The sequence below is a fragment of the Mytilus edulis genome, chromosome 12 (genome assembly GCF_963676685.1).
Source record: "Mytilus edulis chromosome 12, xbMytEdul2.2, whole genome shotgun sequence".
In the NCBI taxonomy this organism is placed as follows: Eukaryota; Metazoa; Mollusca; class Bivalvia; order Mytilida; family Mytilidae; genus Mytilus; species Mytilus edulis.
The window spans coordinates 33,931,431-34,003,519 of record NC_092355.1 but is presented as its reverse complement, the minus strand read 5'-3'; the positions used below and the strand labels follow the sequence as shown (position 1 = coordinate 34,003,519).

The window sequence follows — 72,089 nt, the reverse complement described above, 5'->3', positions numbered from 1 at the left end:
GATATTCTATAATATGAGTGATGATTGTAGAATTTGAAACGGGAATATGTAAGTGACATAAGACGATACTAGAATTGCGTATCATTACATCCATTTTATAAAGACTGTGATGGTTAATGTTTGCCAATATGTAGATAATATTTTCTGATTCAATGTTTAATCAACCATATATGTATGATTCGTTGATAATTCTCACACAGTTGCCTTCGATATTAATTATAAATATTTTGCTTTGAAAGTTGGCTTTTATTTTTTAAAACATAGCCATACAGAAATTATTTTTTCTGATCCTGGTGTTTCTCAAACTTTTTTTTGTGGTTTTATTAGTTTATATACTGGATCACCATCATATTGTGAGCTAGAACTCTAATCTTGATTGACAATGATTGTCAGTTGTCTTGCGAATTTGAAGTGTTCTCTTATTCCATCACCAATGATAGCGTACCTCCAAAAAATATACATTGTGCTGAAAGGGGCATTTAACACCAACAACCAATCAATCAATTCCAGTCATATTTCTATAAAACAACTTTGGATAATAATAAATTCTCTGTTTCTTTCTTGTTGATCTGTTTATCATGGTATATCTTGGTTATCATTGGTAAGAATCCTTGCAACTAATGGTATCCATAGTATCAATATATTATCTTATCTAAGCCATAGATAACCTTAACCGTATTTGACACAACGTTTTGAAATTTGGGTCATCAATGCTCTCAATTTTGTTCTTCTGTGGCTTTCTTATAATTTTATCTGAGCGTCACTGATAAGTCTTATGTGAGCGAAATGCGAGACTGACGTATTAAATTATAAGCCTGGTATCTTTAATAACTAGATATGTACTGATATTGAATTCAGATATAAAACAAACCTATTCTTATCATGAATGCTTGATGATTGCTCAGGATAAACTTTTGTGATAAATATAAAAACTAATGTTTGTGTGTTATATTGTAGACCTACTGGTCTAGTTAATGAATGTTTTTTAATTAACATTGTTTTTACATCACCAGGGGCCTAGTCAACATTGATTTTAGTTCGGATTCCGGTTGTGCGGGTGCACTCGACTCCAATCTTAATTGACTAGAAATGTCAGTTTTCTTATTGAGGTTTTGTGGTTTTCTCTGGGCATTCCGGCTTCCTCCGCCAATAAAAACTGGCCGCCACGAAATAGTATCAATGCTGTGCTTAAAAGTGGCGTTAAAACACTTAACATCCAATCAAATCCTATATCAGCAAATACTTGGAGAAAGTCAGGGATGACAGCTGTTTGATTTGTCATTTGATAAGGGACTTTCCGTTTCAAATTTTTCTCTCGTTTTTTTTACCTTTTTTTTTTTTTACAGTAAAACAGTCCTGTTATATATTTCTGAGTTGTTTTAAAATCTTCTGTCAATACAACTTTTTCGTAACATGTCTTATACATGTTATATTTGATGACCGTATTAGTTATGATCGTTGTTATTAAAACTTTATAATGTTTTATATTAGTGAACCATATATTCAACATTGCATAAAAAAACTGACAAACTTTAATTTGCATGTTTGTTTTGCACTTTCATCAACAAAATTTATATCTATCTTCTGTTTCATCGAAGTTGGTATCAGATACCGACTGATAAATGCGAATCTTCTGTTTAACAACATGTTAAAGGAAAAGAAAACCCGCACCAGTTCAAATAACAGAAAAAATCCTATGGTTAGTCCCTTCCCGTTCTGTCCATCCGTTCGCAAGTACGTCCATCCTTTTATAAGTACGTCCATCCTTCCGTGTGTTATCAAATCGATATTTTGGTAATGTCAGTTTGAGGTCACACTAACTTTAAACTTAGTACACATGTTCATTATGAGGTGAATTACACTGTCTCAAAGAGACGCCAAATTAAGGTTTTGACTCTTTTGACAGAGATTTTGTGATCCACTGAACATGGAAATTCAATAGAACGGTACATGGATGGTGTTCTATGGAGTTATTTTCTAACTCTGAAAATATTTCTGAAAATAGCATTTAATGGAATCAAAGCATTTAAAGCGCTTATCGGAATTAATTTCTTCAATCAACAGCAAACCCAAAAATTGTCAAAACAATGACGTATAAATATTTGAATACTTAAAGAGCGATATGATAGAACAGATCTGAATATAGATTCTATCTCTGCATCGAGTGTGATATGATATTTGTCCACTGGAGACAGTTGAAATTTTCCAATTTAAAACGCCAGGCTGGCCGAGCGTTTTAAATAATAAAACTAACTGACGAGTTAATTCCAAAAAGCGCTTTGAATGCTTTGATTTCCTTAAATGCTATTTTCAGTAATACATTGTAATATCTATCGTATTTCATGAGATTTAGTGGTGGAATCTGTTTCTCTAGTGAACACTTTGCAGGCAAATTTATTCATTCTTTTCGAATGATTTGCAAAAAGATGTGTTCTTTCTATGTGACGTCATCAGGTATGGTCGCCTTTTTGCAAGCTTTCAAAATAGGAAATTTAGAGGAAAGCAAGCCAGTTCGACGTCACAATTGGATTTTAACCAATGAAGAAAGAACTCAGATCAAACGAACCAAACGTTTATTGATTTTTTTATACAATGGGTGCAGAAAGGGATAAATGGACGGAGAATCATGGAAAAATAATTACAAAATCCACCTTAGGTCAATAGAATTTCGAAAAAGTAAAATAAAAAAAATACCGAACACTTCTAAATGGAAAGTTCCTAAGCAAATGGCAATTCAAAAGTTCAAACACATCAAACGGATTGATATCAACTATCATATTTCTGACTTGGTACATGCATTTTCTTATGAAGACATTGTTGGATCAAACCTAGTTGTATAGCTATCCGTGTAACCGAGTGCTCTTACAACTGTTTCTTAGCTTTTTTGTTCTTCGCGTTGAATTGATGAGTCATGACACAACTATCTGATATTTACAGTTTGATTTCTTATGAAGGCAACCGTAGTGTACCGCTGTTCAAAAGTTATAAATCGATTGAGAAAAACAGACTGCAGATAACATCTGCAATATTCCCGATTTGGACATTTTAATATAAAATGGTGGGTTAATTTTTGTGTTATGGCTAGCCAAACCTCCCGCTAATATAACAATGGTAAAATATCACTAAAAATGACAACGCTACGTGACAGAAATTCAGTACAATTAGACACAAGAACACTCAACCCATGGAAATACATAAATAGATATAACTTCCTCATATGCAAGTGCTTGGATAGTATAAGTGATCTAAGTAGTTAATAAACAATATCACTTGCCTCCTACACGTGGTAGGTGAATTCTACTCCGATCTTGATACACGGAGATTGTAATTTTTCCTAACGAAAGTCGTTGGTTCTCTCCGCTTGCACTCCGGTGTCCCCAACAATAAAAACGAGCTACAACATTACATGTATAACCAAAAGTGCTGAAAGTGTGTTAAACCCCAACAATATAATACAAGTAATTCTCAATTAAAATATAACCCTGCCAGTCATATGAACCGGTGGCGGAACCAGAAGATTTTAGAATGTTCAGAAAACTGGAAAAAGGGGTCACTTACAGCCTAAGAGTGGGACCTTTCAAGTCATGCTCCAATGATTCCCTAGATTATCACACTATTATATCCCACAAAAAGTTGAGGTTCATGCACCCTGCTCTCCTATATCTGTCTCTGTTAACCTCTTCTGTCGACAAAATAATCATTCCACGAAATTACACTTATCAAACCTGACTATTGTAATAACAAGAAAGCAATAAATGGCGGATGTCCTATCATAATTGTACATCTTCGAATCAAACGAAAACAGGAAGCCTGTACGATAATTAGATAGTAGTTATTATAAAATTATACTTTGGTACACCTCTTTTACGTTACAAACATAAGCATTAGAGTCAACAGAATGTGTGTGTGTGTGTTTGTGCCTAAAAATTCAAAAAAGATTTTTGTATTGTCCGATATAGTCAGATGTTAATCAGTTTTTTTTTTTGAAGTTCCAATTTATTTTTCAAAACCCTCCTTTTCTTCTAAAAATAGGAAAATTACAAAAAAAAAACAACATAGAATGAATATCAGACACTCTCTACATCTTTCAAAATATGGATAACAATATTTCCTGAACCCCTTAAAAGAATTTAACAAAACAAATCTATAACATACAAAACCCCATAAAAAAAAAACAAAAAAAAAAGTAAAAAAAAAAACCAAAACAACCATAAGATTACGGAAAATGAATTCAGTTATAAATGCACTAAGAAGCAGTCTTTTAGTTAATTTTTATTCAAGAATTGTTAACGTTCAGTGAGTCCAAGATATAAGACCAATAACTGATGACACCTTTTTGCGCGTATTCTCGTTCGGTCCGTTCGCTTTTTGCATTTAGTTCTACTCAATCATGGTGGTACTATGCAATATTGGAATAGGAACAGCTGCTGACACGTCTGTGTGTGTGTTCCTTCAATCTACATTAATTTCTTGGCATTTTGTTAGGTTGAACAAGTGATTCCATGCCATCTGTTTGTTTGTTCTTGTTCGATCTGATTGCGTTTTGTATTTAGTTCTGTTCAATCTCAGTGATTCTATGCCATATAAGATCCAGAACGTCTGACACATCTTTTTCCATGTTCGTATTCGGTCCGTTCGGGTTTTGTATTTACTTCTGCTCTATCTCAGTGATGTCGTGCCATATTGGGACACATCTGTTTACGTGTTCTTGTTCGGTCTGTTCGCTATTTGCATTTCGTTTTGTCCTCAGTTGATATTAAAATCTCTTCAACCATACCAGACTGAATATAGGGTACACCAGACATGTGTTTCGTCTTGATCACACTCAATAATGAAGCTCCATTTGATTCTTAAAATGTTTGTACATTGTTCAGAGTTTATAGATATATCATATTTGAGGTGCCTCTCTTCAACTCTATTGAAAGTTGATCTACTTTAATAAATATTAATTCAAGTTATATCGCATTCATTCATTTTTTACCGTATGTATTCAAGTTACATCGACAACCTTGACAGTTGCCTCTTTTCAAATAAAAGATACACGCACATAAACCTAGAAATGACAGAAATAAATGGTTGCAAGCAATATACAAAAATAGTTCAAAATATATTACAATCGCACAAAAATGCGTAAAATAAAAAGTATTTACACGTAGCTATACCACATGATTTTCTTGAGATATTCTGACAAATACATTCGTCACAACTCGGCCGATTCCGTACCTTCATCTAACGGATAGAAGGAGAGTAGCAGATTCGCCCGAAGAGTGTCGATTGCTGACAGATATAATTTATTTGTCTAAGTATATTCAGAGCAGCTTCTTCTTAATTCTATCAAATAGGTCTTTGCATTGTTGTCTGAATTGGACGCTCAAAAAACAATAAATAATAGGATTGAGCGAACTACTTAGCATGTAGTTTCTCAGGAACACGTTGTAAACCGCCTTTCCAGCAGTGCTCAATCTTGCGTAATATGACTTGTCTAGAGCTCTGATAATAACTATGACGCAATAAGGAACAAACGATCCCATGAATACAATTGTGACCATGAACAACATCAAGGTTGTTTTGTACATTTGTGACTTTCGAGCTTCGATGCTAGATATCGATAATGATCTCTGTCTGAACATGTCACGTCTAACGGAAGCTGTGGATTGTTTTGTCAACTTATGTGTATTTTTTTCTGGCGCAGAATAAACATGTTTTTCGTTGTGGTTCTCGGTCTGTAAATTATCCAGCCTCTCTTGATCTTCTGTCCTTTTGTCTCCTAGACAGTTGTCGTCTGTTGACAAAGTAGAGGTACTTCCCTTCCTATATTTTAATGGAGTCGGATTTGAAGATGTCCCCCTTTTTATAACCTGATATCCGATCATCGAATACAGAATAATCATTGCCAAATCAATTATCACATTGCCTACTAGAAGAGATAGTGAGAAAATCAGTGGATAGCTCGTATGTATGTACCCATCTTCGTATAGGCAAGTTTTCCCTATGATGCATACGTGTGGTTTTCCTGGGATAGGAATTGGTACAGTCTGTGACCCATATATGAACAGAGCCGGCCAGGCAAATGCAACTGCTAATATAAGCGCAAGAATTACAACTTTCTTGGCATGGTGTGGACGCAGTTGTGGTCTCAATGGATAACAAATTCGAATATATCGATCGATAGCAATTGCCGCCAAAACTACAGACGATCCATGGTTCATCATAAAGGTGATATATCGGAAAACTTTGCAAACTGGATTATAGTCGAATGTTATGATGTTATGCAATACAGTTAATTCCATTGGCATTGTAAAAAAGCAATTCATCAAGTCAAATCCGGCTAAAGCAAGGATGAATATACGGGCAGTAGTTTTACGCCATTTTGAAAAATAAATATAAAATACTAGCGCATTTCCAGGTCCACCAATAAAAAACATAAAAAGCGTGAAGATGAAACTAGGTAGAAATATACTTTTGAACACTTGGTCATTTGTCTTGTCCAGATAAATTCCTGTTGTGATTTTAGTACTACACATAGGAAATTCGGTACTGTTGTTAGCCATACTTGTATAATTCATCTGGAAAAAAACGAGTCACGTGACATCAATTAGATTTAGACCAAGATATATGTTTTATATATATATTACTATTAGGCCAAATAAAAATATATGTGTGGTTCCAGTTACCCTACCTACACTTCGTCTTAGTCTTAATAATAGCCGACCTCAAGATTTTTTTGTCATTTCTCATTAAGCACTCAAGTCTGAATGTTGCTCCCATAGACGCAATGTGAAAAAAAGCCATATACCAACTTAACTACCCTAATTTCTTTTAGCTGTAACTGGAACCACAAGTAGTATTTTTTCCTTGATATCATTGTAATTATTAATAACCATTAATATATTTAACTCTTTATTTATCTTTGGATTCAAATGTTTGGCTTTGAGCGTTCCTGATGAAATTCACAAAAGCGCTTCGGACGCAAGAAATAACTAAACGTGTTGTTTTCATTTTTTTTATGCCGTTGTTAATTTACTGTAATAATTCTGAATTTGCCTAGTAAGATATAAAATGTCATAATAGTGAATTCAATGACCTAACCCAATTCGTTTGACTATTTAAACAATAAGATTAAATATATAATTTAGTAATTTAGTATTTGTCAGTTGTGCATTAAAGAAGTTTTATTGTCTAAGAAGTTGAGTCTCGGTTTACATTAAATTGTATAAATTTTGGATTGATTGGTTGTTGGTTACCTAACGTCCAGTAACAAATATTTCGTTCATATTCAGGACGATGAATTTCAGGATTACTGCTACGAAAAATATCAGTGAGTTCTGAATGTAGTTGCAATTTGAGTGAATTTTGCACAATAACAGTCAGATATTTAAACATTTGTTTTTGTCAAATTTCTTTACAATAATTACTAAAATGGCCTTTATATAACTCAGACCTGAATTTAGGTCGAAACGTGTCACAGGAAATAGCCATATCCAATATGAATTATATAGGAAAATGCAAAATTATATCAACCTAGAAATGAAGAAAACATAAATGAAAATAAAAGTCATAATTCTAGTGATATATTTTCATGAAACAAAAGAGATGCGGGGTATAGGTTATTACACTTGTCTGTATTCAGATGACTTCTTAACAAACACTTGGCGAAGTTAAGTGTATTTCTTTAATGTCATATTTCATGGAGTTGTTGTATGCCCACACAAAAGTGTTTGGGGGAAAAGATATTGTTTTATTTGCTATGATTAACTCTAAATTGATGCATTTATTTAGACATCAATTCAAGCTAAATATATATATATATATATATATATATATATATATACATATATACATGTATGTATTGAGATTGAATTGAGAATGGAAATTGGGAATGTGTCAAAGAGATAACAGGTATGAGTGTTTGCACAAAACGAACAAAACGAAAAAAAAACAAAAACAAATTAAAAATACAACAAACAAAAATGTGTCCATAGTACACGGATGCCCCACTCGAACTATCATTTTCCATGTTCTGTGGACCGTGAAATTTCGGTCAAAACTTTAATTTGGAATTAATATAAGAAAGATCATGTTATAGGAAACAATTGTACTAAGTTTCAAGTTGATGTGACTTCAACTTCATCAAATACTACCTTGACCAAAAACTTTAACCAAACCTTTAACCTGAACTTTGCATTATCATTTCCTATGTTCAGTCGACCGTGAAATTGGGGTCAAAACTTTAGTTTGGCATAAAAATTGGAAAGATCATATCAAGGGGAACATATGTACTACGTTTCGAACGGACGGACGAACAATCGTAGGTAGGGCATAAAAATTCAGATGTAGCAAATTTACCATCAAAAATTTCTTTTGATTTATATGTTCGTTTGTTGTTTTTTATTTGAAAAAAAGTTCTTTATCATTTTTCATTATAATCAGTTTCTCGAGAATAAAAAATCAAAATAACTCAAAACAAAACGACTGACTTACAACCATTCAAGTTAAAAGACAAAATCAAAATATAACTTTTAAATTGCAAAATAAGAAGTATTCTAAAAATAAAACCTACCTCAGCACAGAGCAAAGTCCTAAAAAAAACTCATCAATATTAACTTAAACCTAACTATCTATAACCACTCAAGACACTTCCGCAGCAGGGCACGCCGTTTAACGTTGATTCGATGATACGATCTGTATATAAGACATATCATATCATTTATGCGATATCTTATTACTTTGAAGTTGAATAAGATACCGTGTATACTCGGAAAGATGTTTGTAAAACTATATATCTTATCCGATATCTAATATAGTTTATATGATAGTTAATATCTTTTTTAATATACCATTTTAGTTAATACCTTACGACTTACAAAATTTATTGTGTATGGGTCATAAGATTTGATTTATAAGAAATCGTATTTTGTTTATTAGATATCTCTTTTAGTATTTAAGATATATCAATAAAGTCATCAGATATCCTATTAATATATTAGCTAAAAGGCAATTTTGATCGCCTTCAAAACAATAGAATAAACGATTTTTGTAATGGGATGGGGTGCTCATGTTTTTCAAAAGGTTAATATTATACAATAACAGTCTTTTGATGAGGTTAATATATGTTTTGTTGACTTTTGAACAACTGATATTCACTGAGACCAACGGCCGAGATGAATATTAGTTTTACCAAACGGAAAGGCAGTAAAAGAGGGCCGAAAGATACCAGAGGGACAGTCAAACTTATAAATCGAAAATAAACTGACAACGCCATGGCTAAAATGAAAAAGACAAACCGACAACCAATAGTACACTTGGCACAACATAGAAATTGTTTTATTCCATTCCGAGAAAATACTGAGAGAAATGTATGTAATGACAATTATTGACCAAAACCAATGGAATCTCCAACACACGACGCTTTATTGAGCGGTGAATATACTCCCTCCCCTGGTGAATATAGATTTAAGAAGATGAAGATGTGGTATGAGTACCAATGAGACTGTACGTCTTCACCACGGAACCTTGGCTCTCACCGAACAACAATACATGCTTATTTACTAGCATTAAAAATCCCATTCATAAGACAATATGGAAGTATAGAACTTAGCGTTCTTCCCTCCGCCTTTATAACCCTAAAACCTGCTCAGTTGCTCAATCGCTCAGTCGCTCTCTAATCATGACATGTGAGACGTAATCAGCATTTCCCCAGCGAAGTAATAATGTCTAAGTATATCTTATGAAATTGCTGGCTTCAACCTTAAATTTGATTAAGGGAAATGATTGTTACAGAACGATAACAGATTATTTGGTTTTCTACATATGGATATCATAAAAGAGGGACGAAAGATACAAAAGGGACAGTCAAACTCATAAATCTAAAATACACTGACAACGGCATGGCTAAAAATGAAAAAGACAAACAGACAAACAATAGTACACATGACACAACATAGAAAACTAAAGAATAAACAACACGAACCCCATCAAAAACTAGGGGTGATCTCAGGTGATCCGGAAGGGTAAGCAGATCCTTCTCCACATGTTGCACCCGTCGTGTTGCTTATGTGATAACAAATCCGGTAAATAGTCTTATATCATATCAGACACTCGACACAGTGTAAAACTTCTAACTAAACCTCGTTCCCTGGGCTGACTCGCCAAAACGGTTCATATTATGGCTAGTGGCAAATACTTTACGGAAGCATTTTATAGAAAACCTGATAAGTATTTAATTCACAGTTTATGTATTTTTCTCTATTGCGTATAATGGAATAAACATCCTTCTGAAAATGACATTGGCAAATGCCCATTCTAAAATGACATCCTTATTACGCTTTGTAAACAAAGATGTGTTTCAATGATCACAAAATATGTTTGACACGTGTGCACAACTATTTTGTTTGTATTCTCGCTATTTTTATTATTATTTTAAAAATATATATACATTTTAGCAGCTTACACACATGTTTATCATATATTATTGATCAAGCAACATTTATTTACTCTGCTTTTAGTTTTTAAACTTGAAATTAAATAACATGAAAATGTAATGTAGGGAGAAAACTAGAACAGACAAACAATTTTAATGTTTTTTCGTACGCTTCAACCTATAAAAACTGTATTTGTCGTATTATAATCGAAATAATTCCCTCATGTCATGATCTATGCTTGCTCATTTTAACATGAGTAGGCATTATATTTGAATATATTTTACACCTCGCTAACGCTCAGTGTAAAATATCGACAAATATAATCTTTATCCATGTTAACATGAGCATAGAGCATGACATGAAGGAATTATTTCTTAATTAGACGATATAACGAGTAGCTGTCTCAAAAATCTAGAGGCTGAAATCGGGGAAGGTATGTTTTGCAACATTATATATCAGGAAATCAGGACCTCAGTAATTAATAGCATGATAGGTCTTATGTAGACGAAACGCGCGTCTGGCGTACTAAATTGTAATCCTAGTGCCTTTGATAACTATGTTCACCACTGGGTCGATGTTACTGCTGGTGAACGTTTCGTCCGCGAGAGTATCACCAGTCCAGTAGTCAGCACTTCAGTGTTGACATGAATATCAATTATGTGGCCATTTTTATAAATGTCCTGTTTAAAAAACTGAATGCTTCGAAAAACTAAGGATTTTCTTATCCCAGGCATAAATTACCTTAGCCGTAATTGGCTATTTTTTTTTGGAATTTTGGATTTTCAATGCTCTCAACTATTTGTTTTTGTTTTGCTTTATAACTATTTTGAGATGAGCGACACTGATGAGTCTGATGAAGACGATACGCGCGTCTGGGGTACTAAATTATAATCCTTGTACCTCTGATAACTATTTGCAATCTTCAGAGTGGAATTTGAGTTGGACATTTAATTTCCAAGATTGGTGAAATAGCGTACAACTCTAAAGCTCATATAAGATGATAGGTATGACTATGTAATGATGTTATACATTCATGAAATAAAATGTGGGATATGCACCAATGAAACAACAATTCAAAAACACACATTACCAACATATGTTCACAGGTTAACATATGCAGTCGGTTATACTGCAAACAAATTTATTTTAAAGCATGGTCGCTATTTTCTAGCAGTTAAAACATGAAAGCTATATAATATAGAAGTTTGTTATCCATGTCCATCTATTATGTATCTTCCTATACTTATATTTAAATGATAAAAGGAAGTTTTTTTCGCTTTGCCTTCATTTACAGGAAGAATTTTGAAGTGGACACTTGAAATCTCTATTTTCTTATGCAGCCAAACTTAAAAATCTGACATTTTGAACTTTGAAAATATTGAGCATCGTGTTTTAAACTTTAATTGTTTTTTCAAGTTAATAATTTATTGTGGCAACACTTAATAGCTCATAAAATGTTAGTTTTATTTTCCCGTCCTGTAGGTAAACCCTTAGCCCTTGAAATTGTTACTGGTTCAGGATTCAGTGTTTTGCCGCTGACATAATTTAAAATATACAATATTTAAATTTCCCCTGTTTTTTTTTTAAATTAAGAAGAATGCGTACATCCACATCATTTGAAACATGAAAGATAGTTATAGTAGTCAACAAAAGAAACGATACACAAGTTTGAACTCCAATTTATCATAAAATATAATAGATGGCGAACATTGTTAAACTATAAAACGAAACACATTCATTTACAAAGCAAGTACATATGCTTAAAAGAATCTGACCAAATTGGAAACTTTTAAGTTTAAAAATATCGAGTTATTAAACACGGGGGTCATATTTATTTTTCGGAAAATTATGACAAAAGTCGGCACTTTCTTTCGGAGATGAGAATTAATTATTCAAATATTTGTAAAGGCATTCAAAACTTAAAGCAGACCATCTTTAAGTTTTTAAAATTTTAAAAGTTCTGATATCAATTTTTGAATTTTTGGTGAAAATTCGATTTTTGAAATAACAAAAATCCATTTTTTTGTCGCGTTTTTGCCTTCAATCAATGGTTTTGATAAGAAAATTACACTCTGTATATATTAGACCAATTCGACAATTATTTACATCTGTACAGTGTATCCTATTTCATTATGTATGGAACATACATTGCCTTGTATCGTTTTTCTTTGTTGACTAGTATATTTCCACATCGAAAAATATGTTTTATTCTAATGTAGAGATGGTATATTTATATGGCAAATCGTTTTAACCCTATCCGTCCGTCCGTCCGTCTGTCTCATAATATGTATATAGTTATTACAGATAACACCTCCTCAAGTTTAAATGCTAGGAAGTTCTAACTTTGCTGTCTGTTTGTACATATATTCAAAGTTTGTATGTGATGAGGGTCTTGACTTCTATTAATATTGCTCTTTAGGGAGATAGTTTTCATTTTTTTAGTGTTTACTAGTACAAGAGTTGCATAGCGAATTCGCCGCTTTTTTTTTCTCTGTTTCCTTTTTTGGAAGCATGCTTTAAATATTGTTTTTCAATTTCTTTTTTTTATCTTTAAGTTTTATTTAGTTTCCCCAGAAATCTGTATTTGGCTGCATACAGCAGGAATTCGACAAGAGTCACAAAGCTTATAGTTCAATCAAAAGTAATAATTAGCAAGAACATATCCAAAGGGCCAAATGAATTGCATGTGTACCCTTAGAACTTTTTTCGGGTGAAGAATCTTCGTATTCAATTATTAGGAAGCAACCATTTAACTTCAAAAGGGGGGAGCATGCTTTTTTTCTTAGTCAGAAACTTATTTAGTTTTTCGACGCGATCAATCAGATAATTTTTTAAAATTTTTGTCACCTAATTGACCAGAAAATTTTGTTTCAAGCAAATTGAGGATCAGAATATTTTTATCTAGAGAAAAAAACAACATTACCATCCCCCTGGAAGATAAATGGTCGTTCCCTTAGAGATGAGCTGAACTTTCAAGAAAAAATATACAGAACACATTAATTTATTACACAATATATCATATCAACACTTCCTTTGTATAAGTAGTAATTTTCTATCGGGAAAATCTGTGGTTTTGTTTCATGACAGAAAAGGGGACGGTGACCTATTTTTCTATGTGATAATTTCTCAAATCTGTAAGGAAGTATTAATTTTGTTCGGGAACATCCTTGTTAATAGAAATCTTTTATCAGGGAAATCCTTAAAATCCTGTGGTATCGCTTTCATCAAGGATATGTTGTCTGTAAGTTTTGATTGAATCTTGTTAGATGGAAAATGAAAATGATTTAGTTTCTCATTTAATAACGGAAATCAATTTTTCCTAACAAAATATGAAAAAAAATGAAAGAACATGAAGTCTGCTGGGAATTGTAATAAAGAAAGTTTACTAGGCTCTGTTCATTTTGAGTATGGCATTGTGTATTCTTAAAGACCATATCATGTAAACCTCTGGATATTTTTTGTTTTTTAGTAGTTGTATTGCTGTCCCACTGGCAAATATTCCATTTTTTCTTTTTTTAATTTATTAACATTAATTAAAACGGTCGGCGTGAATACGTGTTTTAAATTCGGACACTGCAAAACCAGGGGACACCTTTATATCAGGAATCCTTTCAATGTATAGTTTATTCATTTATCCTGCAATTGGCAGTCTTACTATACAGATACAGCACTTCAGATATCGCTATGCTGTATATGTATACTATTCATATATCGCTTGAAAGCTCCGCCCACTGCCAAACTAAGTTTGTGTATTGCTGTTGACGATTGTTGTATGAACCTGCGTAACCTCATAATGTGTATTGCAGTCGCATTCCAATGAAGTATTGTTTGACCTTATGCGAATTAACGATAACTTTTCAAACATTTCTTTAGGGCAATAAGAAATTAAACCAATTTTCGGATAACAGACAAACATGGACAGCAGTATTTTCTACGACGACAATCATCGATTTCAAAATTGAATGTGTACATGTGTAACAAATATTAAAAGCATGTCAATTTCAGCATGCATATTAAGCGAATGTCAAGTTCAGTACAACATTCGGAAGCGTAGGACAACTCGTACACTTCTGTTTCAAATTGGACAATGTTTTGTTATTTGTTTTTACTGTTGAAATTGTTTGTTATGTTAAAATAGATAATTATTCACCTTGAGCGATGTATTTTTGTTGGCCATTCGAGATTCTTTTTTTCGAACCTTTCTTCAGCTGAATGTGGGCCTGAAGGAATTTCAAATCGAAAATAATGCAAAAATGTGAGTTTTTGTGTCTTTCAAAGTACAAACAATATACTCGGCTCGAAACATGAGTAAATAAAGCTCGCATTTCACCTGCTTCTTAAGTACAGCTGATATTTAAAGACACTAAACAGTTATTGTCTATATATAACTTCTGGACCGTTATTCTATGTGTAAACATTATTTGTCAATTGAAGAAAAAAAATGATGGCCATATTTTTTTTATACTGGTATTACATTTGTACATGTTATAAACGATAAACAATGAGATACACGTACATCTATTCATAGGTGTAACATACCTTTAGTATTGGACTTCTGGTCATTTCATCATTTCAAGTATCGTTTAAGGATACACAAGGATTTATTTCCGATTGAAATAAATGCTGTATAAATAGAGATTGAATGTTAGGGAACACCCAATTACTAACCAGCTATATCATATTCAAACAGGTCAAGTGAAGGTGGTATTCGTTTTTTTCTAAATATAGATTCTATTTTGATTGAATGTAAGGGAACGCCCAATTACTAACCAGCTATATCATATTCAAAGGAGGTATTTGTTTTTCTAAATATAGATTCTATTTTTATTGAATGTAAGGGAACGCCCAATTACTAACCAGCTATATCATATTCAAAGGAGGTATTTGTTTTTCTAAATATAGATTCTATTTTTATTGAATGTAAGGGAACGCCCAATTACTAACCCACTATATGATATTCAAACATGTTAAGTGAAGAAGGTATTCGTAATACTTTTTATATCTGATATTTAAAATTTTGTTACAATTTGTCGCGTTGAAAGACTGTGACGTAAGCCGATTTTGTCTCCTACCTTACAAAGTTTATGGACCTCTTTTTTAAAGACACTTTTTATTTATATGTGACGATTATGTGTACCAAATTTAATTAGCAAATCACTGATGTTATTTTAATAACTAGTAGATAACGTTAGAGCAAAAAAAAAAGTAATGTTTTCTTCAAATTATAAAAATTGAATGAAAATGAATTATTTGCAAAATCTTATTACCCAGATTAGAGCATACTTATGTTTTACAATAATCCACTTGTACATACATTTACTATAAGGCTATTTAGTACAACTTTTAACCTTAATACTAAACTTAGCACATGGACCTTATACCAAAGTAAGGATGAGGGTATTACACATGTAAAATTGGTTTCACAACAACATATATTGTTCCTGTACCAAATTAGGCAATCAGAGCCATGTATTATTTGGTGTTATTTATAAAAATACAAAACACCATACATAAATATACACTGGTAACAGTCCGCCAAAACATAAGCACCGCCTATTTTTATTGCATCGAATTTTTTTTTTCATTTAAAAAAATCAGTTAATCCTCGAAAAAGAGAAAATATTCATGAAGCAATTTTGCTAACATATACAATGAATAAACCATAAATCGTAAGTTTGGTCACTTATGCAGGTTGTATGCATTTGAATTTTACGTTTATAGAAATAAAAATAATGAAAATTACACAAATCAGAAACAGAAATAAAGTTTCACTGTGATTTTAATTTTTTACAACAATTATTGAGTCAATAGGATGTAAAATCACCTCTCTTCCGGTACAGTTAAATAACAAGGCATCTCTGATGAGTTTATTTACAACTACTGGGTCGATTCCACTGCTGGTGGAGTTTTAATTCCCCGAGGGTCAGTATCATCAGCCCAGTAGTCAGCACTTCTACGCTGACATGAATTATCATTGATATGTTCATAGTTATAAATTAACTGTTTACAAAACTTTTGAATTTTTGAAATACTAAGGTTTTTCTGCCTCGGGAATAGATCACCTAAGTTAGCTGTATTTGACAAACTTCTAGGAATTTTGATCTTCAATGCTCTTCGATCAACTTCGTACTTTATTTGGACTTTATAGCTTTTTATAGAACTCGAGCGTCACTGATGAGTCTTTTATACACGAAACGCGCGTCTGGCGTAATTACAAAATTTAAGCCTGGTATCTATGATGAGTTTATCTTATACTCTGTACAAGCCTTCTGAGCTTAAGTTGAGCAAATTTATTCCATTAATCAACAATTGCCCCTCTCAGAATTTAAACAAGGTTCAATCCACTATTCTCTACATAAGAAAATGCGTGCACCAAGTCAGGAATATGAGATCGCAAAGATTTTTCAAAGGTGGATATCTGCGATTGAGATTTCTGCCAATAGCATCCCAGACATGTTCGATAGGGTTCATGCCTGGAGACATGGAATACTAAAAGATAGTGTCAATGGCTTTTTGCTCTTTGTACTCGGTAAAAATCCTTGCCCTGGTCTAGCGTTGTCGTCCATGTACAAAAGACTTGATGCAAGTGGAGGATTATCAAAATGAGGGTCTTCAACGTTTTTAAGCACCAAATACATGCATGTTTGTCCGTTCATGTTACCCTCCGGAATATGCATACCCAGCTTACTTACAACAGTATGAGAAGAAACCCCAAACTGTTACACCACCAGCAACGAATGCAGTCGTTGGGCAAATGTTCTTTTGGTCATAGGCAGTTTTATTTCCCCATCAAACTCGTATTCTGCCGTAAATTGGTCGTAACAGAAACTGACTCTCATCTGAACAATGAGCATTTTGCAAGCATCTCACGTTCCAGTGTCGATAGCCATTAGCCCTTTAAATTTTGAAACCTGATAATACGGTGCCTGGCTGTTAGGGTAGGTCTCTTGGCAACACAACGTAGTACACATCGGAAGCCTTTATGATTCAACTGACCAATTTTCGAGCGCTGACACGACCAACTGGAGGCCAGTAGTGTCTAATTAGTTAGCAAAGTTACCAGGATTATAATTTAGTACGCCAGACGCGCGTTTCGTCTACACAAGACTCATCAGTGACGCTCAAATCAAAATATTTATAAAGCCAAACAAGTACAAAGTTGAAGAGCATTGAGGATACAAAAATTCCAAAAAGTTGTGCCAAATACGGCTAAGGTAATCTATGCCTGGGATAAGAAAATCCTTAGTTTTTCGAAAATTTCAAAGTTTTGTTAACAGGAAATTTATAAAAATGACCACATTATTGATATTCATGTCAACACCGAAGTGTTGACTACTGGGCTGGTGATACCCTCGGGGACGAAACGTCCACCAGCAGTGGCATCGACCCAGTGGTGTAAATAGTTAGCAAAGTTACCAGGATTATAATTTAGTACGCCAGACGCGCGTTTCGTCTACACAAGACTCATCAGTGACGCTCAAATCAAAATATTTATAAAGCCAAACAAGTACAAAGTTGAAGAGCATTGAGGATACAAAAATTCCAAAAAGTTGTGCCAAATACGGCTAAGGTAATCTATGCCTGGGATAAGAAAATCCTTAGTTTTTCGAAAATTTCAAAGTTTTGTTAACAGGAAATTTATAAAAATGACCACATTATTGATATTCATGTCAACACCGAAGTGTTGACTACTGGGCTGGTGATACCCTCGGGGACGAAACGTCCACCAGCAGTGGCATCGACCCAGTGGTGTAAATAGTTAGCAAAGTTACCAGGATTATAATTTAGTACGCCAGACGCGCGTTTCGTCTACACAAGACTCATCAGTGACGCTCAAATCAAAATATTTATAAAGCCAAACAAGTACAAAGTTGAAGAGCATTGAGGATACAAAAATTCCAAAAAGTTGTGCCAAATACGGCTAAGGTAATCTATGCCTGGGATAAGAAAATCCTTAGTTTTTCGAAAATTTCAAAGTTTTGTTAACAGGAAATTTATAAAAATGACCACATTATTGATATTCATGTCAACACCGAAGTGTTGACTACTGGGCTGGTGATACCCTCGGGGACGAAACGTCCACCAGCAGTGGCATCGACCCAGTGGTGTAAATAGTTAGCAAAGTTACCAGGATTATAATTTAGTACGCCAGACGCGCGTTTCGTCTACACAAGACTCATCAGTGACGCTCAAATCAAAATATTTATAAAGCCAAACAAGTACAAAGTTGAAGAGCATTGAGGATACAAAAATTCCAAAAAGTTGTGCCAAATACGGCTAAGGTAATCTATGCCTGGGATAAGAAAATCCTTAGTTTTTCGAAAATTTCAAAGTTTTGTTAACAGGAAATTTATAAAAATGACCACATTATTGATATTCTATGCACATAAGCTATGGATGCAGGAGTAAATGTATTGGATTTAACAAGACCAATAAGCAGTCTGTCATCACGATAGGTAGTTAAACTGGGTCTTCCGGACCTTAGTCTATCATTTACAGTTGCTGTATTTGACAATCTGACAATGACAGTGTGATTAACATTGAAATGGTTACCTATTGCTCCTATTGCTCCTACCGCCAAACATGTCAATTGCTTGTCAAAAAGTAAAATCACAAAAATACTGAACTCAGTGGAAAATCCAATCGGAAAGTCCAGAATCACTTGATAAAACACATCAAAAACGAATGGACAATAACTGTCATATTCCTGATTCAGTCACAGACAACTTATGCCATATTTCACAGTGACTTGGTGAAGTTCAAATTTCACCTGTACGCGGGACAGTAGAAAGGTGATTTAAAGACAACAGTGTATTTGTAAAAGTGCAGAAGACCTTTAATAACAAGTTGGTTGGCGGGTTAATCAGTTCTTTTAATATTTTTGAATTTTCTTAGTATATATTATTTATACATGTTATAGGCAATTTATAACAATAAACATAAATGTTTTTTCGCAATTGTTTAAAAAATATTGCCAGTTATATTTAGGTGGTGCTTAACCTTTGGCAAACGGTATATAAATATTTTAATATTATTAAAGGGACACTAGCTGTCAAATTCATGTTCACCGATTTTACTCAAATTCTCATATTTGATTTATCACAATGTCAAACATTTATCCAAACTATCAGAAGTCTAAAATAAACAATTAACAGGGCTCGATAATATGTAGCTTCGTTTCGTGTCAGTTTTGACGCCATCCGAAGACCATATAAGCGATGTAAACATAAATATAAATATAAATAGATTAGGCGAACTCGTGCAATTAGATTTTTCTAGCTCTGGTATATCTTATATTATACTAGTAGATTAGAAATATATGTTTTTCATCGTTTATAAGAAGATTGTTTGTGGATCGAATCCATTGTTTCACTTTCAATGTTGACATTCTTTTTTCTTTGAATAACCATACACACACAAAATATACGTTTTCCATCTCTAGCTAATGGGTTAAATTGAAGTTCACATAAATACGGTTTTAATGAGGTCGAATTATTCACTTGCAATTGAACATTTTATTATCATTTTTTCTTAGTTTAATTTATGGCATTAAATGAAAATAATGAATGCAAAAACACATTTAACTGATCAATTCTTTCAATATTCATTTATTTCTTTTCGGTTGACTGAAGGTATTTCTCTGCGATAGATATAGTTATATGTACACATACTCATTAGATAATTTGTAAAACGGGTTATTGTTATAGTGGATCTAAATATTTTGGTAATATATAAGGTATCTATGTGAAATCCTTTGACGGTTTAAAGGGTCGGGTGCCCTTATATAATGTGATAAAAATGCTGAGCTGTCAGTTTTACGAAGGTGCTCATAGTTTCTTCAACGTTTAGTTTACTGTTCATTGTCTATTCATGAATATGGATTATATGGAGTTTAAGGTTCATCATAAGAAATGGAAAAAAAACTGTGTTAACAACAAAAAATACGGATTAAAGTACCATCAGACTCATATGTGTATCTGAAAACGTTTTAAAGCCTGGCATCCATGAAATATATAAAAATTAGATGCATTTTGTGTGTAAGCATTTTTGCAAGAGAAAAAACAAGTTACTGCGAGCAAACTGAATCTGTTTTAGATGTTTGTCTAATTAATACGAAGGTATTTTTTGTTAAAAAAAATGCTTTTAAGATCAGACAAGCAGAAGACGGATTAGTCAAATCCCGATTAAAAGAACCCATATGGAGCATATGTTAAAATCAAATGCAAATATAGAAAGTAAATATATAGTTAACGCTGCGACTGATGACGCCAGTAATCCCCGAATAATCCATAAAACATCCACAACAAATCACGAAGCTAATGCTAAATCAAAGAAACAGCACATGCAATTTAGTCTTTTAAATAATTAAAAATAATTATGATTATAATGACGTCAATAAAACATACAGGTTCGGGAAATTTTACGTCGTCCGCTCCAAATTAAATAAATGATGTTTTTTATCATTAATATTTCATTTGGAACAGTTATAGGTTGCATTTATGTAAATATAAACAATGCAATTTCTCATAGGAACTCCATTTGCAGCTAAAACTGTGACACTTTTACTATAAAGATTCATCAGGATAGGTATTTGGTAAGTCATAGGTTAATCATCTAGTCGAAATCTCAATTCAACTAAATTTGTCTTAAGCGATGTCACAACTGTAAATAATAGTTATCCTACGAGGACGCGGTATGTCAGTGTCAGATCACTCCGATGACCAGAGGCCAGAGGGTGATCTGACACTGACACACCAAGTTCGAATGGGATAACTATTTTTACATCCCAGCTGTTTCAGATTATACGTAAAACCATTTACAATTCATAAAATATAGTTTAGAACGCCACACAACCATTATAATATACTTTATATATTACTATATAATGTATACCCTTTATGACCCCCGAACACGGTGAATAGATAAGAAACTAATTCAACTCGCCCCACTGTCCAATCGGCCCACATTAGATCGCCTCTTTATACAAAATTCGCTCAACTTTTGAAAAAGTGTTAAATCAAATTGAACAATCAGTCTGAAATCTCACTTATTGACGAAAAGGAATTAAACCCCACTGAATAAAGGTCTGCCAACTCGCCCCACTTATAAAAAAAATCTTGCTTCCTTTAACTATGTTCAATTACTGATAGTTGGTATCCAGTCGTCCTGGTGTAGTACCTAGTAACCTAGTGTTCTGTTATGTTGTGAGTCATTTGCAGAATTCAACTTGATGGCAAAATCTTTACAATTCATGTTAAAATTACGTTTTGTGTGAATCTTTATCAAAGATGACTTTAGTGTTTTATTAGCTACATACAATATTTTATATTGAACAGCCGCATACTATTGTCTTTATTTATAAATAAATAAAAATCTGATGATTTTCTTACATTTTGTAAGTAACATTAACTCTTTCTGTATATGATCACGGCTCAATGAATAACCACTTACAGTTTGTTTTGGGCATGTTCATTGAACAGCGGTATACTCCTGTTGCCCTTATTTAGAAATAAACAAAAATCAGATTTTCTTACATTTTTAGAGTAACATTTAACTCCTTCTGCATATGATCATAGCTCATGGAATAACCACTGGTTTTGGACGTGTTTTGTATTTAACCGTTTCCTAGCTCCTAAATAACAAGCCTCTGGTGAGGTTTTTCTGCGTTTTTTTATGCCCCACCTACGATAGTAAAGGGGCATTATGTTTTCTGGTCTGTGCGTCCATCCGTTCGTCCGTTCGTCCGTCTGTTCGTTCGTTCGTCTGTCCAGTTTCAGGTTAAAGTTTTTGGCCGAGGTAGTTTTTGATGAAGTTGAAGTCCAATCAACCTGAAACTTAGTATATATGTTCCTTATAATATGATCTTTCTAATTTTAAGGTCAAATTAGAGGTCTGACCCCAATTTATATATATATATATTATTTATTACAAATAAAAAATAAAGGATAACATGAATCAACAACAATATTAGACCGTACCACAGACCACATCAAAAATTGGAACACACAAAAAAACAACAACAGGTGAAATAAAAACAGTTGGTCAAGATAGCATGACGTTCGTACATGTACGCGTGTACAAAGTGGTGATGTGAACGAACCTATTCGTTGGACTATGCTGACCCATTAACATAAAAGAATAAATAAAAACACCATAGTCAAGCTTACAAAAGAATAACCACTTACTTATTCGCAGATACTTTATTTCGCGTTTAGCCATACGTACGTAGCCATCTGTTCTGTGATGTCTTTTCGCGATTTTTAAATTATTGTGACGTATTCATAAAGGAAGAAAAAGTGTAACAAATTTACGAAGATTTATATTTCAGATTATTCACGGTAATAAGTTGGTTTACAGTACTTCAACAACAAAAAATGATTTCGAAAGACGACACATAATTTGTTTTAACATTGTCTTATTTTGTAGATATAAGTATAGCAATCCAACAAATCGCTTCAGACAAGTTATTAAAAATAATTTGCGAACTAGTACCACCAAACGCTATAGTCTTTTAAAGAATGGTATTCTTTGCACCATGTTATGCAAAATAAATGCAACTGGTCCTTTCTAACACAACATTAATTGAAAGTGGACTTTATACCAAATTTTGAGCCTAATAAAAACAACATAAGTTTCGTATAATTTTGATCGCATCGTCTATTATGACATACTTCATTATACAATCTGCTTAACTTTTCACGACATTAATACTGCATTATCATCTTCATAAGGGTTGACTAATACTTCCGATATACGCCGTCATCAGGTCAGGAAAATTTCGACTGTCACGAGAAAATAATGGCATATATTGGATAGGTACAGAAATTTGACCTTGGACCTACTGCGCACTCAAAACGTTGTTGCAAGTGTTCTTAACGTGATACACGAGGCAACATATTTTACGTCCCCTTTCTGGCCGGACGTGGTTGCGTACTTGATACAGCCCGCACAGCCTAACGGACGACCCACTTTGGAAAGGGTTTTACCACCGGTCTAATAAAGACCAAAAGAGACCATATATATCTATTTCCTAGGGATCCTTTTGATTTAGTGAGAGGAAGGAGTATTTCTTTTTTGTTTTAATAGAATCCTCAGTTATCAGGATAGATAAAAAAAAAAGTAACACCTAAATTAAGAAAAAGTTATATCTGCGAATTGTTTGGCGACCTTGAAAATATGTGCTGCAATAGTTACATTTAAATACTATCTCAAAAGACATTTTATTATAAGGTCAATTATAGCTATCTGTGTATATTTAAAAAAAAGAAGTGTGGTATGTGAAGAAAGTTCCAGTGTACGTTATACTATTGTATCAAAGCAGATCTTTTAACTTTACACCTGTCTTACAAAAAACCCACCTCAAAAACAAATGTACAACCTGTTTCATAATAAAAACAGCAATTAAGTAACTTAACAATAAGTTTTACATGAAAATCAATATATATGCAGCTTACACTAAATTGACTTATAAGTATATTAGATATGTCTATGTATATTTCTATTCATTTAAATTTTAAACTACGATGGCTATGTTTTTATGGGTTGTACATTGCATCAACTGCATATTCAATGCTTGTGGTAAATTTAAAATATATAACGTACCGTTTAAATAAAGCTCCTTTATCGTTTTCACATCTCCTAAAAGGGTTCCTGAAACCATAGGCCCATATTTCTCTTTTCTTCATACAGTGGAGTGGAGTGAACAAAATTAATGGCTTTCGTGCCAAACAATTATATTTTCATTTCCAATAAATGTGACTTAATGAAAAAAAAACGAAAAATATATAATTATGCCATACAATGTTAGGTTTTGTTTTAGCGAGCGGTATCTACATACATATATGCATAAAAAACTGTAACTTTTCTATACTCGAGTCATGCACACGTAGAATATCGCCTATAGTGTTCTTGAATATAAATCCGAAGATGTGGTATGAGTACATTCGTCTCAACTCAGCCGATTCCGTACCCTCAGAAGGAGAGTAGCGGATTCTACCGAGGATTGCCGAATGGGTATGAGTACTGTGTTAACCTCGAGATATCTTTCAGTTTCGTGTCATGGAGTTGCTGGCGGGTATTCTATATTTTCGTTAATTCATGTAAGAATAATACGCGTATTCTACTACTCTGGAAGTAGACAGCAAATGACATCTTAATACGCTGCAAATAGATTTACTGATCACTTCAACGGATTAACTTTTAAAATTATAATCATTTAATTTTCTACCCTGAAATATTATTTTTTTTGATCGAGGTTCATTTGTTATTAATGTGTTTGAGCTTTTAAATTTGCCATTTGATTACAGACTTTCCGTTTTGAATTTTTTTTCGGAGTTCGGTATTTTTGTTATTTTTCACTACTTGAATAACGATCGACAGTTGCGAGTTACATGTATGTGTGCACAAACATGTGTTGCATAAATCATGTGACAAGATGTATATTTGTGTAATGTTTAAAATTAGGAGGTAAAACAGTACATGGTCTTACTTTATATTTATCGATACTATACAGTAAAAGGTTTTTTGCGTAAAGGCTAGAGAGTGCATATTCATATATATATTTTTTTCATTTTCATTTGAAAAATCGGATGATGCCGCTCGAAATTATTGTTTTCCCAATTAAAGTCATATATCGACAGAATAACAACGTTAACCGCATATTGGAATAAAATTACATGAATTTACCGTTGTTTGTTTGACTGTCGATCTTAGAAAATTGCATTGGAGTTTAAAACTAGAGGCTCTAGAGAGAGAGAGAGAGAGAGAGAGAGAGAGAGAGAGAGAGAGAGAGAGAGAGAGAGAGAGAGAGAGAGAGAGAGAGAGAGAGAGAGAGAGAAACAAAGGACACACATTATAGTCAAGAAAAGAAGAATTCATAACAAAATTCTAATTTGGTGATGGTGATGTGTTCTTACTTTACTCAGGGGCTTTCTATACTATATTATAGAAAGTCCCTACTTTATTGAACATTTTTGCTGTTTACAAGATTAGTAACTAAGCCCAGTAGTTTCAGAGAAAAATATTTGTGTACAAACTGGGACTTTTATAATACTAACTGTTACAATTATAGGTTAAAAAACCAAAAAATACGTTAAATTGTGAAAAAAATTACTTTAAAGGGCAGTATCTCCCGAAGGGTGCAATTGACAATTTTGATTGTGTATTAGTATTTATTTGTAAAGCTCACTTTGCTACACAATTTTGCTGTTTACAGTTTATTTCTTTCTAATGGTATATTCAAGTTTATGGGTTTCTTACTCCACTCAAAGAGCTCAGGGATCTACAAATAGGGTCCGGGGTTAGGGATCCATCTAATACAATTTGTATTCAGAAACGTCAACACATAACGATATATGGATACCGTGACTTAATTTAAATAAATATCTAATATTCAGGAACAAACAAATTAATTTGCTTTTACAAAGCTGTCTTCAAGTTCACAATTATAATAAAATTTAGAATGGAAATGCATGGGGAATGTATCAAAGAGACAACAATGCAACCACAGTCTTGTTGTTCAATACGTAGAGATAAGTATGTGCATGCTATGCAATAAATGTATGTTTATGAAAGAGTTGCAAAATACAATTATGTCCAAAGTCAGGAGCCTCTAGCCTATGTTAGTCTTGTATTTTTTGAACTTTTAGTTTCTTGTGTACAATTTGGAGTTCATTATCACTGAACTAGTATATATTTGTTTAGGGGCCAGCTGAAGGACGCCTCCGGGTGCGGGAATTTCTCGTTGCATTGAAGACCTGTTGGTGACCTTCTGCTGTTGTCTGCTCTATGGTCGGGTTGTTGTCTCTTTGGCACATTCCCCATTTCCATTCTCAATTTTACATAAGAGGATTGTTACCCGCTCACAAGCAAGTAATATAAGTGTACGTATGATGTCTATAAGAAATGCATGAATGCATGGTTAATGTTCATACATGTCATGTCTTTCCGTTTTCTTTAAAGACGTATTTGTCTGCAATCGTCGTTGTTTATTATATTTATTGCAGAGCGGAGAGGAGTGGCCAACGAAAATATAATAAGAGACCTTTCAATGTTCATTCATTTAACTTCAGAACCGTGATTTTTGTGTAAAAATTATTTGTCAGTCAACAGAAAAATATGTATAAATATATTTAAAAAAAAAAATGGTATTCATCAACAATTAAGGTGGTACCTAACACTACTGGGAGATAACTCTGTAAAATCAGCTAAACGTTTTAATTACGTTGTGTTGGTAATGGAATATTAAGCTTCTCAATAATCAGAGTAAGTGTTTGTCAACGGCGTCTTCAACCTATGCCAACATTTGATAAAAATATATTCAACCTATGTCTACAAACAAAACACAATAGGTGTTGTTATAGCAATTATTAATTAATAAAAGGTAAAATACAGTCAGTATATTAAAATTTTACTCTTTGAAAATTCAGAAACTAAAATAAAGTATTTACAAAATTGTGTTGTAGTAAAAAATGAATAATTAAAAAATTTCTAAAAGGATAAAAACGGTTAAATAGAACCCTTGATACTAGCCAAATTGTTGAAAAAATATAAAATTCATAATAAAAAAAAAAAAGACTTAAATTTCTGAAATTAAATTGTTGGGTACCACCTTAAATACATTAATTACATGTACAATTATTCATAGGTGTAACATTTATTTCTTATCTTAATTTTTAATAGTAATGTATTAGTGGACTTCTGAGAACTAATATTTCAAGTACTATTTTAGAACACCCATTGAATAATTTCCTATTGAAATTATGTGTTTAAATGTAGGTTTCTATTTTTGATTTAGTGTAGTAAGGTAAAACGCCCAGAAATTAGCCACTGTAGCCACTTAAAACAGTGAAGGATGTATTCGTCATTAATAATATGCTTTTAATGACGTCTATTTAAAGTTTATGCGTGGGAGGGCACGACTCTCGATTGATCTCACACCTTACTGCGACATAGTCATTGATAGTGACATAGTTAAATGATTTAGTTTTTCGGTTTATCACTGTCTTTTTGCTATTTAATTTCTCTTTTTGAAAATTATCAGTACAGAAATGTCGCGTTTCACCACATCAAGCTCTTTTTTCTCGGATGACGGATGTTCCGTGGTTCTGCTTCATGTTTTTTTCCTTAACGTATAGTGATAATGTTCTTCAGTTCTTTCTTTTTTTCTGGATGTAGCTATATTTAACTTCCCCAAAAGCTTTAGCGAAGTCTATTATGAAATATAAATATGTCATGATTTATTCAAGATACTGAAAAGGCATGAATTCAAGTTAACAAATACAATAATAAGATTTAGACATACAGATATAGCACAGAGACTTGAATAGGATTTCACAGTTACAGACACTAATATGATTTACAGTTGTGATCTCTTAAATATATATATTAAATTCAAAAGATAAAATTCGGAAAATTATCATTATTTTGATATTTGATATGTTGTGATGATTTTTCTAATAAATAAACTTTTTCATAATAGACTTGACCCATGACAGTTTCTTTTACGTTAAGAATAAATTACAATATGCATGATTTTTTTTTTCTCAACTGGCAACCTATTTATTTCAAGTTAAAAACAAAGTTCGTTACTGTGCGCTCAAAAGCGATTGAAAGTATGGTATTAAGATTAATCTATACACCGGAAACTGTCAAGGATGAATGAGCACTATTGTTGTGGTTAGACAATAAAAATCAGCTGTTGCAGAAAACCTACTGTGATAATTGTAGATGTGAAAAAATAGTATACAGATGTTGAGGTCACTATTTTAGGACATTAAGACACAATGGATTCAACTCCTAGAAAGAAGAGTCCCGACGTAAGCATGCATACACAGTTGAATAATTTACAGAATGAGTCACAGTGTGGTTTCAACTTGTCTTTTTGCATCTTTCAGACTAGGGTCACAATTTTATGCAACAAGTGTTGCAAATTAGTTTTATTATTACAATAACACTAAACAAACTCATCTGAACTGTTGAAGGTTTTAAAAGACAAGAGGAGATTGTTTTTTTTTCTGCAATGTGTGAGGGGGGGGTTATTGTTAATGACTGTATTTAGTAGGATATGGTTGTACTTTTTATTTTACATGTTTTTTGTGCTTGAAGCTTATTAATGAGACAAAGTCCCCTATTACCCTATTACAGTAGAAAAATCAATAATTTTTTTATTCTAAATTGGGAAAATTTTCCGAAATTTTCATTGTACTTATGAACTCAAAATCATTACAGTGGAGTCCCCGGTGTCCGCGCGGCCGGTGATACCGCGCATTAGGTGATTTCGTCATATCAACACAGTAACACAAGTAAAATGGTTCTTGTTATTGTTTTAGCATTCCGAAGGAATAAAAAAGAATAAAATCGATAAGTTCAAGAGTTAAATAATAACTGCAATCCCGTGATTTACAATATTTGGCCAATTTCCTTTAAAACAATTACATCATCAGATAAAATTTGTTTTATTTAAGTCAAATTTATATCAGATTGAAATAATTTTTGCTCTGCATCCTTTGCAGTGTTCTTGATTCAAATTCAGCTATATTTCGTTTCCAAAAATCTTTTCTTTATTCAAAATAATCTATTTTTGGATGGCATGCACGAAATCACCGGACATTGGAGGAACTCTCAGAACAGGGGTTTCCCTAATTTTGGTCACACATTACACAAAATCTTGAGGGTGAAACCATACAAACAGATACTTCTATTAAATAAAAGTATATTATGAATGTTTTTACACAATATTATCCAATTATTGGTTTTATCAGTTGAATGAAGTGAAGTCATAAGTCTTAGGTGCGCGGATACACCGGACTGCACCGTAACTTTTTTTTGTCACTTTATTTTATTCCCGCATTTGCTCAGAATGCAGAAATCTACTTCCTTCTTCTGGTCTGGTTGTCATGAGACTTTGAGTAGTCTAGCAAAATATAGGAACTCGATACCATGCAATTTTATTTTTCATAATTCTTTGTCTAAATTGATCATGTTGATATGAATAAACTTTACCTGATGATCGTGTTTCTTTGTTAACATTGCACATGACGTCATAACTTAAATAATGTCACAAGTGAAATCCCTAACAACAGAACAAAAATTGGAAATGTTGCATTATTTCCGTTTTGAAATTAAAATATATGTATGAATTAAAAAAAAAAAAAATTCATACAGTCTTTGTCCCCTTTCACATGTTCACAGGTAATGCCTGACTCATATTATAATTTAATATAAGCAAATTGGTAACAAAATCCATCTTAACTTTATTTAATTGTGAAATTACTATTTTTCTCCTCTTTTCTTAGAATATTTAATTTTATATTACAAGGTGCTCCCATTTTAGATTATGAGACTTGAGTTATTTTCAGATTTGGCCACACACATGATATTATATACATGTAGCTAGGTACAAAAAATGTACCTTATCCCATACTCATGAGCCACATTAGACAGTCTTGACAAAAATGCTTGAAAATGAAACAAGTAACACTGACAAAAAAGTTTAGTAAACTACATGTAAATGCAGGAAAGCTCTGTAAAGGAGACATACATTGTGCATGTTGTACTTTCCTTCCAGAATCTGTTTGCAGTTGAACTTACAAATGTAGCTTGTAACTAAGTGTAACAGTAGATTTTTTACTACATTATTCTATCTGTACATGTATATCAATTTGGGAAAACATTATCAATTGTAATTATAAGATGTGTGATTGTAAATGAAAAAGTTAATGGTGCATGACCATGACAGAGTTGATTAAATATTTTTCAGCCTGTTGGTCATCATGTATATGGGCAGGAATTCGCTAATGCTACTTTAGTGTGACATTGTAAGAAAAAAATAAAAATCATTATAAGCTTCTAAATTTTTTACAAATTATTGCTACAAATGGTGTCCTTCTATTTGTAACCAAAAAAAAACATTTTTAAACTTGCGTCAGTTTGGAACCAAAGCAAATAATGAATTTGGAGCATGTAACATGGACACTTTTTCCAAATTGAGATTAATGATTCCTTTACTTATTCAACATTCAATATCATATATATTGATCACAAAACATTGTCTATCATCAAAAATCTAAAATGTATATTTTCATTTCTTTCAGAAATTTTGTGAAAACAAGTTTCCTCTACTTTTCTGTCAATGTTACATGCAATGTTTAAGAGATAAATACAGTAAGAATCATTTTCTTTCTGAACATGTAAAGGCTCTTTTTCATTGTGTTACCCTCACATTAAAAAATTGTAATAATATTTTTGCAATTATCTCATTTCTGTCATAAAATAGTGACTTAAATGTTGCATGTAACGTGGACACAAAAAATATGAATAATGAACCATGCCAGAATTGACCTTAAAAGATATAAAAAGCCTCCAAACAACCATCTGAATGTAAATTATACAATTATACTGCCACATTTCTCATATATGATATTATTTAAATAGTAGTTAATACCAAAACCATTCACCTAAATTTCAGACAGCAGACATATTTTTTTTAACTATACCAGTAGTTATGCTTGTTCATGGTGGTACACTATGGAAGGCTAAATTAAAAGATATTCAAATGTCAAAATAACCAGAAAAATAAAATTAAGACCAAAGATAGATCAATTGATGAAGGAGTCATCCAAAATTTCCACAACATGAAACATTTTTATATCAGTAAGTAAGCAACCCGTTTTTTTATGCAAAGGGATGAGATTGATAAGAAGACAACCACACAACCATCAGCATCCACGAAGTTTCTCACTCAATGACTAATACTGACAAAGTAAGGGTACAAAATGATTACATGTATCCCTCATTCATGTGACACAGTTAGTTACACTTAAAACTAATAGTATGAAAAACCAAGACAAAACATGGACAAATCTACGAGCATGATGAGAGGTTGATACAGCTGCATTTATTGAGAATCTTATTTTCAATTGTTTACATAACTTCTATAAAGAACAATTTGGGTTTCATCTTTGAGGTTGTTGTCTGATAGACATATTACCCTATATCTCGTTTTATTTCTGCTGGTTAATCTTACATTTATGAAAACTTTTTAAGGTTTAAACAATAAATTTTATTTCAAACATTCAAAACAAGTTTCTTGTTTCTTGTTTTCTGTCTCCAACATCTTCAACTATCTATCTGAAAAAAGGAAAAAAACAAAGCAACAATTAATCTACCCTCAATCAGAACCAAAATCCATGCATAGATTATAAAATTTACAATAATATAGAAACTCTCAAATATCTTGTTTCGATTTTTCAATGCCATTTCATCTTGAAAACTTGTTACCTAAACTACAGAAAGCCACAATTTAAAGGGCCCCATAATGACCAGTGTAAAACAATTCAGAAGAGAAAACCAACACCCATTAGACCATAGTCCTGTTTTCAACTTTATTTGGCCTTCTTTTACTTTTTTGTTTCATTAGCGTCACTGAATAGTCTTTTGTAAACGAAAAGCGTTTCTGGCCTTCAAAATTTCAATTCTGGTATACATGATGAGTTTAATATTATTATTTTGAAATCAGAAGGAGCCTGAACCTCTTATAATGCAAAAGATATTCTGGAATGTCAATTATTGGTATAACAATTAAAAAAAAATGTTACAAATTGAATTCCTCATGATTTCTATAATGATGACTGACTTAAAGGACCGTCAACACCTGACTCACTAATAGGGACCTTATCAGACTGGCTAACACAGACATCATAATCTGCCAGGCTGATAGGGTTATCATCATCTGACAGGCTGAAAGGGATATCACCATCTGACCAGCTGACAGGGACATCACCATCTGACCGGCTGACAGGAACATCACCATATGACTGACTGACAGGAACATCACCAACTGACAGACTAATATGAACATCACCATCTGCCAGGCTGACTAGGACATCACCATCTGTTGGCTGACAGGGACATTACCCTCTGACTGGCTTACAAGAACATCACAGACTGACTGACTGACAGAAACATCACCAACTAACTGATTGACTGATATGTACATCACCATCTTCCAGGCTGACAGGGACATCACCATCTGTCTGGCTGCCAGGGACATCACCATCTGACTGGTTGACAGGGACAGTATCTTTTTGCAGCATCTTCCTGAGAGTTTTCTTCATCACATTTATTGCTGATCATCTTTTTCTTCTTAGATTTATATTGCTTTTTTTTTTATATTAAAAATTGCATGTAAATTTTCAAGACCGACACCAATTTTGTTGTCAATGAAGAAAATACACTTCTAAAAAGAATATCTATATTTAGAAATAAAAATGAAGTTTGATGGTGGTAAAACAAGTTAAATTATCAATAATCTCTTTATAGAGCAAAGGATGTTATCAGTTCTGTTCATGCGTGTAACATTGACTGAAAAGTAAAAGGTTGTATGTCAATGTTACATACATGAAGACCAGAAGATGAAAGTGGTGTGCTTAATAGTCAACTTTGGAGAAATAATATAATTGCTGCCCAGTAATATTTAATTAATCATTTAGGTTATAAAATGTTATATAAATGTCTGACTTTAAGGAAGTAATACCTTTGCATGTAACATAAAAAAATCTTGACACAAAATATTGTTGTCAATGTTACTAACTAGTGTTAAAAGACAAATTAAACAGGAAAACATGAAAACGCTTTAATTTTGTAAAATAAAAATAAGATAATAACTCCATATGGCAGTAAGTTTTGTTTACGCATGTAACACTGGCCTGAACATATAAAAGTCTAAATAATAGACTCTGTCAATGTTACATACACAATTTCTTTATGAAAAAAAAGTTTAATTTGGGTTTACTTTATATATTATTTTTTAAAATAGGTATGCTCTATGGTCGGGTGGTTGTCGCTTTGACATATTCACCATTTCCTTTCTCAATTTTATCTTAATAATAACTTTGAATATTAAAAATTAGATTAACTGTTGATTTCAACACAGTAAAATCTTCTCATGTAACACAAAAAAGACCTGATACAAAAATCGTAGTCCATGTTACTCATGAAGTTATCATAGGAGCATCAAAGAAATTGTGTGATGACAATATTTCAGATGTTAGTCATTTATAAACTCAGATAAACTCATTTTAAAGCTCATAACAGAGGTTTGGAAATCAATGCTTTTAAAACATTATAATTCTGGGTTATGTATGTAACATTGACAGGAACACCAACAAATGATGAGGAAAAATTGCTAGTCAATCAGGAAAAAAATAAACACAAATAATTAAAACTCATTTATTTCTTTAATACATGTATCATTTTAATGAAGCAAATTTAAATTTCAACAAGATTTTATTGATTGAATAATTGTATGCACATTTTTAGGTTGTAACATGTAACCTGGACGCAGAAGATGTGTCAATGTTACATGCCTTTAAACGATAAGAATTACAAGTAAATATTGTTAAGTCTAGAAATCAAGAAAGATCAACAACTTCTCTGTTAAGAATTCAGCATAAATTTACATTTGATTTAATATTATGCACTGGCCAATTATGCTTTAAGTGTAATAAAGTAATATTGTTTTTATTCTGGTGTCAATGTTACATTTTATGTTTTGAAATTAAGTGGCCAGTTATCTTTATAATGCTGAGAATGAATACAAGTACTAGTTAATCAAATTGGCAATTAATCTGTGGTATTTCATGTAAAAAAATAGATTGATAAGGCAAACCGTACAATAAAAAGCTTTTGCATGTATCATAGACACCTTTCCTAGGTAAATATTTTCGTGTCAATGTTATGTACAGAAATCTCTCCAGCAATAAAATGAATATCGTAAGGGTCAAACCTATTTAAATACAAGATAAACTTATATTTTTTGACAAAATTGCAAAGCAAGTCACACATCATTATCAAAGAACCTAATTTACACAGAAAGTGCATGTAACACTTCATTGTGAGGTCAAATTAACCTGGTCCCACTCTCTTAGCATCTGCTTGATCACTGGTAGATGCCTTAAGTGTGAAAGATGACAAAGCCACATTTTAATGTAATTGTCAGTGGGTTGAAATGTGAAAAAAATAATTATGGTAATGCTTACTATAAAAAGTATACAACTGTTATAAAAAGATGAGTATTATTGGGCAGTATTGACACGAAAATGAAATAAATTTTCTTACCTTCTATATTTTTCAAACTTCAGTTGATTGATAAAAATCATGAAATCCAAATTGTACCCATTGTTGACACCTTTCAAAATTTGCCATGCTGGACCAATAACTTGTTTCCAAAGCTAATCAGCTAATGAAAAGGTGCATGTAACATTTGTTGACGGGAAAAGTTACATGCACTTGGCCATTTTCAAACGTATTTTATTTGCAGCAATAATCGGATTCTGTACAAAATGGGGTTTCTAAATGATAGACAGATCATTTTGCAGTTGATTTTCAACTATGATAGTAGAACAATTCTTCAGGCATATTCTAAATATGACTAGGGGTTTTGCCACTGCAGAAATGTCACACTTTTTGTCTACAGTTTTCAACTACCAGCACATAACAAGTGCTGATTTTTTGTTGATTTTTTTAATTGGATCCATTTTTTTTGCATTTGGCAATAAAGACTAACCCACTTTGATATTTAAACAATGTTTATTCTCCATCTTTGCATGATTTCTTTATTTTTTAATTGGATAAACATTATTGACCCTAAAATTTCACTAGCGAATTCCTGCCCATATCAGGAGATAACTTGATATGCTAGACATTTGAAGTTAACTTCATTACAACCTCAATATTAACCTGTAAATATATATATACATTTAAAGTAAAACATGTAAAACACTTAAAATTCAAAAGATGAATAGATTTTCATCAAACTTTTATTTTTTGTTTTCTCTTAAAAAGAGTTTAATTTAAATTTTACGATTTTGTAGACTTTACCCAACACTTAATTCATTTGAGCTATGATCGTTAATACTTTGTCAGTTTTATGCATATATACATGTACATGTATGTATTATAAGGTTTGGTACGTTTAAGGTTGTTCTTGCAAAGACTTGCTCAGGTCTTTTGAATTTGACATTAGTAAAGACATTGAGATCTGTATATTTATTAGATTTTTTGAATGATGGACAAACAAATAATTAGTTACATTTGTACTAAATAAAGTTTTAAAAAAATCAACTACAATACATGTAGATGGAATGTGGCTAAAATTTTGTCTAAATTTTTCTCAAAATATCATAAAAAGTAGTATCACTTATTTTTCCACTTGGTAATGTATGGTACAATGTACATGTACATATAGTGTAATGATAAGAAAGAAAAGATCAGATGTCCATTTTTGTTTAGTTGGTACAAAATGTAAGTTAAGGTATAAGTGGCAAATCCAGAACTTTTCATGGGGGGGGGGGGGGGTCTGACTGAGCGAGGGGCTCCAGTCATGCTTCAGTGATTCCCTATAGAATCAACCAAATTTTCCCCTGGATCTTCCTATGATTAAGACTATCTAGAATAATTATAACCTTCTATTATGGTAAATGTGGTGGGGTTGGGTGGGATGTTTACAAAATTTATCTTGTGTGACAGTATACATGTACACAAAAATGTATATATATATTAATTATAAATTTAAGTAAGCTGAAATTTTTACAAATTAATCATCCAATGCAATAAATGGATATAACTCTATAGAGTTATTACAGGAAATTAACATACATTTGTTATTGCAGACTAAAAAAATCAAAGAACTGTGATAACATACGTATGTTACATGTTTCAAAGGGACAATATACATCATTAGTTTTGTTAAAATTTGTAAAAGTTCTATTGATATTACTTTTGTCTATATGTATACTTAACTATTGAAAGATATAACAGTTCATACTTTGCCATTTTGCATAATACACCTATATGTTATCACAAAAAAAATATGCCTGTAATAACTAAAGGGTGTTATCACAGCTTCTCTATATCACTTCAAAGGATTTGCTCAAACATAGATCATGCTTAATTACAATGTATTTTAATTCATTGTAAGAAATAATGACCAGAGCATGTAATGAGGTTCTGTGCAAGTTTCTCTGTAATTCCCAAGTGTGTTATATAATAAGTTACATTCCTTTAATAACTAAGCCTTGTTATTACAGCTAAGTTTATCCCTTAATAGCATCATCTCACTGATTTACCATGGTTAATCAAAAATGTATTAATTTAATTAAGAAATTAGTTATCAAGGCTATGCATTTAGTTTCTGCGCAAAAAAAGTCTCAAGAGTTCCCTAGAGCCCACTATAAATGAAATAATTTTACAAATAACAAACATATGTTATTACAAATTTAGAAAATTTTAGGAAGAAAATTTGTAATAACATGCGCAAGTTATTTTCTGTAATAACCCTATAGAGTTATATCTCTGACTATACATCAGGAGGTAGACAATATTGAAGAAAAAAATGTTGACCTACAGTGGATGTTGTTTTAAACATTTGTTTGTTGGGTTGCTGTCTGTTTATATATAATTACATACAATGTATATCCTTTTTGTTAAATTATCAATTTTATGATCATGATGGTAGGAATAATAATATATGTGTTGTACACATTTAATTATGTTAATCATTGTTAATTACTGGTGAATTCTTACTCATTAAAATCTTGAAACAAAAATTCTATGGTCATTTTAAAATTGATGACCATTTGACCAGAATTCTCGCAATCTTTATTTTGTCTGGTGATAATTGAAGAAAATATGCAGGTCCTCACTATCATTTTATTGCAAATTACCCAAAATATAGTGGGCTGATCCCTAGGACCACCACTTATCCAGAACTCTGATTAAGCATGTTAAAAGTATCCTCCTCTACATTGTACAATTGATTCAAAATAGATAAAACCCATAGGTATAAATGTACGTATAACATTGTATAAATGTATAATGGAAATACCCCAAATTCATTTTCTTGAAATTTGTGAATATTTGTACATAGATATGCTGTTTTTCACACAAGGCTCTGATAGAATCAATATTCGTCAGTACATTTAACAAAATAGTTCATTGCACTAGATTTATGATTTTTTTCTGATTAGAAATTTTAAAAGGTATGAAAGTGTTACAAATTAACGTACATTCAACAAAGAAAGGTCAATGTACAGAAAATCAAATATGGGCTAATTATATTCATATTAACTTCTGTTCTTACTTTTTTTTATTTGATCTACATACATTACATGAATTACATGTTAATGACGTATCTCTACAAAAAAATCAAGATTGAGAAAACAGATTTTTAATTTATTGGTTATTAATGTAATGTCAGTCAAATATTGATAATTCATGCATGTAAATTGATTATAACGTACTGTGGATTCATTAATTATGTGAGAAACTTATTTTTTGGGTCGTTGACCTCGTGGAAAATGATGAACATGATAAATTAAAATATTCAACAAAGTACAAATTTAATATAGGCTTTTATACATGTAGGCAGATTCTAGCAAAACCAGGATACATGTATATATATCAACAAAAAGAAGATTTTCCTCAACTCACAAAAGTGAAAATACCTGAATCCACAGTATACATGCATGTATCTATCAAAAAAAGAATATTTTTGATAATCATGCAGTATAAGCGATAAGTAAAAGAGCAAATCCAAAATCCTTTTGGAGGTGAAGTGCTGGTCTTGAACAATATGGTAGTCAATTTAATTTTAAGTGTCTGCAGAAATAAAATATGAAAATGTACATATAAAGTAAGAAAACAATAAATCTGCCATATTTTACAAATTTGTGCAAATTAATATATATATAATCGGTGATCATGAAGATTTTTGATTTGGGATTTTAAATCAATAAAATTTTATTTTGAAGATAAACATTATAATTATAACATTATCATAAATATGATAAAGTATCCCCCGTCCAGGATAGAAATGTTAAAAGAAATATTATGGCTTCAAAATTATCAAGTTATCATTAGTTATGAAATCAACAGCAAAAGGGAAAAAAAATAATGTCACAAGGAAAGCTATATTTGAACATTTTAGATTTTACTTTTAAATCTACACAGCTATAACTTTAAAACACCCACTTTCAAGAACACAAAACATGAAAAAGATAAAAGAAATGATCTAAATTACTGGACCTCATACAACATGTGTACCATGGACACTGGAATTTCTCTGAAAACTACAAATAATAAACAATACCATGAATAACATTACACAGTGGGATGACTATTTGATTGTTTACTTATTTAATTGAATGCATTGTGAATATCACTAATTCCTATTGTGTATTTAATGAAATTCACACCATTCCAGTTGAGAGTAATCATTTCATAAATGATGTTATGGAATTGATCATTGAGTGTCAGTCAAGGTCATGAAGGTCAAATTTTATTGTAGTTTGTTTATCAAAATTGACCTTAAATAGCCTAATGCATCTAAGGTCAACTTTGCCCTAGGGAGTTGTAACCTAGCTTATTTTCTGAACATTTTTTAATTGAAATGTCACAAACAATAGGCTGTTATTGCCTGAAAAAAAGAGAAAAAAGATCAAACTAGTACTATATGCATGGCTCTGCCTGAAGAAAATTTAACTGGATTTAAACAGGTTTAATTTAGATAAAAGTATGACCTTTTTATGACCTCCAAATTAACAGTGTCAAGTGTCAAGATGGGTAATTTGATTTGATCTACAATTTTTGATTTTCCACTGATATTATATATAGATAAATGATTTTATAGGGTTTTGTTGTACTTAATCATATATAGATTTATGATTCATATAGCATATACATAATAACATGAAGCTAGTTCATGATCAAATATATCAATGCACTAAAAATAATACTGAGCATTTAACAAACAGTTAGATAAATTGCTATGCTATTATATGTATTTTTAATAAATTTACTTATCATACATGTATTTAAAATCGTTTGATGCTATTGAAGTTTCATTTTGTGCATATTTCATGTATTTGGAATATATATAAATATTATAATAAAAATATATATATATAAGCTAGAGTTAGAGGAGGGGATACAATGTGTAAGGTCTCTGCGCAATGCTAGGCGGTGTTGTCGTAGAAGTAAGAAATAAAAAGTACAGGTTCCAGCCCCTGGGCCGGGGAGGAAGTAACGAATCAAATCTACTCTAACATCGTCAGGTTGATTTTCTAGGCACTTTATACATATTCTAACGCCTGGTATTTCTTAATCATAAGAAATCCGATGGACAAGGTATAATTTGCAGTTGTCACTACACATAGGCAGATATATGTATGTCTATGATATTTATAATAGAATTAAGAAGATGTTTTCTTTTGGTTATTCCTAAGTTCCTAGATAAAACTAAAATCCTGATAATACTATATATATATATATATACATGATAACAGACATTAATTGCCAATCAGTTTAAATCCTATCTCTTTTTATATTGTTTTTTTTTTTAACATTTGTTCTTTGGATAGAAGGGGACAGGAAAAAATGTTGGTCTGTGAATTGGTGTGTAATGAAATGAAATACATGAACTAGAAAAAAAAAGAAAGAAAAGATTATGCAAAAACTACAATTTTTATTCAACAATATTGGTATTCAGGTATTAAACACTACTGATCTGAAAAGATTACATCAAGAATCAAAGATCCAATAATTACTAATTCATTGTAAACAAAAATTGTGAATTTATTATTCATATTTTTGTATTATATATATATATATAGTTAATTTTATAGTTAATTTTAGTATAGGGTCAATCTGGAATTTTTTAGACATTCTCATATTATGGCATTACTTTTTTGTAGCATTGTGTCTTAAAATTTCAACATCTTTAACCACTGTTTAACAATGGCAATATGATAAATGCAATACAAATTTCTGATTTTGATTGAATTTGTAAAGTAAAAATTTAAGCTGTAAGACATGGCCTCACTTTAAAACAAAGAAAAACAAAAGAATTTGGATAAAAATAAACAAAAACAAAAAAAAAAAGACCTTCATTCATATTATGTTGCACTGATATTGATTGGTTTTTGCCTTATAATTGTTAGGTAGTTATTTGTGTAACAGGTTACCTGGTCAAGAAAAATACTTGTTTACCTGCTAATCTGTTACTTGAACTTTGACCTGGCCAGCTGTTTACATTTGTTACATAAGGGGTGGTAATCCATTGTTGGCTATCATTGTATATTATTGGGCTATTTTGATAAGAGGTAAAAAAATCCTAGCATATCTTTAAGACATTTTTTATACATGTATTTAATCTTTAATTGTAAAAAGGCTTGAAGAGTTTTATCAGACATGTACATGTAGTTTAATCCAAGGCTTTACAGTGTCTAGTTGTGTTAAAGAAGATATAATATGATATAATACTTGTAATTGTGAAAAGAATCACTTGGATTTTTTTGGGAATAAACATTCTTTTTAAGGTAATTTATTTATTCATATAATATATACATGTATCATATTTTTAAAATGTTTAAACTTTGACAAAAATGTAATTGTTTGTTTTAAAGGTAAATAAAAAACAGCTAGTGCATGCATATGTATTGAGGTGATAAAAATACTTGCAAAATCTAAAGTGTATTCCTCAGTGACATGTATATATATGTTAAAACAGTTTTCCAGGCTTTATTTTATGATAAAAGGGTTATTGCATGAATATTGATAATGCAGAGATTTGTACAAATCCTTGGTAATTGTTATCCCTCTTATAATACATAGTGCACCCCAAGCATCATGTGCATGTATACTTAAAAAATCTACTCTTCTACTTCCCCAGAACTCATTCAAAAATTTATAGACATGAGGAAATAATATTTTATATTTTTATTACTAAATACTTCAGGAAATTTAAGGTGACAATATACCTGCCTCAAGGAAGATTATTCGGTTTTATACCTAATTGTGTAACCCTCTTCAAACAACTATTGTTGTTATATTACATAATGATATAGAGCCTATCTATGGTTAAATGGTTTCTCAATTTGTCAATTTTTTATAGATTGTACATGTATAGTGATGCCTGAGTTCTAGATGTTAATTTTTATTAAAAAGTTGTTATCACATTAAGCTGTTCAGCTTATAATCCCCCCTTTTAAATGGTGTGAACTATAAATTCTTTATCAAGTTAAACCAACATTGTACACAAATATTGTTACACTTAATATTATATATTTTACAAAACTGATAGCAAAGCAACAGAAAAATTATCATCTTAGTGTTCTGTCATATATATATATATATTTATTTGTTGTATGGATATGGTAACTTAATAGAGTATTTACATAAGAACAGGGTTGTCTCCCTTGATATTTATCATACCATATAATATAATATTTCCTTGTTTATGTGTGTATTAGATCTCTTTGTCAGCTATAACTCTTTCTCAATATTTATGTACATATGCATTTATATTGTTCATTTTATGCTCTTTGTGAGTTTTCTTGAATAAATAATTTGAATTTGAATTTGAATTTAATATTTAATCAATTCGTTTAATATATATAAATATTGTTAATCATAATGTTTTTATTTTGAGTGATCTTAAGTAAAATTTTAAATAGGTTATTTACCTATATCAAGTATATGATGTATATCTAAATGATTTTCTTACAGATTGTTGTTGATATTTAATAGTTTATTTCACAATGATGTTACATGAAAATAGTTTAATGACCTTAAAATAAATATTATAAAAAAGTAATTATAAATAGATATTTTACAATTTTTTGTTATAAACACATGGTGACTTTCCTTTGTTATTAATATTTAGTCTAGCATGTTAAGCATGTGTTTTAACAAAGAGATGTCCTCTTTTTATGACATAATTGAGAGTATTCACGTTATACAAATGTTATAAACCATATCTTATTTTATAATGATCGGGACCTACATAATTATCATTCAAAATTATTTCTGGTAAGCATTAAATTAACTTCTGTAATGATTTTTTTTTCAGTCAAAAATAAATAGTACTGACACAATGACTGATATTGTTCATGAATTTTATAATTGAATTCATATAAAGAGCTGTACTTTTATGTAAAATTAATGATGAAAGATTATCAGATCATAAAAGCATTTTGATTTCCATTGAATGGGCTCACAAAGAGCAATTTATTAGGAATTATTAAAAAGAAATAAGAAATTGCATAAGTGGATTCAAAGGGGGGGAGGTTCCGGTTACACCTTTGTTTAAAAATTTGGATGATTTCATAGGGTATCACTGAAGCATGACTGTAGAGGTCCCCTCTTAGGTCAGTCAGCGGCCCCTCATTATAACAAATTCTGGATATGCCACTGATTGTCCCCCCTTAGGTCAGTCAGCGGGCCCTCATTAAAAAAAAATGGATTTGCCACTTTGCTTCATTCTCTTAATGTGCCTGCCTCTTCAGTCTGTTATTCAGTGGTTGCCATGCATATTATGGTGCATGTTTTTCATATTTGTTTTTGGTAAATTGTATTGTATTAGGCTGTTCAGTTTTCTTGATTGAATTGTCCAAATTTTTCATGTCAGCTGACTGTATAATTTTGTTTTCTCATTGTTGTAAGCCATATGGTTACCTGGTATTGCTTTTATCTTCGTCAATTGCACAGATATTTTAAGGTGATATTTCATATGAAACAAAAGTAATAACACCTAAAGAGTTAATTATATTTCATTACAGACTTCCAAAACCATGGAAAAGTTTGACATAAAAATTGAAAGGTCCAAACCTTGTGTGTTAGAGGAGATTGTAGACCTACTGAAGAAGTTCCTAGAGTACTGTTTGTGGTGTTTGTCATGTGGCTGTTATCACAGACCGTCAGATTCCAAGTCATTCAATGGAAACGGATATGAGATGATTTTATTAGACAGTGAGAAGAAAGCTGTTCAGAATCTTCTACATTATATGGAATTAGGTCAGTACATCTAAGTGTTAGTAGGTATGGGATAACCAGATGATTTCATAGCTAGTACATTTGTATCTTGCTTTCCTTCAGTGCAGGTGGTCAAACTAAGGACTTTAAATGCGATGTAATAATTATTTAGCAGTGTAAAGGAGTTAGGTCAGTTATTTTTATGTTAATAGGTATTGAAAATGCCTCAGTGGTTTAATGGTTAAGGATACTTGCCTTGAATGTAAGAGGTCTAACAAAAGACTATAAAATTGAGAGACAAAATGATGGTGACATGTCTTCCAGGGGACTTCTACCTTGTACACTAGCAATTTAAATCCAGCTTGGGGTGAATAGATAAAACAAAGCGATTTTCATATTCATAATGCATTATGTTTTCTTTTTAATTTCTGAACAGATATATAAGGTGTAGGGTACAGTTTAAAAGGAATAAAGCTGTACAGATCTTTTCTATATTACATTGAGGTACACAAGAGCCATGTTAGATGTATTTTCTAATAGGCTCTTATTTGACAGAAGTTATTTGTGATTCGTTATTAACAAGAACACACCAGAAAAGCAATACATACATGTATATGAATTCACATGTTCTCTTTATTTAACAGAAGTCAGTGGTGATCCAGTGTTAACAGAGGAACACATAAGGGCCATGTGTATACTAATATCATGTTCTCATTATATTACAGAAGTCAGTGGTGATCCAGTGTTAACAGAGGAACACATCAGAGCCATGTGTATATTAACATCATGTTCTCATTATATTACAGAAGCCAGTGGCGATCCAGTGTTAACAAAAAAACACACTAGAGCCATGTGTCTGTTAACATCATGTTTTTATTATATTACAGAAGCCAGTGGTGATCCAGTGTTAACAGAGGAACACATCAGAGCCATGTGTATATTAACATCATGTTCTCATTATATTTACAGAAGCCAGTGGTGATCCAGTGTTAACAGAGGAACACATCAGAGCCATGTGTATATTAACATACTCAGACAATGAAGAATTACAGAAATCTGCTGCTTTATGTTTCACAGAAGTTAGTGAAAGGAGTAAGGAAATGTTTTAGTTTAAACATATTTATTTATTGTGGATTGGGAAACAAGTTTTGCAACTTATATTAATCCCTTTCCACTTTGCGTGTGCAAGTGCCTCCTTGTAGCGGCATTAGCCTACTCTTTTTCAAAATCTACAAGGGTGTCTTTTACGTGCAAGAGATATGGCTCTCTCTTAACACGAGTCAGCCATTTATCATCCCCTTCCGATGGACTATCATCGTTTCCTCAAGACCATACTTGCAGATGGTGTCAAGGAAGAGCCGAAAATTGAGTTCCTGAAATTTTCATCCCAAATGGGAATCGAACCAGGAACCTTTGTGTTAGTTGTCCGATGCACTAACCACTACACCACGGCTCTAGTATATAGCAAATGTTTTATAGATGTACAATTATCAAAATGTATAATGATCAATAAACTGTACTACGTGAAATCCTTAATGAAAATGTACAATTTAAAAAATCATAAATGTTAAAAACATTACTATGTCAAAAAGTTTATTGATGAGAAAATTTATAGAAATGTTTAAAAGAAATATAATTCAATACAGAAATAACCAGAAACTTCACTTTTATAGCTTAATCCAGTGTCCCCCCTAGATACCTAATTAACAAAAAATTGAAACACCAACTTGTCGTTAAAAATTAAAACATCACATTCGTAACACAATTTATAGAAAATCATTAGAGAACACTGAAAATTTTGTCTTCTATAATTGAATCGCTGAATAAAAAAAACAAAACTGTAAATAGATGTTTTCCTGGTTTGTTTAAATGAACTAGTTAAATAATACGCCAATTTTGTATTTTCAGTGTCTGCACCTCTGACAATACCTATAGCACGCCCTCTGGTGGAGCTTCTTAGATCACGTGATATACAAGTACAGAAAGCAGCAACTTTGGCTGTCAGTAACTTCTGCATGGTTGGACCAGGTAAACAATTTTATAGAAATTATTTTGAAAATTTAACTCTCAAACAGTTTAATTGCCTGCAAGTCTTGGACATCTTGTTTTTGCATTTAGACAGTGCCATCAAAATTGTGCTAATCCTTTTAAAATTTTGGTGGTCCAATCCTCCGACCACCACTCTTTTGCAAACTCTAAGTGTTTTTCCACTTCCAGAATCAGCTTGGATGACCTGTCACTCTGGCTCCCTCAATCAATAAAATTGTACGCATAACAAATTCAAGGTCTTTGAAAGTGAAGTTAATTTAAATAACTACAAGCAATCAAATTGTGTAAAAAAAAATTAAGTTCATCATAGTCCTGTAAATTTAGAAATTATTTTGTGCATTTGTTATGTGAGATTAATTTTTGTAATTTGAGGAAAAGCTGTATACAGATACAGTGAAACCTGGGTAAACCGAACCCTGATAAAACCGAATTTCAGTTTAAACCGAACAATTTTCAAAGTCCCTCAAAATTTCCCTATCAATTAACGTTAATCTAACCTGAAAAAACCGAACCCTGTCAACACCGAATTCTGAACGCTTTTTGAAGGCTCGTTAGTAAATTTGTATCTAAAAATTACCTGTCAAAATCGATCAATACCAATCAAAACAATAAAATACAATTAATTATTTGCATGATTTAATTAAACAAACACAGGATGGCAGAGTATCCCCGAAGGTATTTGAGGTTTAATGAACTTGTGAGTTGTTATTACAAACTAATTAGCATGTCTGTGTGCATGTATAAAGTGATTTTTTTGTAAAGAAACGTTAAACTGGTCAGCTACCCCCATCGCCGATAATGACAAGAAAGGAACTTTCCCTCAGATCAATTAAATGCACCTTACTCAAATAATTACGGCAACAAAATCGTAACTGCCATTCTGTAGCTAAACTGTTTAATTAAACAATATTTTTAAAGCCTTTCATGATTAAGAAGTCGTGTAACACAACAAGGTCAATGGATTTCGATTGCTGAATTCCCATTAGAGGCCCTATATATTTGATTCGAATGCTCCCGAAGATTTCCGTTAGCTATTTAGTAAGGATAAAGTCCGAGAATAAACTGGACCCCTGCTGTTGTTTCACTGTTATCGTGTGCCGAAGTATCAATCAGCGGGTGACCAGTTTAGTCCGAGAACTCGTGTGTACAATGACATTCCCGATTCAACTACGGAATCGTCATATGACAGTGACTGTGAATCTGAATTGGTCAGTGAATTAATGGATGAAAAAATAATTATAAAAAGCAAAATCGCTCCACATTGGACATCTCCCAACGACGAGCGTGATTGACGGAGTGGCGTTTGATTTATTAACAAAAATGTAGCAAAACGTCTATCTTTTATCTTCTTTTATTTTTACATTTACATCTAACTCAACACAAAAATAAACTGTTGTGTCACCTATTATTCCTGCCAAAATTATTTTGGTGTCGACTTCCGTCTACCTCTACAATCCGAACACCTGTGAAAACTGAACAAAACGCAAAGTCCAATGGGTGGTTGGTTTGGACAGGTTTCACTGTATATATATTTGGTGTCACGATATCTCAGTAGCATGGGTTCGAATCCCGGCGAGGGAAGAACAAAAAATTTGCAAAAGCAAATTTACAGATCTAACATTGTTGGGTTGATGTTTAGACGAGTTGTATATACTTTAGAATGTGAGTTCCTTTTATCCAATACTTACCCAGTCCCTTTAATCACATTAATTAAAACCTATCAATAGTTTCCTTAATTTACAATATAAACATATTTTATTTTTACATTTCAGGTCAAAATAAAGATGTGTTAGTTACGTGTGGAGTTATCCCCCCTCTTGTCCAACTTTTACATTCAAAGAATGTTGAGGTTCAGTGCAATACATGTGGTTGTATTACATCTTTGGCTACCTCAGGTAAGAACTTGTTTAACGACAAGAGTAATCTCCCTTCAAGGTTAATATTAGTATAAAACACAAAGGTTAATTTTTTTGGTCATTTCAAGTCGAATAGATATGAACATTTTTATGATTTATACTTCCCTGGTTTTCAAATGTTTAAGTTTAAGTTTTCTGATGATACTGATAAAGATAAATTCAGAAATGCACTTCATATGCACAGAAGTTGTATTTTCGTTTTGTTAACAGATATTTTCTCCTCAAATTCATTACTTATTCAAAAGAATGTTGTTATCCTATACTATCAAAATCCAATATAATTGGTATCCCCTGTATACTTAGGGACGACATCAAAAGTTCAATGTAGGATAAAAAACTTAATTCACATATTTTTTTCACTGACCCCCCCCCACAGTAAATCCACAGTATGAAATCATAACTCATGTTTTTTCAGATTTTTCTGATCCGTCAATCTGTTTTATAATCTTCATAAAAATATGCGCCCATTGAACTATAATGGTTTATTTTTAAAATTGTTATTTGGATGGAGAGTTGTCTCATTGGCACTCACACCACATCTTCCTATATCTATTGGATGGAGAGTTTTCTCATTGGCACTCACACAACATCTTCCTATATCTATTGGATGGAGAGTTGTCTCATTGGCACTCACACCACATCTTCCTATATCTATTTGATGGAGAGTTTTCTCATTGGCACTCACACAACATCTTCCTATATCTATTGGATGGAGAGTTTTCTCATTGGCACTCACACCACATCTTCCTATATCTATTGGATGGAGAGTTTTCTCATTGGCACTCACACCACATCTTCCTATATCTATTGGATGGAGAGTTGTCTCATTGGCACTCACACAACATCTTCCTATATCTATTGGATGGAGAGTTGTCTCATTGGCACTCACACCACATTTTCCTATATCTAAATATATGAACTGTGTCATATAAAAATTAACCTTAATTTTTATGCAAATGAATACCAATACATCTGTTAACCTATTTCAGGTTGATTTAATTTCTACGAAAGTCTGTAACTTTTCGAAAGATGAATTGTTATATAGATAACAACAAAACCAACCAAAATTATCTTTTATTATTTGAATGTTCCAAAATAAATCAAAGGTTTACACATGTACATGTATACACACTAGGGCTTCCAAAACGGTCATATATTCCGGACATTTGATTAATGTCCGGTAAAAGTCAGGCTAGGCAAAGCATGAAACGGTCATATACATTTTAGTTTTCAAGGCTTTTTCGGTCATTTTAACATAATTCACGATCTTTTTGACCCAACCTTTTGCCTTTAACATCCACACATTTGCGGTCATAAAAGTGACATGATGATTAATTACTATCAAAACAACCCCTACTTCAATACTTTCTAATTTTAATCAAGGCTAATTAGTTGTTGGACAGGTGATATCTACCTGTTCGGGTGACAGGTAAACTATGTTTAGTACCAGACATCGTATAAATTGATCGGTCTATTCACAATTATTTTCTTACATTTCAGCAGTTTGTAGCTCATTGATTTAGTCCAAAAGATTAAAATTATAAGAAATTAGTTTACCTACATGATTTGATAAAAAAATTTAAAAGGTTTAAATGAAAAATCGTCAGAACTACGTCGAATGAACTAAAACATGTGTGCGCATGTTCAAAGGTGGGAAATTTACTTGTGTAATGTCGATTTCTATCCAATGCAGCTCGTTTATTGATGTAAACTTGTGTACAGCTAATTATATATAATGAAAAGGTTTTTAATTAGATGACAAATTAGGATCAAAAGAATATTCTTTTAGAAAAATTTTAAAACTAGAATATCATGAATATATTTATTGTCCTATGCAATTTTACCTATAAGCTTTTAATGATAACAATATATATTGCAGATTCAAACAAACAATTAATTGTGAATAACCATGGAATTAGACCGTTGATAAATCTTATGAAGTCGACAGATATACGTGTTCAAAGAAATGCCGCTGGAGCTATACTTAACCTCACCCACCTACGTAAGTTTTTCAAAAGTAAATCAATTATCTGCTATCTACACCATTTTTTTTCTAATATATTAATTAAGCAGTTAGTTTTTTCACTTGAATGGTTTACATTTGTCATTTCAGTGTCCTTAATAGCTGATTATGCAGTATGGGCTTTATTCATTGTTAAAAGCCTCCGCCACAATGTGAATCTTTGTTTTGCCAGTGAGCACAGCATGTAGAGCTGGTGATATTTAATGATATCTTAACAAAAAAAAAACCACAATTATCTGTTTATCTTTCTATGACTTGTCTTTCCCCCTCCCTAAAACGGTTTCACTCTTGACAATAGCAAGCTTGATAACTTTTCCTCAGACAGTGTAATATTGCTAATAATGCCTCCTCTTGTCTCACAGGTGTGATACGAGAATTGTGTAGTTACTAAGCCGTGTGATATAGGCGTAGGGAAGGATGATAAGGAAATTCAATGTTTAAATAATAATTTCTGATATAAATTGTTTGCAAGAAGTCAAGGATTCGAAAAATTAACTTTAAAACCAAAACATTTAAAAAATTTCTTAATTAATAATATCATTTATTTATATTTACAGAATCTTACAGAAATGACTTAGTAACGAAAGGTGCTATACCAGTATTAATTGATATTCTACACTCGAGTGATATTGATGTACAGTATTATGTAGCCGCATCCCTCAGTAATCTCGCTGTCAACGACAAACATCGCACTATGATGACCGCCATTGGACATTATGCTGTGATAAAACAACTGGTCAAGTTAATGTCTACTAAAAAGGAAAGGGTAAGGTTCATAATTATTGTGAAAAAAGTGTACTAAGAATTAATCTATTTTCATTGGTTCTAATTTCTGTTTATTCAGACTACAGATTTCATGGTTTTTGTCTCGCTTGATGGAGTCAAAAAGCGAGACATAGGTATGCTATTTCTGGGGCAGCAGCAGCGGTGGTGGTGGCGACAGTGGCGTCAACACTGTATTAGTTTGTGATTAGATATAGATAATGGTGAACCACTAGTGGTAGGTCAAAGATATTTGGTATGCAGTTGTATTAGTATTGGAACATCTCATTACCATGGAGATTATTTGGCCCCGTCCCCTCAGTTATGGTCTATTCACTTTGCAATTTAAATTATTTTTCACATATTAATTTGTGATTAGGGTCACTTTATAAGGAACCACTAGTGGTAGGTCAATGATAATTGTTATGAAGTTGCATAAGCATTGCAAAACTTTACATGTTTAAGTGTTGTTATTTTAATTTCAACATTTGCATTATCGAAATTACAAAAAAGCGAGACATATCTTTGTGATAACTGTTTATTAACCAATGTCAAAGGTAAATTTGTATTTAATTGATCATTTAAATTTCTGGTTCACTTATGGCAAAGAAATCCATGAAAAATGTAAATATCTGTGCATTAAAGTTTTATGCACCACAAGAGTAATGAATTTGCTATAGTGTTTTTGAAGGAATGAGTAAAAGACTTAAAGTTATTAGTCATTGTTTTCTGAAGGTGATTTATATAAATTTAATATTATATTTCACAGGTTAAATGTCAAGCATGTTTTGCTCTCAGGAATATTGCATCTGATGGTGAGTATATGTTTTTACCCCTCCTGAACATGGAAATGAAAAAATGTGTGCATCAGGTTAAATCGTAGGCAGTTAGCATGGTTTAACCAGGCACATTCTGTATGTACTGGTCTGTATGTTCCTGTCCCAAAGCAGGAGCCTTTTAATTAGTGGTTGTCGTTTGTTGCTATATAGCTTATTGGTTTTTTGTTGAAACATGTATGGAGAGTTGTCTCATTGGCACTCATACCATATCATAGTACAGTACTATATAGGTCACTGTGACCATTTTTGGGGGAATTATTATTAAGACTGGCCCTGGTCATCTGTAGTGTGCATACATACATACATGTATGGTAAATATATAAGTATTTTCATTTTAAAGTTGATATAAAAAAGAAGATGGGGTATGTTTACCAATGAGACAACTCTCCACAAGAGACCAAAATGACACAGAAATTAACAACTATAGGTCACTGCAAGGCCTTGAACAATGAGCAAAGCCTATACCGCAAAGTCAGCTATAAAAGGCCCTGAAATGATATAAACAATTCATAAAACAGTCGCAGAATTCTTATAAAAACTATATTGAACAGCCTGACAAATGAGTACATTGATATAATCTGAATTACTTAAGTGTTCTCAAGGACTCTAAAAACACCTTGAACTACATACTTTGTTTACGTCCAGTTATATAAATAAATAAAATTGACATAAATCTATATAAATGATTCATCTCTAGACTTGAAATAATATAGGTATCACAACAATGATCAAAATCATTGATATGTTTTGTCTAGAAGGAAGAAAATTATTGATTGTAAGCACAGATGTGATTAAGATTCATTCATATATAATGGCTGACTCATTAGCTTACAAAAGTTATTTACACATTTTCTAAAGCCTTTGGTTAAGACGCAAAAAAGAAAGAACTTTTGTTTTTTTTCGAAGCAATAAATTACATTTTGGTAGCTTGCATAAGTTATTTACACATTTTTATAAGACTTTGATTAAGACGCAAAAAAGAAAGATCTTTTGTTTTCGACGCAAAATATAACATTTTGGTAGCTTACACAATTTATTTACATATTTTCATAAAACGGTTACGACACAAAAAGAAAGAACTTTTATTATCGATGAAAAAATTACATTTTGGATTAATGTGTTATGATGTGAATAATATACATGTATATGCCAGATGTTCGAATTATATAAAATGCATTAGAAAATTGTGCACTTGTTTTCTAAGTAGGAAATATAATTGGATGCATTTTTGGTGTAAAAGAAATAAGCCGTTAAATTAAAAAATAATCTGTCTCAAAATTTATTTATAATATAATATGTATATTCTACTATTGCAGTTCACCATGGATTAATTTTTAGGCATGGGTATCAATTTTTCTTTGATGGGGGGGGGGGGGGGGAATTGTATTTTCTTGGATATTAAATTTTCTGGTGTTGCAAAATTGCAATTCATTGATAAAAAAATTCCTCGTTCATTTATACCTGCGAAATCCACAAAAATGATAGCCCTATAATAATAAAAAAATCACAGTTACTGTAGTGATTAAATGAACTTGAAATCAAATAAAAACATATATTTGTAAAATAAACATTTGAGTTTTGTAACCAGGTGCTTATACAAACAGTTTACATAAAAACATAGTGGATTTGTTCACTCACCTGTGACATTTACCGTTAACAGCTGTCTTATCATTACATTATATTATAATAGATTGAAAGAGAGGTTCAAAGGTGTTATAATAGATTGAAAGAGAGGTTCAAAGGTGTTACAATTGATTTTCACTTGAATGTTTAATGAAGGGGAATACATTGTATTGAAATAAATATTTTAATGATAGTTATATATATATATATATCTTTTATTCTCAATAAACCATATACATAGGTATAGAGAAGAGAAGACAATTATGTACAATACTTACATCAAGACAGAACAAACAAAATAGTTGCTAAAACAATATATGAAGTCCATTTTAGCCAGGAGCACGTACACCTGTGTTAATAATCTTTATGAATTTACATAGTTTAATCAAATCTGATTTGTTTTTTGAAGACATAATCTGATTGTATTTGACAATATTTGCAGTTTTTAAATAATAATGTGACAGACAATGTTTCCTGTTTTCTTCAAAGTATTTACATTCTAATATATAATGCAATTCATCACCAATATCATTTTTATTACATGGAAGACAAATTCTATTTGTTCAACATATCTCTGTGTATATTTAATTGAAAGACATTGTTGAATAAGACAAGACATTGTTGAATAAGTCAAGACATTGTTGAATAAGTCAAGACATTGTTGAATAAGACAAGACATTGTTGAATAAGACAAGACATTGATGAATAAGATAAGACATAATGATTGTTGAATAAGACAATTTAATATGTTTATTGTAATGAAACTACATGTAGCTGTAAAAAAAAATAAACATTTGGCTCATTATGTAACTGTGTCAGTGTTCTTATAATTGTCCTGTTCCAGTATATAATAATACTGATATTAAGTCAAATTTAACCAGTGTTAAAATTTTATCTGACACAGGATTCAGTGTTACATAAAATAAAAGTTGTGTGTTCAGTGAATAAAATCTTTGCCAAATCTCTTCTGAGAATTGAATGGTATTTTGGTTATACATGTATTAGCGTTTGAGGTTCCCCAAAAAAAATGACAAATCTTAAGTCTTACTAAACAGAATATGTGCTTACCATATAATATTGCATGAACTAAGTACCATTAAGTAAATTTACATATTTATGTTGATTTATTGCTTTTCAGATGAGAATCAGATAATTATTGTACAATTTGGAGCTTTACCACACCTACACAATATAATCAAGTCAAAAGCCTCACATAAAGACACGCTTGGTGCTGCTGTGGCCTGTCTTAGGAACCTGTCCATACATAGAGCTAATGAGGTAAAACAGGGGACAAATACAATACTTATACAGCCTCTCTAACATGGAATGACATATTTGCCTTGCATACAGGTATTTGCATATCTTAAATATGCTGATTCAAATTTATTTGCACTGAAAATTATTTTTTTTTAAAGGAAAGGGGTTGAATTGAGATGTATACAATAAGACTACAATTTATAAATTGTCCTGAACATGCATGAGATATTTGCCACTGGATGTTAAACAATAAAAAATCAATCAATTTATATGTAATTTTTGTAAAAGATTTATTTCTTTTTCAGATACCACTGATTTCAGAAAAGATAATCCCAGATTTACGTCCTATTTTATGTGATAGTTCAAACTCAGAAGCTCAGAGGCATGCTGCAGGGACACTCAGGAATCTAGCTGTTGGGGATCACCACAGGGTAAAAATTTACATATAAGTCTATATTTATACAAATATTGTCAACAGTTATTTATTTTTGTCTGATAACTTTTCCTGACTCATAAAATTTGTACTCAGATTTGGAAATCAACCAATTAAATTACTCGATTTGATGTTTTGAGCTTTTTTCATTTTATTGATAATGATAAAAGCTTTAAGAAAAGAACATCCTTTACATTGTATGGCATTCACAAAAAAGATCTAATGTAGGTGTGCTACTTGTTATAACCTGTAATTCTATATCATATATATCAAATACAACACATTATCACAATAGTTATCATAATTACAAATACAGATACACATAAATCATATTTCATAGCCTATATCGATAGTCAGTGACCAGAAAGATGACCGCACACGTTTTCAATGCAAACAAATGATCACATATCATGAATATTCATGAACAGACAACACTATTAGTTTTATTCAGGTTTTAATGCAGAATTTGCTTATACACTGTATGAAGTGTTTCTGAAAATATGAAGTTCGTTCAATCCACAAAAACTTGTAAACATGAAAATAGATAATTTAAATTGTGAAATATTTAGCAATGTTTTTATTATTGTGAAAATTGCAAAAAAAACCACTTTTAAAATTTGATAATAAATGAAACTATAGCAATTAACAGCCTTTGTGGCAATGTGCACTTTTTTTTTTATATACATGTAATCTATATTTATTAAGTGATTAAGAGCTGCATAAACAATTTAGATATTGTTTTTCATTTCCATCAACACATAAATCACAACTTTTGAGTGCTGACATTTTGATTTGTCCATGTATTTTACAGATAATAATAGACAATGATTGTATAGAAGCCATGACATTTGTTCTGATGGACATAGACACAAAACTTACAGTGCTAGCAGAAATAACGGCTGCATTAGCTATACTCACTGACGAAGGTAAGATTATCTCCCCTTATTTATAAGAAATATGTCAGTGCTAACAGAAATTACACCTGCATTAGTTATCCACACTGATGAAGTTTAGATTACTTCCTTTACTTTATATAAAAAACTTCTTAGATTATCTCCCCTGATCACTCAAAAGGCCCAAGACCACAATTAATGACCTCGCTTTTTGTTGTTCACTAAAATAGTTCCTTTTAATTAGAGTGCATTTTTCCTTAATTTTTTTTCTTTCCCTTCCTCACTCATTTCTTAGATTTTTTTGGGGTGGAAATGAAAGAAGAGAGGTGAAATAATTTTTTGGATGTTGTATTTAAACTGATTTTGATATGGAATGAGTGATTAGGCCAAGTGCAAAAAGGTAATATTTACAGTTTTCGGAACGTCTCTTGACTTGTCAATAGGGGTATGGATGTGTATTGGCTAAATTTGTAAAAGTGATTGGTTCAATCTTTCTGAATTTTGGATATATATTTGGACTAGGACTAAATATTGCACACACAAAAAATTTGACAAAAGTGCATGGTGCAATTTTTTCAAAGATGCAAAACATTATAAAGAACTGATAGAGGAATTAATTGTGGTCAGTGGCCAACTATAAAAAAAAAACCACCTGCATAAGCTATTTTCAGTGATGAAGGTAGAATTATCTCCCCTCTTATATAAAAAAAACTTATGCATGAACAGCTGCTCTAGCTTCCCTCATAAAGAAAGGTAGGATTCTGTCTTCTGTATTATAAAAAAACGGCTGAAATAGCTAAATGCATCCTCACAGATGATGTTAGTATTGCTTCCCTTGAATTAAAACAAGTTTTATATTGCTAGTCGTAATAACAGCTTTATTACCTATCCTTACGTATATAGTGTTATGATTCATCTCCTTTAATTTTTTTTAAACTTCAAATTCTAGCATGAAAATATTGAAACTATAACCTCTGATTTAAAATAATCCTGAAAGATTTGCAGGAAAATCTACATTAGCTATATAATGATTATAAAATTGAGAAAGAAAATGGGGCATGTGTTCCTTTATTTATAGCAAGGCTTTCCTAAACCACAATGTAAATGCTGCAGTCTGATTATGTACAATGAATGTTCTACTGTCTACAAAATCCATTTGTATCAGACAAATATGAAAACAGTCAACAAAACTTTAATATTATAGGTACAGAAATTAAATATTTATATAAGAAAAATACTCAAACAACAGTACATACTTTATACTTAACAAAATTATTTGATGTATCACCCATACATACAATGCATTTGTAATGTTAAGTTTATTTATAATAGAGATTTATGTTGGTATATGGGAGATAATCCAGTTTGAACCATGTTCCATGTACATAATATGTTGGATACTTACATTAAGAATGCACTTTGCAATACATACTAGTACTGTTAACTTATCAAGATTGCAATGTTTTTTTTTTATTAATTTATTAATCAGTCTCACAATAATTAAAACTAGCGTTCATATTTTCAGTAGTGATTTTTCTTCATAAAAGTTTTATGATTGCCTTGATTATATTTTACATTTATGCCAGCTGTGCTCAAATTAATCTCAAGTTTTTGCAATCATAATGACACGTATTAGTTTCATAATTTACAATATATTTATAAGTTATATATATATATATATATATATGTTTTTTTTTCTCTTAATATTAAACTATGATATGTTGTGTAAATTTAGAAAGCGATGTTTTCATAAGTGCAAAATATTTTTTCGCAAAATGAAAATTGTGTTCCTAAATTTTCAAATATTTTTTGTAAGACTCTTAAAAAAGGCTGAAAAATCACTTTTTTAGTTTTATGACAAAAGTGCCAAATGACTACTTTATATGCATGCCACTGCATGTCTAGAAATTAGTTTTTATCTTTAATACTTTAGTTATATAAAGTTAAAGTGTGATAGATTTGAACAGAATATTAAGCTTCATTATTGCAAGTTTTGTGTATTCTGCAATATGAAGTGCTGAAAATCTGAAAAAAATCTTGTTTTTCCAATGAAAAATGGCTCAAAATGAGGGTAATCAGTTTCCAGGCAACCAGATTTTTTTTCTCGACTTTTTTTATTTTTTCCACAATAAGACATCGTAAAGAAGTCTTGATACAAAATTTCATCAAAATCTGTGACTATGGGTTTCTTGATTTTTCCTAATACTTTGATATTTATGGAGAATGACTCTTAATCTCACATCTTTGTCCATTATTCAACAAATGCAATAAAAGATCCATGCACAAATTTCTGAATTTTCAGACATATTCTAGACATAATGTTTATATATTGAATACTAAGTAATCTATTTACTCTTTCAGATGATGTGAAGTTGAAAATATTACAACTACACAATGGAAAATGTTTTACAAAGCTTGTAACCATGGCAACCTTATCAAGTCATTCAGATGTGCAATATAATAGTGTTGGTATCCTTGGCCAACTCTCTCTTGTCGGTATGTATGGTTGACTTTTTTTTCTAATTATTGTTATTACATCACAACAATGAATTGACCAATCTGATTCCACTATATGTGGGTTATATATACTATTAAACGAGAAGGCCTCTTTTTGTGTCGCTTCTCTTCCTTCCACAATAAATAAATCATCATGCCTCTGTGTCCTATAGGTTACATGCATAGTTGCATTTGTCATCCATTCTTATATATGATTATTCATTTTTGGTTATTTTGTGAGAAAAACGGAAAAAAAGGCGTCCAGATACTGTTTCCGTCATCGGACGGACTTATAAGTCATAAACAAGACTTCCATTTAGAACTGTTTTAAAATTGCACATAATTTTCAAAAGTACTTGGGGCAGGACAATTATTTTCATGGTTTTCTGTAAACTATGATCATACATGTACTATTAATAAAACGTATTTGCTATTTACTATTAGCTCCAAGTTTACTATCCATGGCAGTTGCTGACATGGTCGCTGATAAAGAGTCTCTATATACTATATCAGTGACTACCTTAGATAGTAGATTAGAAATTGATAGTAAATAGCAAATACACTTTATTTTCAGTATAGGTATGTTCATAGTATACAGAAAAACAAAACAAACAATAACAGACTTTGGAAAAATGGGGGAGGGCTAAACTAACAAAATTGTCCTGTCAACACTGCTAAAACTTTTGATACCTTTCCTGAAATGAGCCAGTCCTAAATTTTTTTACGAAAATTCACCCTACATCAGTTAACATACTTTCAACCACACACGAAATGCCCGCGATTTCGCGGGGGTGTCCTAGTATAAATAAGATGGCAAACAAACAACACCAAAGAGACAAAATCTAGATATTAGTATGCAGTTTTCCAATATATAGTCACTAGAGTAAAACAATGTTTATAACAAATAAGATATTGGAGTTATTGCCCTTGGACAGATGATATTTTTATATCAACTAATGTGTTGCCTTTTGCTGTTTAAGTGCTAACAATATGGACAATTCATAGCTTTTTCAAGCCTACTCTTAAATATTTGACAATTTGATACTGAGTTGATAGAGGATACATGCAGTGCACCTATTATTTCCCTAAAATTATTTCCAGTCAGTTTTCTGATGTTTTGGATGTGACTTCACAGTGGGTCTCAATGGGGTCTAAGCGTGACGCGGGATTGCCGATTTTTGGTAAGCGTGACACGGGAAAGTCAAATTATTGTGTCATGAAAACGGGAAATGAGGTCTAGCGGGACCCGGGAAATGAAAAAAAAATGAGAATTGCTTACGTACATAGTGTAAGCGGGATACGGGAATCTGACAAAACAGTAAGCGGGATCCGGGATCGGAACCCCCCAATGAGACCCCCTTCACAATATGAAATTCAGGAAAAAAAAGTGTCTTTATTTTGACCAATCATTTGCCGAGAATAGTTATTTTTCAAGTGAAGAGAACAATCTTTTTACAGTCGGTTGAGAAATGTGAAAAAGTGAAAAAATTAGGGAAACTATCTTATCAGTTTCCTTAAAGGTACATGAGGTATGTGACAATGATCTTATTTTCATATATTTTACTTGAACTATTATATTTCAGCCCTACCAGAATCTCTTAAGGTAGAAAACAGGAAAGGTATTCTATTGTATATAGACATGTTCCTTAAATCACCAGATCCAAACTTTATACACGTGGCCTTGTGGACATTGGTGCAATTACTTAAAGGTTAGAATAAATATATATGAAATGACTGAATAAATAGTCAACGATTAATCTTACAGGGCAAGGGGATCATGTAATTATGATACAGTATCAAATTGAGAATGGAAATGGAGAATGTGCTAAAGAGACAACAACCCAACCATAGAAAAAAACAACAGCAGAAGGTCACCAACAGGTCTTCAATGTAGCGAGAAATTCCCGCACCCGGAGGCGCTGGCCCCTAAACAAATATATACTAGTTCAGTGATAATGAACGCCATACTAATTTCCAAATTGTACACAAGAAACTAAAATTAAAATAATACAAGACTAACAAAGGCCAGAGGCTCCTGACTTGCGACAGGCGCAAAAATGCGGAGGAGTTAAACATGTTTGTGAGATCTCAACCCTCCCCCTATACCTCTAGCCAATGTAGAAAAGTAAACGCATAACAATACGCACATTAAAATTCAGTTCAAGAGAATTCCGAGTCTGATGTCAGAAGATGTAACCAAAGAAAATAAACAAAATGACAATAACACATAAATAACAACAGACTACTAGCAGTTAACTGACATGCCAGCTCCAGACTTCAATTAAACTGACTGAAAGATTATGATTTCATCATATGAACATCAGGCACAATCCTTCCTGTTAGGGGTTTAGTATCATACCATCATAACATATATGAGAAGAACATAACCTGTGTCATGCCAACAACTGGTTTTTGAATAAATGTGTTTAGTTCCGATGCAAAGACCCTATAAGTGAATCAATATTAACGCCAAAATATGCAATCTTTAATGACCTGACAACAGTATCGTAACTATATCCCTTCTTAATAAGTCTATTCAAAGGTTTTGTTAGTTTTTGAGGTGAATACTGACACTTTTGTGCTTTATGAAGAATATTTCCATAAAAAATTGGATGTGAAATACCTGAACGTATAAGAAGTCTGCATGTTGAGCTACATGTATATTTACGAATAATGTCCTTATACCGATGATAAAATTTAGTAAATGTTTTGACTAGTTTGTGATATCGAAAACCCTGGTGTAATAATTTTTCAGTAATACATAAATTTCTCTCGTTAAAATCTAAAACATTGTTACATACACGGGCGAATCGTACAAGTTGAGATATATAAACACCGTAAGATGGTGACAACAATAGGAAATAAAAAATCATCTCTTTTATCATAAATTTTAGTATTCAGCTTTCCGTTAGTGATATAGATATCAAGATCGAGGAAAGGGCAGTGGTCATTGTTAGTATAAGCTTTATTTAAAGTAAGTTCAACAGGATAAATTTCTTTAATATACATACTAAAGTCGTCATTATTGAGAGCCAAAATATCATCCAAATATCTAAAAGTATTATTAAATTTGTTTATCAGATGTTGTTTCGATGGGTCTTTGCTTATTTTTGTCATAAATTGTAATTCATAGCAATACAAAAACAGGTCTGCAATAAGTGGTGCACAGTTAGTCCCCATTGGAATTCCGATAATCTGACGATATACGGAATCCCCTAAGCGAACAAAAATGTTATCTAGTAAAAATTCAAGGGCATATATAGTATCAAAGCATGTCCAATTGACATAGTTTTTTTGTTTATTGCTACTAAAAAATTACCTAAAAGAGTTTGAACATATATATTCACATTCTGATTTTTTAAATGCCCATTTAATTAGGTGTGTGAACTTTTTCTTAATGAGAATGTGAGGCAATGGGGTATACAGGGTAGAAAAATCAAAACTTTGAACAGATTCAAAATCACCAATATTAGCATGCAATTTATCAAGTACTTCCAACGAGTTCTTGACACTCCAAAAGTAAAACACCATTATACTGTAGATTCATTATTATTCATTGTATACCAATTTTCATAGATTTTGGGTATAGGCAAACCACTAAATTAGCAACGAATAACAAAATTTCTATAGACCTGTAAGCAGACTTCCGCAAAACCCACGAAATTATACATAAGATTTCGAATCAGTAACATTTAATTTTAAATTGTATGAGTTTCATCTTATATTTTGTTAAAAAAAAAAACGGTTACATTTTATTGAATTTATTTTCAGATCCATTTTTTCTACAAGCCTTCAGGGAACATGATATAGAACAAGTTATTACAAAAATTCATCAGATCTCATCTCAGCCTACAACCATTGATGAACTTGCCGAAACAGCTCTGAGCATGCTCAGAGGAGAAGGAAGTCCAACTTCTAGTGATGACTGACCAATTAAAGTCATAAGATAAAATCATATGATAGCCGAATGACAATGATCATGAACTGTCAAGAAAATTATTAACAAAGTGCTAGTACTTCATGGTAAAATGTACAAGATGACTTTTGAAGACAGAGGATCATGCAGTCTTGCCATCATCTTTACTTACAAAATGACAATATTTATAAATGCACAGCCCTTTTATGCATACAAGCTTGCCTTGGAAATTGAATTTTCCATGTTTTTTTTTAATTTTAATTACTTGATTTCTTTTTATCAATAATTAAAGGGTAAATTGTAATTAGACAAAAATCAAAAATTAAACAATGAGAAGAATTGTCATTTTGCCATGTAATGGAAAGATAAGTTTTAATGTCTAGTGTAATTTAAAGTAAAATACACAACATTTGAAATGGTAGGTTGGCTCAATACATATTGTGGGAAATGACGACAAGGCTTTTATTTTTTAATGACCTTGACTTGCAAGGTCTGTGTGGGAGATGTAGAAGTATTATGACAATGTTTTTTGTAGATGTTTTTATGGACCACCTTTTTGTTAATGTGTCGAGAGGCTTTAACAACTTTTTCAATCTTATATGATGATTTTACTTTATATACTGAATAGTGAATCTTTGAGCATTATTTAGGCAACTTTAAAACTTGTAAAATATCTTAAAAATTGAAATGTCTATGACAATATCTTTTATAGTTTATATCTTATTTATTTTACTTTTTGTAGACTGAATAGTGAATCTTTCAGCATTAATTAAGCAACTTTTGTACTTGTGAAATGTCTTAGAAATTGAAATGAGTATAACAAGTTTTTTTTATCATTCACTTTATTTATTTTACATCTTTTTTATACTGAATAGTGAATCTGTGAGCATAAATTAAGCAATTTTAATACTTGCAAAATGTTTTAGACATTGAAATGTCTATGACGATATCTGTTATCATCAATCTTATCTTTTTTCTTCTTTTTTTATACTGAAAAGTGAATCCTTGAACATTGATTTTTATACTGAGGAAAGGTTTGAGAAATTATATTTTAGAGAGTATGTTCTGAATACAATCACATTGAGAATGTTTATGGGTGATTTATTTTCAGAAAATATAAGAAAAAGTCTGGATTTCAAACCTAACAAAAATAATGCATTAATATATACATGTACATGATATCTATTTTAAAAAAATGAAATAAGTCATTCTTTCAGTCATTAAGTATTACTTATTAATTAATTTTAGTTCTGATTAAGTTTTACACCAGGATGTGTTCTGATTTTTCTATTCATTTTTCTGCTCTAAATTTCATAACACTTTTTAAAATTTTACATTTTACAGTATTTTGTAAATTGGATTTTATGTAGAGAAAATAGTTTCCTGAAAACATGTTTTATTTCTGTTATTCATAGCATTTTTTATTTTTCAAATTTTACCCTTTGAAAACAGTAATTTAATTTGACATTTCATATTTATGTGGCTGTCATTTTTTTCTTCAAATTTTACATTTAGATCAATTTTGTATTTTGAGTTAATTTTCATCACAAGTCAAAAGTTTAAGGTGGTACCTAACACTACAGGGAGATAACTCTGTAAAATCAGCTAAACGTTTTAATTACATTGTGTTGTTAAGGAAATATAAAGCTTCTCAATGATCAAAATTAGTGTTAGTCAAACTGCTATATAACCAGTGTAATTTTTCTTATAAAATGGTTGGTTCAAATTTTTTGAAATTTTTATATTTTTGTCAAAGGGTCAAAGTAAATACTTTTATTTATTTTATGAAAATTAAACGAGCCAATTTAAGTTTAGGGAAAGTGTTGGGTACCACCTTAAATAAGAGATTACTTATGTTGTTTTTTTTCTTGCGTAATAAGAAATGATCTGAATATTTAATTTTACTACCCCTCTTTTACATATATTTTATTAGTTTTAGTCTTATATCATTCATGCATTATTTATGTAATATTTATTATTATTTTTTTCATAATTATACTGATCTCAAGAAGTCATAGATTTAGCAATTCCTGACAAAGTACATATTAGTTTATAGAAATAAGTGAATAATCAACTGATTACAAGTGAACTCCTGTAGTTGTGTTGTCAATATTCCTACCCAAACTGAAATATTCTAATTTCTTCCTAAATAGGCACAGCTTCTCTCAGGGGTAAACCTAGAAATTTGTCCTGAGTCTGGAATTTTCCAGATGAATAAAAGTATTAAGATATGCCAAAAGATCCCTATTGACAAGGTTATTGACTTGGGAGGGGCACATGAAAATGTTGTTGGAAGACCATTTTTTTTGTATCTCAATTCTTAACCCATCCTTCTTTTCATTCCCAATCAGAAGAGTAACAACACACACTTAAAAAAAACCACAAAAATAAAAACTAGTAAAGGAAAGGAACTTAACTCTTGAAAAAATATATAATAGATTATAAAAATGAGAATGATTTGCCAAGATGATGTTGAGGTTATTTAAGATGATAAGTTTTTTAATTGTTTTTGTTGAGCTTGGACTTTTGTTGCAAAAGCGAGTCATAGCGATCCTACATTCCTTCGTCGGTGTCGTCGGCGCGGCAGCGTCCACAAATATTCACTCTGTGGTTAAAGTTTATGAAATTTTAAAAACTTTCTTAAACTATCCTGATTTCTACCAGATTTGGACAGAATCTATTTTATGATCATAAGATAGTATCCAGAAGTAAATTTTGTAAAAAAAATAAATCCTGTTTATCTGTATTTTACTTATGAATTGACTTAGTTTTTCTGCCAGTTAACATTACATTCACTCTGTGGTTAAAGTTTTTAAAATTTTAATAACTTCTTTAAAATATCCTGGATTTCTACCAAACTTGGACAGCAGCTTGTTTATGATCATAAGATGGTACCTGGAGTAAATTTTGTAAAAAAAAAATCCTGTTTATCCGTATTTAACTTATAAATGGACTTAGTTTTTCTGCCAGTTAACATTACATTCACTCTGTGGTTAAAGTTTTAAAAATTGTAATAACTTTCTTAAACTATCCTGGATTTGTACCAAACTTGGACAGAAGCTTGTGTATGATCAAAAGCTAGCTATATATAGCATTTGTGTATAGTATCTAGAGGGAAATATTGTAAAAATTTATTTCCTGTTTTTCTGTATATTACTTATAAATGGACTTAGTTTTTCTTCCAGTTAACATTACATGCAGTCTGCAGTTAAAGTTTTTTAAACATTTATTAGATTCCAAACTTGGACAGAAGCTTCTTACAATCAAAAGATAGTATCTAGAGGAAAATTTTAAATAATTTTTTCCCCATTTTTGTTGAGCCTGCAACTTTTGTTGCAAAATACAGACATATATAGCGATCCTACATTCTGTCGTCGTCGGCACCAAAAGTAGGCGAGACACTGGATTCCGCGGAACCCTTATGAATTTTTTAAAAATTTAATTTATAAGTTATCAAACTTTTAAATAATCATGTGAAACTGTTAACACCAGCCAATAAATAATATTGTCAGAAGCCTGTAAATCAGTGGTTGTGTCTGTTGCTTTATGCAATAATTAATTTTTCTCTTAATCGTTTTTGCATTGAACTTGCAGTTGGTGGTTTTGCTTGAAACGTTTCCCATTTTGTCTGCTGGGGCCTTTTGTTTTAGCTGATTAAATGTAATGGGTTTTACTCATTGTTGAAGGATGTATGGTTACCTAAAGCAGAGGTCTTTTCCTATATAAAGGTATACAGGGAGGTGCCACTGGTATAAGTCATGTTTTTGAATGTCTATTACTGTAAATTCAGGAATTATTGCGAGGTTTTTATTATTGCGCATAATGCGACAGAGTTGTAAACGCAATAATTAAAACTCGCATTTTGTAATATTTTAACTGAATTAACCATGACTTTTCTCAAAATCGTAAAATTTAAAATCGCATTCAAGTTTAAAATGACAAAATCGCAATAATAAGTGCACGCAATAATTTCTGAATTTACAGTATACTGATGGGGTACAATTGTACAGGGGTTATATAGCTATAGATAGAAATTCATATGTCAATTGGTCATTTATTTTCATCTTTTGTCATGATGTCTGAAAAATTTGTATACAAATCTTTTTATCTCATGATATGAATGATCCCATGTGGTTAACTTCTAAGTAAGATGTCATGATAGCTAGGAAATACATACAAATGGGTTATTAATTTCCTATGAAATTTATCAATTCGTAAGAATTTTCACATAAATCATACTTGAATGAGAGGTGGTTTTTAAAGCCAAGCTGGACGTCTTTATCCAAATGTATAATTATAACAATTTTATCCATTGCCAGTAGATGTTCAATAAAAAATCATATGACAATGTATACCATAGCCAATAGATGTTCAATAAAAAATCATATGACAATGTATACCGTAGCCAATAGATGTTCAATAAAAAATCATATGACAATGTATACCATAGCCAATAGATGTTCAATAAAAAATCATATGACAATGTATACCGTAGCCAATAGATGGTCAAAGAAATATTGTTTTAATCAAATAATTCAGATACTCCTATATTTTAGTGATATTAATGCTTTGTTTACATTATTTACTAATAATCATGATAAAATTATACTGTGGATTCATTTATTTTAGTGAGTTTCAAATTTTCTGGATTGAGGAATACTTTTGTTTTCGTGGAAAAGTTGTAATTCCTTGAAGATTTCAATTTGTGGTTCTCTTGTACTCACGAAATCCATGAAAATTGATATCCAAAGAATAATAATGAATCCATAGTAATTGAAAATTAAGTGCCAGTCTGTCTAAGAATCAGGTAGTGGTGAAAACATGACCAAAAAAGAACCCACCCAATTTGACATTGATGTCAGTTCATAATATGTAGTTATGCACAAAAATAACATTCATTTCCATTTTCAGTTCTGGTAATAGAAGATACAATTTGGTTGAAATGCACTAGAAATTAACGAATAAGGGGAGATAACTCTTTAATTTGCTATCATTCTAACCAATTTTCTAACCAAGTTATTTGATATTACCAGACACACACAAACGAAAGACTAATACTTTTTAACTCAGGATGATGGTTAGTATTAAATAGCATGATAAGCTCGGTGGGTTTTTTCTAATCATGTTTTAATTTTTACCTAAATTGCCTGATTCTTACAAAGACTGGCACTTAAGACATAATTTTCTGTAAAGACATTCAATACCAAGCTACTAGTCATTAACATTTAACTACTATTGCACAAATATGTATACAAATGTTCATTGTTCTGGAAACCTTTTATCAGAAAAAATCCACCACCAACATCGTATTTTGTTTACGTGAAGTCGACTATGATAGTATCAAGGAATAGACTTTCTTCATATTACCAACTTTTGACTCGGGGTTATATAATTTTTTAATTTTTTAATACAGGTTACCTAATCTTTGGTGGGACATCCTGGTACTAGGTCAAATAAGAGCAACCAAAAGATGTAAAATCAAACACATAATCAGTGCAATTTGGGGGATAGCTTACTGTTTTCCGATCTTTTTGTCGTATAATGAAGATATGAAACAGTTAATCAGGAGCCTGTAATTCAGTGGTTGTCGTTTCTTTATGTGTTACATATTTGTTTTTTTTCGTTCATTTTTTTACATAAATAAGGCTGTTAGTTTTCTAGTTTGAATTGATTTACATTGTCTTATCAGGGCCTATTATAGCTGACTATGCGGTATGGGCTTTGCTCATTGTTGAAGGCCGTACGGTGACCTATAGTTGTTAATGTCTGTGTCATTTTGGTCTTTTGTGGATAGTTGTCTCATTGGCAATCATACCACATCTTCTTTTTTATAATGTCCCCCAAAAATTATACCAATTGAATAGTTGATTTTACTTTTTTATGTTGCTCTTGCTTGACAGAGTACCAGGATGTCCTACCAAAGAAAAGGTAACCTGTTGAAAAAATATAAACTTTGGAGTAAAAAGTCGGTATTATGAAAATAGTCTATTGTTAAATGCTCGTGGAAGTTAGTCTAAGGTTCATGATTTATAAAATATTGAATAACTTTATAATGCTTTAACATATAAAGTTTTCATTGAAATGTTTTAAATTCATTTTGAATTGATAAAATCAGGAATCATTGAATTTCAATTTTTGTTGAGGCTCTTTTTAGCTCACCTGGCTCGAAGGGCCAAGTGAGCTTTTCCCATCACTTGGCGCCCGTTGTCGGCCGGCGTTGTCCGGCGTTGTCCGACGTCGTTAACTTTTACAAAAAACTTCTCCTCTGAAACTACTAAGCCAAATTTAACCAAACTTGGTCACAATCATCATTGGGGTATCTAGTTTAGAAAATGTGTCTGGTGATCCGGCCATCCAACCAAGATGGCCGCCACGGCTAAATATAGAACATAGGGGTAAAATGCAGTTTTTGGCTTATAACTCAAAAACCAAAGCATTTAGAGCAAATCTGACATGGGGTAATATTGTTCTATCTGCCCTAAAATTTTCAGATGAATCGGACAACCCGTTGTTGGGTTGCTGCCCCTGAATTGGTACTTTTATGGAAATTTTGCTGTTTCTGGTTATTATCTTGAATATTATTATAGATAAAGATAAACTGTAAACAGCAATAATGTTCAGCAAAGTAAGATTTACAAATAAGTCAACATGACCGAAATGGTCAGTTGACCCCTTTAGGAGTTATTGCCCTTTATAGTCAATTTTTAACCATTTTTCTTAAATCTTTGTAATCTTTTACAAAAATCTTCTCCTCTGAAACTACTGGGCTAAATTATTCCAAACTTGGCCACAATCATCTTTGGGGTATGTAGATTAAAAAATGTGTCCGGTGACCCGCCCATCCAACCAAGATGGCCGCCACGTCTAAATATAGAACATAGAGGTAAAATGCAGTTTTTGGCTTATAACTCAAAAACAAAGCATTTAGAGCAAATCTGACGGAGTTTAATTGTTTATCATGTCAAGATCCATCTGCCTTGAAATTTTCAGATGGATCCGACAACCGGTTGTTGGGTTGCTGTCCCTAAATTTGTAATTTTAAGGAAATTTTGCCGTTTTTTGTTATTATCTTGAATATTATTATAGATAGAGATAAACTGTAAACAGCAATAATGTACAGAAAAGTAAGACCTAAAAATAAGTCAACATGACCAAAATGGTCAATTGACCCCCTAAAGAGTTATTGTCCTTTATAGTCAATTTTTAACAATTTTCATAAAATTTGTAAATTTTTACTTACATTTTCCACTGAAACTACTGGGCCAAGATCATTATAGATAGAGATAATTGTAAGCAGCAAGAATGTTCAGTAAAGTAAGATCTACAAACGCATCACCATCACCAAAACACAATTTTGTCATGAATCCATCTGTGTGTCCTTCGTTTATGATGTGCACATAGACCAAGGTGAGCGACACAGGCTCTTTAGAGCCTCTAGTTATTTAATATTGTAAACTTAACTCAGTTATTTTATTGTTAATTTACAGGTCTAGATTCTGAAAGTAAAAGACTTGTTTTTCTTCTTTACCATTTTTGCCAATACTTATTTATTTGTTGAAGATGTTTTCTTGCCTAATTGGGTCTAGTTTTATGATCATTCCAACTAAATTTTTTTAAAAGCATATATTAATCATATGCGAAATCATAAAACAAATTTTGATCTCATAAAATGTGACAACTTCAAAAACAAAAATGTGAAACTAATAATGCTGTCAAAAATAATATTTGGGGACTTAATCTGTTAAGGTGGTACCCAACACCTTCACTGAAATTAATTTGGCTCGTTTAATTTTCATAAAATTTTGGCAAAGTATTAACTTTGACCCTTTTACAAAAATATAAAAATTTCAAAAAGTTTGAACCGACCAATTTATCAGAAAAATTACACTGGTTATATAGCAGTTTGACAAACACCAATTTTGATCATTGAGAAGCTTAATATTCCTTTTACAACACAACGTAATTAAAACGTTTAGTTAACTTTACAGAGTTATCTCCCTGTAGTGTTAGGTACCACCTTAATTACAACACACTCAAGATGTGATATCTAATATTGTGGATTCATTTAGTTTTGTATGTACCAGTTTACGTGAATTGAGAAAAAAATGAGTTTTCGTTGTTATTTAACTTCTGAGTTTTCTCATAGTCTGCTTACAAGCCTTGATGGACGTTTTAATCAATTATTACTAAGGACTGTTCTAGAATTTAATGCATAGAAAGGGGATGGGGATTGTTGTTGATGATGGATGCAATTTTAAGACCCCAACCACTCATAATATAAAATTTTCATTATATTTATAATTTGTAAAAAAGTGGAAGGAATATATATGCAACCACCCATAAATAATTTGAGTGCCTCCCATCCCTTCCACCATGATCGCTTTTGGAACAGTCATTATCACGTTTCTCAAATGGAACTTGATCAGTCACATGGTCATGCCAATCATACTTAATCAGGTGTAATAACGTAATATTATATTCTAAAGTAGATTTTTAATGAGATTTTCCTGAATAGAAATCAAATTGTCATACAAGTCATCCCCAATCATCTAGTATTTTGTTATATTCTATATATCTCTGTCATTTCAGCCAAATACTGTCAAATAAACTGTAAAATATTTTAGAATAGTCATTTTGGATGACATATGTGCCACATTGTTTGTGTTTTTTGAACATGTGTAGGATGTGTCATGTTGATAATCATATAATTCTACTCTTTTACATGTACATGTTATGTACCTTTAACTGTTATACATTCCTTCTTTATTTCATGTGCAAGTAATGTCATGTTTAATGCTATACTTTTATACTTTATTACATCTGCAAGTTGTGTTATGTTTAATACTATACATTCCTACTTTATTACATGTACAAGTTATTTTTGGTTCCTTGTATGCTGAACTAAGTATTAAAATTGATACAATCCATAAAAAAACCTTGTCTGTACTTATATTCATTGACCAAATTTAAGCATGCAATACACAATTTGTTACATTGGAGAGCACAACAGAAAAAGATGAAGATTTCAAGGGGACATTGAAAACTTGTAAGTTGTTGAAAACTGACAATGCCATGACAAAACTACGAAAGCCGAGAAGGATCATTCAAAATTCAAAATTCATAATTCAAAACTCAAAATTCTCACATCAAGAATTCCGATTTCAATTCCCGCCGTTTCTTTGTCACGTGGTCTCTCAGCCTCAAGTAACCTCGATGAAGGATGGCTGCTGGTTTAGATGTAAGTATTTATTATCATGTTTAGAAATGTATACTCATTTATTAATTGAACAATAATTAGTAAAAGGCTAAACAAAATTAGCTTACAATTTTGTTGCAATTACAAAAAAAGTAGGACTCTTTAATGTACATTTGTGAATAAACTTGTAAATAGATATTATATTATTAAGTTCATGGGAATTACATAGGATATATTGTCGTATTGTCGTGCCATAGTATGGTTATGTCGTCCGTCTGTGTTGGTGTCTTTCCTCCACTCGGTCACGTTACAATATTGAATGTATTTCTTCTATGCAATGTTTTGGAAAAGTTGTATCTCGGTTTCAATAAATTATTGCAAGGTCATTTCTCATAAAATTTCCTTTCTGTTACAGCATTTCTTTCCTATAAATTTGTGCTTGTCATACCGGAACTATTTCTTATTAGATTTTATTTCAAATTGATTCACCTCTCAAGCATGTTTGTTGTCGACGCAATAAACTATGCGTCTGCATTCTCAAGTAAATTGAGGTCAACAGTCGACCTGGCGTAGAGTTCAATATTGATTGCATTTAATTTAAGAACAACTTGTTCTTGTGAATCTAATCAAAGAGTTAATTTTTAGCTCACTTGACCTGAAAGGTGAAGGTCAAGTGAGCTTTTCTCATCATTTAGATCTGTCGTCGTCGTGTGTTAACTTTTACAAAAATCTACTCCTCTGGGCCAAATTAAAACAAACTTGGCTGCAATCATCTTTGAGGTATCTAATTTAAAAAATGTGTCCGACGACCCCGCCTGCCAACCAACATGCCCGCCATTGCTAAAAATATAACATAGGGGTAAATGCAGTTTTTGGGATACGATTGCTTTCAAGCAGTCTGTAGACTTATACCATTGGCTCAGGGCCATGCCCTCACGTCAACCGTTTTATTCTAAAAATTAAGGAACATCTCAAATTTCTATGACTGTCTTGCTTTAAAAGGTAAAAACAAACAAAGGGATTGAACTTAAACAATTTTCATATAATGTTCTTTTCATAATCTTCATGTTTGATATTTCCCTTGACTTATATGCGTGTTTTTAACAACACGGAAAATCAGAATTAAGCAGTATTTACATTTAGTGTTTTTATAAATGTAGAAACACGTCAGAGGGAACTCCCCAGTTTTGATAAAAATGCAAGAGTTCTCTGAATTCCGATAAATCTATTTCTGTCATATAAGAACTGAAGTGGAGTTTTTCTTATATGTCCCGTTATGAAACTGATATTTGATATATTGTACTTCCATAAAGAAATAGAGAACCATCTAGGTAGTTTTCCAAATTTTTAATCTTAGAATGTATTACTACAGGTGAAATTCGATGCATTCTAAAAACATTTTTATTTAAGTCCCATTTTTCTTTTCTGTAAAACCAAGGAAAGTGGTTAGGCCACAT

The 72,089-nt window shown here is 31.5% G+C and overlaps 2 protein-coding genes across 3 annotated transcripts; one reads left to right on the top strand and one right to left on the bottom strand.

Moving 5' to 3' along the window:
- Nucleotides 1-4,259: 4,259 nt before the first annotated feature.
- On the bottom strand, nucleotides 4,260-8,654 carry LOC139498349 (cholecystokinin receptor type A-like). Its single transcript, XM_071286728.1, has 2 exons — nucleotides 8,561-8,654; nucleotides 4,260-6,566 (listed from the first exon to the last, which is right to left on the bottom strand). Exon 2 carries the CDS (start codon nucleotides 6,564-6,566, stop codon nucleotides 5,310-5,312), a length of 1,257 nt encoding a protein of 418 aa, XP_071142829.1. The 5' UTR covers nucleotides 8,561-8,654; the 3' UTR covers nucleotides 4,260-5,309.
- Nucleotides 8,655-28,056: 19,402 nt separating this feature from the next.
- On the top strand, nucleotides 28,057-64,187 carry LOC139498342 (uncharacterized). Of its 2 annotated transcripts, none has more exons than XM_071286718.1 (14): nucleotides 28,057-28,237; nucleotides 43,037-43,271; nucleotides 44,199-44,321; nucleotides 45,138-45,257; nucleotides 47,051-47,173; nucleotides 49,074-49,196; nucleotides 49,775-49,983; nucleotides 50,749-50,794; nucleotides 53,580-53,719; nucleotides 54,004-54,129; nucleotides 54,943-55,057; nucleotides 57,386-57,520; nucleotides 59,104-59,229; nucleotides 61,292-64,187. In XM_071286718.1, the coding sequence occupies exons 1-14, from the start codon at nucleotides 28,205-28,207 to the stop codon at nucleotides 61,447-61,449; spliced, it is 1,812 nt and encodes a 603-aa protein (XP_071142819.1). In that variant the 5' UTR covers nucleotides 28,057-28,204; the 3' UTR covers nucleotides 61,450-64,187. The 2 variants fall into 2 exon arrangements, with proteins under 2 accessions (XP_071142819.1, XP_071142820.1); XM_071286719.1 differs by lacking the exon at nucleotides 28,057-28,237 and adding an exon at nucleotides 42,085-42,287 and having other exon boundaries at nucleotides 61,292-63,531.
- The last annotated feature ends 7,902 nt before the right edge of the window (nucleotides 64,188-72,089 follow it).

Bases quoted from the DNA above. Each gene is read 5' to 3' on its own strand.
- LOC139498349 (XM_071286728.1), bottom strand. From the start codon at position 6,566: ATGAATTATACAAGTATGGCTAACAACAGTACCGAATTTCCTATGTGT.
- LOC139498342 (XM_071286718.1), top strand. From the start codon at position 28,205: ATGGATTCAACTCCTAGAAAGAAGAGTCCCGAC. The intron at 44,322-45,137 runs GTAAGGAAATGT...TTGTATTTTCAG, and splicing joins CACAGAAGTTAGTGAAAGGA to TGTCTGCACCTCTGACAATA. The intron at 49,197-49,774 runs GTAAGTTTTTCA...TTATATTTACAG, and splicing joins ACTTAACCTCACCCACCTAC to AATCTTACAGAAATGACTTA.